Genomic DNA, 51,067 nt, shown 5'->3' with positions numbered 1-51,067 from the left:
AAAACAGAAAATCAACAAGAATCTAATTGATCAGTTCAGCTTGTCTCATTTGATGCCAACTAATCTTTCCTTCACACGCGCATGCACACATGGAGAGAGATTAAAGTCGTTAATCACTCGCAGAGACACTTAAAACCTGTTGATGCAAGATTGGATCAATAAGTGAATTAATATTGATGAAGCTGAGACAAATCAATGACATGTGTTAGGATGAACTGTGTCAAATGATGGAGAACTGGACTGAATGATATGATGGAGAAAAATCATCCACTGAATCATCTGGAGCATTTTTCTGACCCTGATACTGTTCAACAGAGTTTGTGGGTGCACAGAGCGGACAGAAAATATAACTGGAGTGACAAATTAATCATCCCAAGAAAAATTCACCCTGCAAAACACACCTGCACTCTGTATGTGCGTTTGTGTAATCAGTGTGTAATACTGTGCATCAGACACATATAACATCTATAGGGTAAAAGTCTTTTTAACGACACTCCTCCGCAAATCACAAGCACAACAGACTCACAGTCACAGTCGGAAAATCAATTATTCAATGGCATTTCAAAATAACAGTGGATACCCGTGGTTGCCATAGACACATAGCTGATTTACAGGGTTGTCACTTCTCTGTGATATTCCCACTCTAAGTAGGACAAATAGAGGGGAAAAAAACCTACAAATCGCACAATGCCAAAAGAGAAATGAGGACGTCAGTTATGAAACATGTAATGTGGCTGCTGTTTCATTGAACAAGTGGAGAGTGGGTTTTAATATCACTTAAGTAGACTGCAGATTTGTCAAGCACATAAAGCACAAAAGACAGACCTGTCCACGTACTTTACACATCGTGGAGAAGTTCTGCAAAAAAGTTGAAACAAGTGAAAAACCAGTAAGAAAGAAAAAGTCTCACATCATTGGCAGATCGATTTAGAAAAAACTCACTGCAGTCACTGTGGGTTTGGTAATGCAATAAATCAAAATGGTGTGTATATTTTTTATAATATATCCAGGGAAATGTAAATTTAAATTTTAAAGAGTTTCAGGGAGGTTGCTCTCAAGTCTGCAGGCAGGCTGTTCCAGATACTGTGTGCGTACATTCTGAAAAGCAGCCTCAGTGTCGATGTAAACTGTCAGCATAGGTTGACAAGCTGTCACAGTGTCTTTGACTACCAGGACGCTGTGATAACAGGGATGGCACAGAGATTGGGGAGGCTGCAGCTCTGCGTTAGCTTTGCCCTGCAGAAATAAAATAAAACTTTGTAAAATCGCAGGGAAAATATATCACATTTTAAAAAGGAAGACAAGTAAAGGAGGGGATTTCTTTCTCCACAACTTAAGGTTTCGTTTATAGAAACTGTTTCTGGATAAAGATTAGAAGCTTGAGCTCATAGTTTATGAAAATAATAGCTTTTGAGTATCTCTTCTGCACAAGCACGCACACACAGATGAGATGCGGCAGGTGCAGTTAGGTCTGCTTTCAAGACTGAGCTGAAATTCTTCTTGTGATTTTCTTTTCTTCTTTTTACAGATTTTCAAGTGCACATTAGATGTCTTTAAAAGAAAAAAAAAAGACAGTTTCCTCTTTGATCTGTGGAGGTCAGTTTTGTACAGGTTGGCTTTTAAAAGCCTGCGGGAGTTTTGTGAGATGTCAAACGTAAAACAACCGTAAGAATCCCCTCCAGCTGGACAAATCAGCCGTCATCTACCTCCTCTGTTATCTCATTACGCATGATGAGGAGGACTCTGACTGCGTGCAGTAATCGTGCTGTGACAGGCAACTTCCCTGGTGGTCTATCTTCAAATGGCTCATGCTGCCCTCTTGTGTCTGGATGAAACAGGAAAAAAAAGTTTTATGGGAATGTCTCAATCCGAAACCATTACTCGACGTCACGTGGTTTCCGAGTTATTCAGGAGATACTGAAGCCTACTGTTGTAATTTCAGGTTAAATTCTTGGTAAGTTCAAATAAAAGTACTTTTTCAAACACTCTGTGTGTGCTCCTGTCTCTCTCAGAGGAGCCCTGCGGGCAGGTTCATCCTGTGATGGTCATTCCTGTGCGCTCCACTGCGCTCCTGCGGCGAGATAAGCTATATCCCGTGCCTGGCTACGGTAGCATGTGACCGGCTTGTGATCCTAAAGCTTGCGCAGATGACTTTCTGCCCTGAGTACTGTACCAGTCTGAACGGAACCTGTGGAGAAAAAAATCTCTCTCTTTCTCCTCCTGGAAGTTTCCACGTACAGCTGATCGTCACGATGTACCATGTGGTGTATACCATGAGGCTATACTGACAAAGACCCATTATTACATTTCACTTCTTATGCAATTAACCTTTAGGTGTATTTTATCAGCTATAAACTTCTTCTACATACTATTAATACACTGTAAATATATTAACAATTAATACACTGTATTTATTACACAAAGCATCTTAATCATTTGGTGGAAAGTATGACTACATCTTCATATATATTCACTCTTCCATCTCATTTGCATTTAAAGACTTGAAAAGCAAAGCAACTGTAACAATTTTACTGTACTTTTTCTCTTTTTGACTAAACGGTTGAGTTTTCAACATGATTGCTGTTAAACAGCAGCAGCATTAAAGGTTTCATTCATGATTCCATGTGCATGAACTAGTGTTTTCAGTGTCAGTAATAACCTGTTGTATATTTGAGCAACATTAAAACAATCCATCCCTTTCACTCTTATTGATGGGGCATGAAATTAGGTCAAAATGAAATATCACACATGACTCTTATGCAGCCTGCATGCATCTGAACTAAAATTCCAGTCACAGAGGTAATCTTTATATATTAGAAAAAAATATTATTTGTATGTTTATTACAAAAATGGCCTTGTTTCCTAAAAATAAAGGGTAGAATTAGTCTATTACCAGATCCTAAACAATAGCAAGGATTTCCTCAGCATTAGTGTTGGTTTTAATGTAGGTTGAAATGTCAACATAGCCGTTAATGTTACTGCTCTACCTGCCACGTCAGTGTGTGGAAGTATTTAACCACCACAAAGTACGCCTATGATTATGTTTAATCCTATCACCTTTAACTCATAATGGTCTGTAAAGGAAATAATCCCCCCCCCCTCCCCCCATTCTTCATTATGAGTTAAAAGAGTTTAAAACACCTTCTGTGACAGAGACCGTTATGTTATTTTGTCAAATTATAGTGAAAATAACATCAAACCTTTTCTAAAAGAGGTTTTATATCTCATGGTATAACATGGCAGATTGAATAAAATGTAATGTTTAATATATTAAACTTTAATAGTACCCATTTTATTAGAGCACATATTCTGAGATATTCTGAGACAGTGCTAAACATAATCGCTGAAGGTAGCAGATTACACTTTTGCCTTGTTTAACATCATAAAAAGACCAAGTAGAAGCACAAACTCATCCCACCTTAACACACTGTCTTAATATTTAAATTCAAGCCAGGCTTTCATTAATACACTGTCCGGTATCACTCTCCCACCTCCTCAACTTCTGCTCCTTTCTGTCACACGTTTACGTTTCTGTAGCACATCTGATCATGCATAAATTCCTGGAGAGGCTTTGCCCAAGAAGGGGGGGGGGGGGGGGGGTAGTACTGTACACACACACACACACACACACACACACACACACATGTCTGGTTTGCTATCCTCGTGGGGACATCCCATTGACATAATGCTTTCCCTAGCCCCTTACCCTAACCCTAACCATTAAAAATGAATGCCTAACCCTAACCCTTACCCTAAACCTAACCATAACCTAATTGTAACCCTGACAGTAAAACCGCATTTTGAGTGTGAAAATTGCTTTCAACCCCGAGGGGACCTGGATTTTGGTCCCCACGGTGCAGAAAGTCCCCACCAGGATAGTAAAAGTCAGATTTTGGTCCCCACCAGGATAGTACGAACCCGTACACACACACACACACACACACACACACACACACACACACACACAGCAGACATTTCTGCCCGAGGTGAAGTGGAGTAGAGGTCAGCTGGTCTCTAGACAAAGTGAAATAAGAATATTATCCTGAGCATGTGATGCTGCGTGAGATCACACACTTTTCAGAGGACAGCCCCCTAAAACAGCTCAATGAGTAGGCAGAGAACAAGGGACTGTTGGCTGGGTGTATGAGTGTAAGGGTTGAGGGAGGTTTGGTAGCTAGTTAGATGGTAGGTTAGAGGAGTAAATATTACAAAACAGAAAAAAGGGGGGAAAACAGCAAAAGTTGGAAATGTGTAATCCTGTATTTCTCTGCTTAACTGGAAGTAACTTTTTGTAAGTGAATTTATTTGCTGGTGCTGCTTTTTGCTCTCCCTAAACTTCTGTGAGGACAAGAGGTTCTCACACTTTTAACAAGAATTTATATTCCCCCTGAGTGGAGTGCCTTTGACTTTTCACCATGAGAAGACTGTGTGTGTCTTTAGTTCTCTTACAGCTGATTGGGGCTTGTTTAAGCCAGTTTCCTCGCCCTTGTGCCACTTCAGAAGGACTGCGGACCAAAGAGTGCTGTCCATTGTGGGATGGCGATGGCTCAGCCTGTGGTGCCCTGTCAGGCCACGGTTTCTGCACAGACGTGGTGATTTCAGATGAGCCACATGGACCCCAGTACCCTCACAGTGGGATTGATGACAGAGAGCGTTGGCCTTTAGTTTTCTTCAACCGGACGTGCCGCTGTGCTGGAAACTATGGAGGTTTTAACTGTGGCGAGTGCAGGTTTGGTTACTGGGGTTCAAACTGTGCTGAGTACAGAGAATCAGTGCGCAGGAACATCCTGACTATGTCGACTGCTGAACAGCAGAAGTTCATCTCCTATCTGAACCTGGGTAAAAACACCATCAATCGTGACTATGTCATCGCCACTGGCACAAGGGCACAGATGGGAGAAAATGGCGAGAACCCCATGTTCTCTGACATCAACACCTATGACCTTTTTGTGTGGATGCACTACTATGTGTCCCGAGACGCCCTCCTGGGAGGACCAGGGAATGTATGGCAAGATATCGATTTTGCTCATGAATCTGCAGCATTTCTGCCCTGGCACAGAGTCTTCCTGCTTCACTGGGAGAATGAGATCAGGAAGCTAACAGGAGATTTTAATTTCACCATCCCATACTGGGACTGGAGGAACTCCCAGACCTGTGACGTGTGTACCGATGCCTTGATGGGTGGACGCAACTCCCTTAATCCCGACCTCATCAGCCCTGCCTCTGTCTTCTCATCATGGAAGGTAAGAAAAATTGATCCTCATGCCCTGGGTTTCAGTGTGTCTTAGAGTGGAAATACCCATATTTGATTATATGTGGTCCTTTAAACAGTTTTTATACATTAACTCACTGAAAGTTCATTTTCTTGTAAAAACAAGCCCACAGGATTAAGTTGGTTCATCCTGTTAATCCAAGTATTTGAGAGATTTTTATTAAAAAATTATGATTTTTGAAAGCAGCATTGTTCTGAATACTCAGAGAGTTCCATTAGTTTTCACTAATGCCTATTAATGCTCAAAGCTGCTCAGAGGATCCATACTATTTGTAAGAAAGCCATATTAAAGCCTTATGGAGGCCCGCAGGTTTGTGAACTATAACAGCCCAAGAAACATGTATGTTTACACGTTTGCATTTATACATTTGTATAGGTTATCTGCACCCAGTCAGAGGAGTATAACAGCCGAGAAGCATTATGTAATGCCACGGGGGAGGGTCCATTGTTACGTAATCCCGGCAACCATGATACCAATCGTGTGCAACGACTTCCCAATTCAGCTGATGTGGAGTTCGCTGTGGGCCTCCCAGAGTACGAGACAGGACCCATGGACCGATTGGCCAACATGAGCTTTAGAAATGTCCTAGAGGGTAGGAGTGAGAGGCAGACACGCACATACATTTGTGTTAGTCCTCTCTTCTTTCATGTTTAATCACCAAAGTCCAGCTTAATCTTATTAAGCTTGTGAATGAGCACTGGCACATTGGAAACACAAAAGGTAGATACAAACCAGTGTGTGTACAAGGAATTGCAAACTCTAATGCAGACATCGACACTAAAACCTGCTAGTTATTTTATGTATTTATTGTTGGAGTTTAACACATCCTGCACACGTTATATAATTAGACATGCTTCCAGTCTTGTTGTAAATCACAGGCTGTCCCTTAAGCTGAAGGAGTCCTGAATTAAATTATATCAAGTGCATTTGAGCGAGGTGTGAAAGAGGACATTCCTTCATTAGGACATCAACTCTGGTAAAACTTCAAATGTATTTAATATGAAAATGATTCCCCTTTTGTCTCAGAGAACTTTTGAAATTAATTATAATAAATTACGTTTTTTGGTCGCACAGGTGAGCTGTAAGACTTTTAAGTCGTAATATATCAGTTCCTTCTCATTTTTGTTCCACCAAGCTCACGTTTTTCTCTGCACAAACACTTTTCTCATATAAACCTACAAACTGTTTACTACTACATTCATCCCTGAGCGTTATCTTCCTGTGTAAACATTGTTGTCATTCTTGTATCATGCACCTTCTGCAGGTTTTGCAAGTCCACAGACGGGTATGGCCGTGTCAGGCCAGAGCACCTTGCACAACGCCTTGCATATGTTCATGAACGGTTCCATGTCATCAGTACAGGGTTCAGCTAATGACCCAATATTCCTGCTACATCATGCTTTCATTGACAGGTATAGTAACACTTATCCGCCCATATTATTGGCACACAGGTAAACTGCACACACTGGGTGTAATGCAGTGAGAAAGATAAAAGTAGCAAGACCTAGAGAAGATGTAAGGATGAAAAGTTGCATATCATGTAGAATCATGATATATATTTAATTTTTTCATGTAAGTTTTTCTTTCTGTCCCTTTTCTCTTCTTATTCACTTCTTCTCTTCATTAGTATCTATGAGCGCTGGCTCAGGAACCACCAGCCTCCACGAAACAGCTACCCACGCACCAATGCCCCTATTGGTCACAATGATGGCTATTATATGGTTCCCTTCCTGCCTCTTTATAGAAACGGAGATTATTTCCTGTCCAATAAGGCTCTTGGATATGAATATGCCTATCTGTTGGACCCAGGTCAGTGCATAACTGTAAACATATCTCCTAAATGACAGTTTCTTTAAGCTTTACTGTCCTATCCTATCTGTCTCACCATAGGTCAGAGGTTTGTTCAAGAGTTCCTGAACCCCTACCTCCAGCAGGCACAAGAGATCTGGCAGTGGCTCGTGGGTGCCGGGATTCTGGGAGCTCTGATTGCTGCAATCATCGCAGTAATCATTGTTTTTGCAAGACGGAAATGGAAGCGCAATCAGAGGAAGAAGAGAGCATCAAGCTACGGGGAGAGACAGCCATTACTGCATAGCAGCTCAGAGGAAGGATCATCTTCATATCAGACCACTCTGTAACACAGATACTGCACAACCCTGTGATGGTTATGAAGCCAATTAAAAACAAGAATCTGATTATGTTTTTTAAAATATATTCATGTACAGATGAGCCAGTGAAGCAACTTAAAAAAAAAAAAGGAAAATGCAGTTCATATAAACAAGAAAAACATACTTACACCTCAGTGTCTTGCAGGTATCTACTATGGAATCAACAGAAAGGAAGTGGGTAGTGGTGATAGCACTGATAAATCACCATGTTAGCAACATAGCTGTCCGCGCAGACAGTTACAGGTTTTAAAAATAACTTTACATGGGTTTGCAGGATTTATCTAATCTAATTAGGGTAGACAACAAGAAGCAACTTCCTTTGTATTAGCGTGATGGAGACAGGTGAACCAAACCTTTAAGATTTGAGACCATTTAAAAAGAGACTATAAGCGAACAGCAGGGAGCTGCCACTGGGAGGATCACCTTAAAATGTTTTGCATTCAGTCAGCACACATTCGGAATAGAAAAATTATTTTGGGATTCCTTGAGGAAGTAAGGCTCAAAGTAGTTTTTCTGATGTAGTTTTAACTTCCGGGTTTTTGTGAAAAATGCGATAAATGTAAAAAATGTACAATAACCACTGTTGTGAGTTTAGTTTGGGTGGTTAAAAATATGATTTCAGAGAAAACACTGACTAAATTTCTAATGTACTCTCTACTGTATTTGAACTGATGCTAAAAGACAGCGTACAGTTTTGCTTGCAATCCTCTCACAAGCAAATTAACTGTAGTTGTTACAGTGCTTACAAAGATGAATCCTGAGTTTGTACATGCTTCATTAAAAATCTAACTTGATGCAAATTTGCTGCCTATTTTTTATGCAATAATGTTGATAATCACTTAAAAATAACTAGGAGATTGTGTGTTTTGCAGCATGGCGGCAGAAATCTGCATGTAATGCTGATTGACTGGGCTGTTCAGTTACTGCACTGCAGTGCGATGTTCGAGTGGTCATTAAGACTAGAAATGTATAGTTTCAATTATAAATAAATGTAAAACTAAATCACACAATGATTGAAAACAGTACATTTAATAAAGATGTAATAAATATAAATCATTTATTTCATACTTGTGCCAAAAAAAGAAAGTTGATCCCAAAGATTTAGATAAATGTCAGAAATTTCAAATTATAATTACAATGTTTACTCAGTTGATCAGACAAAAAAATCAAGATGTTTATTCTTTGGAGAAACCTCCAGTCTCCAGTTTGTGGCATTCAAAAAAGAAAAAAAAAATCAGAGCTTATAAACATGACAAATACTAAAGTAAACCAGTAAATCATCATAACCTCAAATTGTGCCAGCTTTATATACCTGTAAGTCTACTCAGTAAAAATTGCCAAAATCCTGCAGAACCTTGACATGTCAAATTGTACATTTATTTTAAACAATATAAATAAAGTAAGCAAAAAAAAAAAGCAAAAAAAAAGCTTGAGGTGTAGTGTGTGTAAAGACTGCATCATCATGTGCCCATTTTTAAACCACACTGCCTCAGACTCTGAGATAAGTGTTGTAATACTTTTTTCTGCCTCTTAGTTTTGTCAAATGTCACACTTCCCTTCAGGCTGTCTACAAATCCTTCCACAGTGAGAGAAACATACAGACCCGTAACAATCTGCAGAGACCTAAAATCCTTGCCCCCTTTTCTGAGCGTTTAAACGTGCTAAACATATAGTGCTTGACAATTTTCTTCGACCATCGCCCCAGTGTAAATTTAGCCCACAGTTGCCCTAAATGAACAGTACTGGTAATTACTAAAATCATTTTTATGTTGCTGTAATAGTTGATTCACCAGTATGCACAGGTTCTTTAATAGAAATACCTTTAATGCTAAAATATAATTATTGTTATTATCCATTCATTTTCAAGTTTACTGCTTTACAAAAGTATGAAAAAATAGTAAAGCACATTATTATTATTTTTTGAGTACGATACCAAATTACACTTAATTACCCGAACAGAGAAATCAGTTTTAGTGGTTTAATGTCTAATAAATTTGTTAAGCACTGTATTTGAAGAATGTGATCATCATTTAGTCAGCGTTCATCGACAAATCCAGGGTGATTACAACTTGGTAATAAGCAAGACTTAAGAATGTGTGAGCAGTATATTTTAGATGCTGACAAAACAAATGTTGGGCCAGTTGATTCTGGATGTAGAAGATATCCATATATTTTGGATATTTAGAACTAGGTGGGGGCTTGGCTCTTAAGTCTCTTAATACTGTGATAAGATCAAGCTTGACTTGTGTGAGTCTGGAGTCGAGTAAAGGTCAAATAAAGTCTGGCTGGAAGTTGACACCAAACAAAATCCCTTGATTATCAGCTGATTTGCTTGCATTGTTTCAATGTGCTGCGTTTATCAGCCCACCACCTCCTAAATAAAAACTGTCTCATCCCTGAGTGATGTTTCAGGCGCTGGTCTGCAGAGCAATTCCCTCATGGTTAATGCCTTGTTGTGTTTGTGGTTGAGGGCATTTTAGGGCTGAGTCACACCTTTTTCCTCACACTCGACTCCAACATGAGAATGCAATTTTACTCCACAGAGGGGTGCAACAGGGCAGGGATGATACAGCAGCTTCAGGAGACTCCAAGCTTTTCTCACATGTTGATTGGATCACAAACCAAAGTTGAAGCTTATTTAAAGCACCCAACAGGCTGTTTCGATGTGCCGGACCTTTAAAAAACATGTACAGAGATTGAATATAAATATAGTCTATCATTATTTAACTTTACAGTCAGTATTTATATCAAATGAAAATCCAAGATTTTTTTTTAAGCAACCATGATTGTCCAAAGGTACTAAGAACTTTAATTTAACTAAAAACTTTTCCCATGATTGAATGAGAAGCCATCCACCCCAAAGTAGATGACTTCTACTGATATGCCCTGACAGTGTAGCACCAGCTCTAAAGTTTAATCAGCTGAACGACTCTTTGTTGAATTCAAATGTTGTTCCATTGTATTGAGGTGAGTTACACAGTCGGTGGAGAGTCCTGGAGATGCCTTTCGGTCCGCAGCAGAAAACACCAACACGTTTACTGAAACCACATAGAGATCAATTTTAACAACAATGTTATACACACGTTTCTACAGCTACGAGACTCACTGGATAGTCCCACTGTACTCACTGTTTGTTGGATTTTCCAATTTCATCAAAAAGTAACTTCCACCTGGGCCGACCAATCTGCATCCTTGATGTGAGTGGGCGGTACTTCTCCTCAGACATGCGCTGCAAAAAAAGCATAAAAAACTAGGATGCTTTGAATTCACATTTGCATTAGATGGTACATAAAGTTAATGCTATTACTACTATAGAAAAAAAAACATAACAAAGAAACATTTATGCTGTTTATGAGAAACATTTTTTGTTTTAGACTTCTATCAGATAAAGTGCACATCTCTCTAAATCAAAGAAGTGAAAAAGTCTGTTGTTTTCTCCTGTTTTCTCCTAGAGGCTAAAAGAATGTGGTATCTAATTTAAGGGCCACCAGTGCTGGACATAGCTGCGTAGTCTACTGTTAGTAGAGCAAAGGAAATTTAGTCACAAAAAGGTGAATGTAAATGAAATGGGAATCAACCAATAAACTGGCTGGTTTGGTGAACCTTAACACAGTTGAAAGTTTGGAGCTTTTGGACATTTATTTTATTTTTATTGCAACAAAGGGCAATTCAAATGCAATCTGCGTCCAGGACAGCAACAACCGCAGTCCACAGTAATGTAAAGAGTAATTTAAAAATGGCCTGCATTTGTATAGCGCTTTACTCAGTCCCTAAGGACCCCAAAGCGCATTCAGTCATTCACACACAGGCAATGGCAAGCTACATTGTAGCCACAGCTGCCCTGGGGCGCACTGACAGAGGCGAGGCTGCTGGACACTGGCGCCACCGGGCCCTCTGACCACCACCAGTAGGCAAACATGGGGTTAGTATCTTGCCCAAGGATATTTGGCATGCAGTCTGGAGCAGCCTGGGATCGAACCACCGACCTTCTGATTAGTGGCTGACCTGCTCTGCCACCTGGGCTACACTTAACAAATTACTTTCTTAGCTAAGTAGTTAAGTAATGTATCCTGTTACTCTTGAGAAAAGCAATGAATAATGTGCCAAACATTTTTTGAGTAACCCAACCCTGATGGGAACACCCAGATATGTTGTGTGATGCTAAACGGATAAAAAGACGATGTCTCCCCGTCGGGGAATCGAACCCCGGTCTCCCGCGTGACAGGCGGGGATACTAACCACTATACTAACGAGGAGATAGCAAGGGTTTGACGTATGCCATACAAAAACAGAACTCCGTTTATCCTTGCTTATAATGTATATTTATGTCAATACGTCGATTGTATGTCCCGTAGCGGACACGGATAGCTTCAGAATCGACGGCTAACAACCTCCTGTTATACGTCTTTGAAGTTCGCCGCTCGGGCCGCACGCTTAGTTTCTATACTGTAATGTAAATTCTCGGTGCACAAGTCACCGAGGTCACAAAATTTTAAAAAATGAATGAAGTAGGTACTCGGACCAGAGCGGACCCCAGAGGACTCGAGGCTCCGGACAGTTTAAAGTAAGCAAGGGTCCGGTTGGGTCCGACTGACGTAAATTTCGTAATCAGACGGCCACCGCGAGAGTCGCACGAATACGTTCAAAACTCCTCAAAATGTTTTTGATAAACTAATATAACAGAATTATTTTCTCTATATTGGCTGGCTGTTACATCGCCTAAAAGAACAAAAGCGTTTGCTTTAATGGAACAGTCTGGAAAACTACACTACACTTTAAACTGCGCAGTGCGCTGTAGCTTCTCTCTGTCTGTAAAGCACCGCCCTCTAGTGGGTGGAGTTCTTAAAATCTAACAAAAGATAAACCGAGAAGAGCAAGTGACAATGAAATACAATAAAATTACAAGATTAGCAAAAACAAACACTGGTGTGTGTGTGTGTGTGTGCCACAATTACCTGCAAGCTGTCTGGTTGACTGATATACAGTTTCAGATTAAAGTAGTCCGGTCTGTTTTCGTTCCAGAGCTAAATTAAAAACATGGTTTGTAGTGTTGCTGATGTGTATTTGATTTCATTCATAAAGTACGATACAGGATATACATGCAGCATTTATTTTCTAGGTTTTTCTGACATACAGAAGCAGAGGTGAGATTACAAACAGCCTCAAGACATTGTGAAACCCACCAAACCAAAAACAGAGGCTTTTTGCTCAAGTATACTACTTTTAATGTTTGTAACTATAAATCTGCTGTCTCACAGACACATAAACCTCTGACCTTCGTCTGCCAAGTGCCACAAACAATTAGAAAACTTGAATTATAGCTTGCCATTTAATTCCAGCATGATTCATGTAACATGAAGGTTCTAACAGCCAGAGTTTGTCCTGACCTTGTGATGCAGAGCACACAGCAGCTCTGCGAACCAGTAAAAGGACTGGAGTTCCTTGCAGACCCACACAAAATACAGCCTCTGCAACCTGAAACCCATCCAGCCATCACTAGGTGTACAGCAGGAAGGAAGGAAAGAAGGAAGAAGTCCATTAATAAAGGCCCAATCTGTGCATCGTTTATAAGCATATAATATATTTTTGTAAGAACTCACAGCAGCGCACGCAGCACACAGGCGAACGGGGTGACTCCTATTCCACCGGCAACACAAAGACTGACATCATAGTTGAATACCTCTTCTGATGGACCTCCAAATGGCCCATCAACATAAACACTGAACATACAATGTGGACAAAAAAAAACAACAACACAAAAAACACAAAAGATAGTTGGCTGAGAAGCTACCTAGATAAATATACACATATGCAATTATATTTCTCCCTTGGGTCAAACACACATAAACATCCTGCATTTGAAATCCCAGTCTGGGTGCAGTTGTGTGTGTGTGTCTGTGTGTGTGTGCGTGTGTCTGTCTGTCTGTGCTCTGGTGTGGGTGAACTGACAAATAGACAGCAATCCCCCAAACACATATCTCCACAACAGCTGCTCGCTCTCTTGTGTGATCAAGAATACACACACACAAAATTAGACAAAAACGTAACTCAATGTAACGCAGAATACTAAGAAGATATCACACATGAAACTACATACAAGATAAATAACGTGAGGGCCATTCATACGAGGTGTGGTTTGCCATTACTGTCACATAACCATGAGTACAGGAATCTGTAACACTTCTGAAATATTTATATTCATGGTCAAAATATATTCCATTATTTTAAAAAAATGAAATTTGTTCCAACACAGGAGACCAGGGGGTTTGGACCTTTGATGGTTTGTTTAACTCATCTGACTGTCTATCAAACACAGAGCAGGAAGAGCACTGAGTCAGAGGTCAAAAGGTTGAAACCTTAAGCCATTCTGGGATTCTGAGCCTTCATGAGAAATCAAGTCAGCCACATTATTTACGCAGACACACACAGAAACATACTTGGGGTATCTCCTCTGTTGGGCCATGGGAAGGATCTCCATGTCTATCCTTGGCTCAGGAAGCAGCAGCTGTGTGAATCGTTCTGAGGACAGAGGAGAGGAGATAGTTTCAGGCATGGTGTGATTTGTGAAAAAAACAGAGGGATCTCCTAATGGTCATATATGCTCTCAAGCCTATTAGAATATTTAGATACAAAATGCTTCTGTTAATGTAACTTCCATCTATTCATTTTCTACTGCTTATCTGGATCCAAGTTGCAGGGGCATGAGTCTGAGCAGAGAAGCCCAGACTTCCATCACCCCAGCCTCTTCCAGCTCATCCAGGGTGACACAGAGTTGTTTTCAGCTGAGAGATGTAATCTCTCCAGCGAGTCCTGGTTCTGCCCCGGGGGTCTCCTCTCACTAGGACATGCTACAATTACCTCACCTGGGAGGTGTCCAGGAAGCACCCTAGTCAGATCCCTCAACTAACTCAGCAGGCTCTTTTCGATGTGCAGGAGCAGCAGCTCTATTCTGAGGCCCTCTAAATTGTCCGACCTCCTCATCCTGTCTCTAAGGGAGAGCACAGCTCCCTTCGAGTCCCTTGAAACCCTTATATTGATGCTATAATCATTATTCCTTGTAATGGGACAATGATCCTTATTCTTTCACCGATTTATTCAAAAACTGAGAAAAAGAAGGCAGAAATGGACAGGAGGAATCAATGGTTGCAATAGTTGTTAGTTAAAGTTGCAGGCTGCGTCGAGGTGACGTGTTCTTACATTTCCAAGGAGTTGCACGTCAGATTAGGTTGCAGGTAGGATTATAGGGTTTTAGAAGTGTTTGCAGTTACGAGGTAGCTACAGCATGAATTTCCCACTGAAGCATAAATTCCCAGTAAGAGTTCATAAATTTTTGAAAGGTAATTGGCCTGTAACACATTTCCAGCATCATGGGCCACAGGTCCTAACTCATCAATGTTAGTAATAATCTTTCCACTCAGAGAAACCCTTTGTAGCTGCAGGATGTGGCAGGACAGCAGTCCTGGTGCATAGCTGCAATTTAACAAGTTAAAAAAAATATGCACACCTCACCTTTGTAGGGAATTCTCAAGTGAACAATCAGACAAGCAGGGATATTTCTAGAAACTATTTATGAGTCTGCTGATGCTCTGAATATGGTTCATTTGTCTTTTATGTAGTTAATTGTAATTTTTACTCTGAATGAATGGTGCTGATTGGCCTACTGGAATGCTGAAAAGCGACATCTGTCACTGATCATAAGTGCTGAAAATGAAAATCAGTTTCTGATTTTGTTCTTGTTCCCTTTGTAGACAATTTTCAGATGATGACACACACATACCCGGGGAGGTTAAAAATCTAATTACTCATGTACTTCATGTCAGGACTAATGAGTTGCAGTACTAATTGCATCACGTTAGTGTTTATCCTCAGCGTGCCTAAATTTCAGAAACAACTAATGACTGCAACGTAACCTCACATATGCCACATATCAGTACAAACCCCCATCAGTCATCCTTTTATGATCTTAAATATAACCAGAAAAAAATGCAAAGTTGGAGGATACAAGATAAACAAACAAAAATACGCTGATGCGGGACAAAAAGGCTGAGGGAGAAGCCTGTGCTCAAAAGATCAAAATGCTTAGAAAAAACGTATATGGAGCTGCTTCAAAATAAATCTAGCAACAGTATCTATATGTGATATATGTCCCAACACTGGTCATGAGCAATGCAACTAAAAGTACAGATATCGTTACCATGCAGAGATGTAGGCCCTTTCAGTACATCATTTCTGTCCTTCTCATTTCATCCTGTCATCCAGGATGATTAACTTCCCTTCATGTGTTTAGGGTGTGTACCAAAGCAAGTGGAAAGGAGAGTAAGTGTTTTAGCCAGAACTTCCACTAAAAGATATTTCCTTTAAGTTGGCTGCAAACCAGTCCTTTTTCCCGAACAGACTGCACATACTGTGTCCAAGTGACATCAAGTCCTCGTTCTGGTTTTATTAGTTAATGGAGTTCAAGAATGTTAAAAACTGCATTCTTGCTGTTTTTAACATTCTTGAACTTCGTTAAATAAGGTCTTCTAGGAAGATAATGAACCTGTGGGAAAAATCTTGCCCTTGAGGCAAAGAAGGAGTCTTGCACACTCACTCACACACACAAAGAGAAAAAAACAGGGGATGATTACACACATCAAAATGCAGCTCTTCGGAAATGTGTCCTCAGCAGAGAGAACAAAACAAAACAGCTTCCATCCTGTCAGCTTTGATAGGGAATAGAAACTGTGCGTCACTCTTTTCTGTGTGAGTGTGTGTGTGTGTGTGTGAGCCCACCAGTCCAGTCTCCCACAGCTCGCAGATGGATGCCCAAAGTTTCCTTATTCTCTGTGGGACACTGTGAGGAGTTAAAGGGCTGACAGTTACTCAGAATACAAACACACACATTAACACACAGAGACACGTGCAGCTAACACAAGAAAAACTGGCATGCACACAAACACACGGGTCAGCACATATACAATACATAGCTGCAGCTCTTTTCACTAAATTTAACAATCTACACACACACACACACATTGATGGACACACACACGCACGGCCTTCCTGTTGGCAGACAGTGTTACTAGCCTCAGGGGTCTGTCTGCTCTCTGTCAGAGTGATTCTCTACCCTCCTCCTCAAAGCTCTACAACACACCAGGCATAGGCATGCACAGTTATTGCGCTCCTTTGTGGGAATCAGTGGGTTTTGTATGTGGCTGTGTGTGTGTGTGTGTAAATGATTCCATCCCTTCCTGCTGTGTGAGCATACAGGGATTTCTTTATCCTCTCCTACTGTATCATGGAATCTGAACTAATCCTGCAAGCATCAATACACAGCGTGAAACACAATATTACTGCACAGCTCAGGTGTCAGTCAAGTGCCAGTCATCAGCGGTGTGTTGAGTATCTACTAATAAACATCTGCATTCACGTGTTTATACAGAATATATGTGTGCTTGCACTGTGTCATGACAGAGGAATGCGTTAAAGCGAGCTGCAGAAGGTCTTACCATTGTGAGCGTGAAGGGATGGTTCTCAAATGAGGAGACACCTGGGCAGTTAAGAAGAATATACTGAGAAAAAAGAGGAGGATGGGAAGTCACGGAGAGACAGCAGGATTTAAAAGAAGGAGGACGGGGGGATTAGAGAGGGGGTATGTCGAGAGAAAGAAATCATCAGATGAATCAAACGAGTGGAATTTCCCTTCTCTCCAAAAAGCAGCGGATATTTGACCAACTCACCTGTCCAGGTCGAGCTTTGAAGTTCTTTTTCAGCATGCGCAACTCCACGACATCGCAAGGGTGCCTGATGACTGTCACTATGGTAACAGGGTCACGGCTCTGGATGTAGCGGTAGAAACGCTCCACACAGTAGAGACAGAGAGGACCAGACACCCACAGCCACGTCTACACACACAGAAACAACACAGTACAAACCAGACACATGGGATAGATAATGAAAGCAATTTCACAAAGACAGCTTTACGTCATGTGTGTTGCTCTCCTGAGTTTATTTTTTTGCGATGTCACTATGTTCAAAGATCTCAGCAGTTACTCTGGTGTGACCCCAACACTGTCACATAAAAGGAAAGATCTGAAAAATCAATGACTTAATAGCTCATGTGGCTCATGATCCATCGCAGTTCCTGGTTACTGAAACGAGTGGAATACAAAAAGAAACGGATAAGTTTTGTTGGTTCCAAGCAATGTTCCCTCTAATTTTTCACGTGTCTGAGCAAACACACAAACCTGAGCAGTCCCTTGGACCACTGTGAGCAACAGCAGACGTGTGCACTGTGGTCACGCCAGCATCGAATTCATCCAAGTTACATGGTTTACTAAAATAATCAAATTACAGCATTTACATTTATGTTAGACTATTTTAATTAACTGCTTTAGCCCACTTACAATGAAAAGTAAAAAAAAAATCTTGTCCATACTTGTGTAGTATGTTAACACTATTGGAAGTAAAAACTAACTTGAACTCCAATTTTGAAAACACAACTTTCTTTTCTTTGTTTTATAAAGCTCTGACTTGTATTATGAGTATGAGTCTGTGGTCTGGGAGAGAGTCCTGTAACTCTGTCTGCAAAATACAGTATATAAAGACCAATGTTGGGCAATTAATTATATAGTTACTTCTTCAAAAAAGTAACTGAGTTATGCAAACAACAACGTTTTTTGCAGCTGTTTACCTAAAAATGCAGCCAAGGCCGTTTTTTAAATAAACATTTCAAACTATTTACAGAACAATCAGCTGTTCTGCATCAAATTTGATGCCACACAAATTATTTGTGCCATTCCAAAAAATAATTTCTGTCCACTATGAGATAAAGGAGAACAACAGCCTGATACCTGCAGACCTGTCAGTCAGGCCTGACTTTTTCCGTCAATTGTTCCGTCTGTCCTGCTCACATCTCCAGTGGTTGTACACGTTGTCATTAACGTGGCTTCACTCCACATCAGCCACGCCGCTTTGCTAGCTAACACACCGGTTTAAGGACGCTGTCATAGCCTGTCAACGACGTTGATTAGCAGCGTATATACGAATGTGAATCGCATTATTGGCTGGACTATGGGATAAGGTGGCATCGTTCTAATCCCGTACGGGAGCAGCCAGTCACTTACTGACTAACACTGCAAAACAGAATTGTTAAAGTATTAATTTTAATTTCAATTCAGGTTAGATTTTTTTTCTGTGCGCAACGCAGATTTTCTGTGCGCAGAGACCGTGCCAGCAGTGCGCAATTGCGCACGCGCGCAGCTTAGAGGGAACATTGGTCCAAGTTTGTTTGGTGTTTTTTGTGAATAATGGCTCCCACTGTGGTTCTCTGGACTCTCAAAATCTTAGAAATTGCTTTGTATTTCTTTCCAGACTGAAAGATATCAGTGACTTTGATGTTTATCTGTTCTTGAGATTCTTAAGATCATGACATGATGTGTCATGTTTTGAAATCTTTCACTTTACTTCACTTTGTCAGACAGGCTGTATTTAAGTGATTTCTTGATTCAACAGGTCTGGGTGTAATCAGCTAGGCTTAAGTGAGGCTAGCTTTCCAGAAACTCTGCTTTATCGCAGTTAATTCACGATTTAACAAGCAGAGAGAGTTTTCATTTATTTTGCTCAGTCAATTAAGTCTTTATTTAAAAAGTGCATTTTGAATTTACTCCCACAAAGGGGGCAAATACTTTCTCACAGCACTGTAAGCAAACCAATGACTGCTGCCGCTGTTCTGGTGGCATCAGTATTTGAAAAATGGTTTGAATCATGAGGCTTGGCGATTTGAAACTTTGCATAATCAAGGCCATTCAAACTACAGCAGCAGAATTTTCCCTCGGGAATGTATCTAAGTCGGCGAATGTTAGTACAGAAATGTGTACCAGGTATTTTCTAACAAGGCTTTGTAATTCCATCAGCCTGTTCCCCATCACAATAACCCGAGGAGACTCTGAATCAAATCCAGCTGAAAAGAGAGAGTACATTCACCAGAGTAAATACTAAATCGACTGATATCACAGTGTGAGGTTTTTCTCTTCCTTTCTGTTGGCAGTTACCTGTAACAGACTAATTGCTCGCAGCTTCAGTAAAGCCCTGGGAGCACAACTGTACTTAAAGGGGGATTTATGGAACCAGCTCGTTGCTTAACGACCAAGTGCAAACACATCATCACACATGCAGGAGGAAACACACACAAAAACAGGCCTTGATGTAGAGAAAGGATGCAGCCCCTCCCTAGCAGTATTACACCCCTGCTCAATGGGACCAGCTCCTACCAACACTTCCCAAATACTCAGCATTCATCCAAAAGGCCCAACCACAAACCCCAAAACGCTGACAAAGACTTAAACAAACATTTCCTTCAACTCAAACTGAAACACAAACACATGTAAATATGCTCATAACACACATGCCTGGACAACTCACACACACACACACTCTGACCTGGGGATAATGTGGCTGGAAGTGAGCGTCCTCGCTGCATCGCCTCTCCTCTTCTTCACTCGTATCCAGTTCATCTCCCTGCTGCTCGGTGCTGCTCTGGTTGGCTCTGAAGCAACCAGGGGGGTGTGCCTCTATGTTGGTCTGATACTTTAGAGCTCCACTGATGAAAACAACATAATGTTTTCATCAGTCACACTCTCGCACATTTACTTATCACTCTTTTACCACTACTCAGCCTGAATAGGTTTAAAAGGAAAACTAGGGGCTGCGAGTTAACCACACAGAAGAAAAAACAGGCGCGAAAAAGCACTTGGCTGAATGGCATGACTGGTACCTGCATTTGAATTTTACCTGAAAGACTTTCAGTTCCTTGGAAAAAGAAATGTCTCTGTGTGTTGCACAAGTGTAGAGGGGAAACCCAAACACCCACATGCACTGTTAGTGCTACCTACCCAACCATGTGCATCATCAGGATGACGTAGAAAACAATGAAGAGGTTGTGTGTGTACCAGAAGATCTCATAGTTGGACATGCTGTAATAAATTACAAGACGATCAGAGTTTACTAAGGACATGATGCACAGACTCCCAACTCAGAGCCTGAGTGAGCAGAACATCAAAGATCAGTAAAGAGGTCGTTACACAGAACAACCCCCCCATAAACACTGCAGACAACAACCAAGCTCTGTATTCTCCCTTTTTGAATGCAGCTCTTTTTAATTGTAGCTAAGATATACACATGGTGGCTAAGATATCCTGTTACACCCAACAATGTCATATCATTCTTATAGACTAGTTCTGTACTAATCAAAAAATAGCTTAATCTGATAATCATTCTCCAGAAATAACAACTAAACACAGCATAAATCTGATTTTAAGAACTTAAAAGAGAAACTATTAGAGCAACGTATCGCTCTCTGGCATGTAGTATAAAGGTCTTTTGTTTCTCTGAGTTATCTGTATTTGATCATGAAGTGAAATGATGCTAGATGAGATTACTCAAGCTATCCCAATCTATCATTCCTGGGAAAGTGGAAGGAATTTTTGGAGAGGAAAGTTCCATTTCAAAAAATAAATGCATAAAAATATTGCATCTTAGAATTCATTTCATGCATATACTCACTTGAAAAAAATTAAACACTGTGGCCTGTGATTTTTTCTTTTTTATACGTTAAGCTATAAAAGTGGGCTTCTCTTCAAAGTCTTTAGATGAGCTCGTAGAGTACACATTTTCTCCTCCATGGGCATCGTAACGCAAAGTTTCTCACAACTCAACACTTTCTAATGTTGTTAAAGGCAACAGGGAACAGACATGAAGGTACTGCAATCCGTAAAACATAAATAACCTTGGAGACTTTAAAGTAAGTTCATATCCGTGGATCACTGTGACTCATTAAGCAGGTATTCTTCTGCTGTGCAGCCGCCATCATCCCACCACTCCAGCCACTTAGCCAAATTCTTATCTAAAGCCTTAAGTGGTCTGGAAAAGCCTCTTATCCCCTGTTCAATTACCGAGGAAATCAGGGAGACCATTCGGAAGACTAATACACGTATAGTGAGTGACCCACTATGACCTGAATAAGGACAGAGCAGTGATTTTCTCTCCCACAACCTTCTGTTATTGTGCCTCCTCACGGTCTCCAGCTTACATTTCACTTTGACTAACACAAAATGAGTCATGAGCTCAGACAGAAAGACAAAAGCGAAGAAACACAACACAGAGATACTGATGTCTCGCCTTCTGTCTGACAGACAGACATAAATACAAATCATGTTTGTATTGAGGAGCGGAGACGTGGAGCCGGGCTCCAATTCATCCCAATTACAGTTGCTCATCAAGTCTATGAGGGTTCTTTCCTCGCTTCTATTAATACAAAGACTATGATGACTGTTATAATGGTGGTCTGATTTAGCCTACCGTACACAGTAGGAGGAGGATATGAACATCAGGAAGAGGATGAGGACCAGCAGCACACCAGTGGCTCCTGGGACTAAAGACAATAACTCAGTTACAGAATGGAGACAAAGCCAACAAAGTACTTAGGGGTCACAAACATACATACAAATACATAAGGGAATTGTCTGCTCACATGTTTAAAGCAATATTTGCCATTTAATTTAATATAAAAACTGAAGCTATTTCAAAAACATAACATGACTTCCTATTCTTTCTAAAGCCACTAATCTGTACCATAGTGCATGACAAAGAGTAGTCCTTACTTGTGGTCAGAATAATCAGCATGGGGTCCTAGGAAAGAAAGCAGAAAATAAGAATTGTGTTCACTCTTCTGCATCCGTTTCTGTGAGGACCAATGAAGAGTTTTTGATCTCACAGAGGAAGCCAAGTCTGTGCTTTGGAGAGAAAACTGTCTGCAGGCTTCTTTCCAACACATCACTTTAGCTGGTGACTTTCTAGAATGTTCTTGAAGGTGAGCTAATCAGCAGACAAAATCTCCAGACGACTAGCTTTCACTTGCACATGGCTGGCTACCCCTGGCTGAAAGTGTGGACATATTTGGATATTTTCCTCACTTCCTCAAAGAAGGTTGATGCTTTCAGATTTAGAGATTAGTGTGCTTCACAATGAATGCTTCTCTGATTATGTAACAGTAGCTTAAGCTTTGATATAAAAGACAGTTGAACATCTGGCAATCCAGCAATCATGTTTTCTTTTAGTGGGTGTTTTACATTGTGAATGGCCAGGTGTGCAGGACTGTTTTGCTCATGTGCTCCAGGTGTGGTCAGACAACAAGTTTCAAGCATGTCTTTGTTTGAAGCACAGGATTTGCGGTGGGACGTGTCACTGTGATGGTGAGTTCACGGGGGTGTGCTTGAGTCTCACCTCTTCTCTGTAGCGAGCCAAATTGAGAGCCGGAAAGTCATCTGAGTATCTCACACTGAATCTGACAACATTAACCAGGTGGGCAGAAACGTGCATAACTAGAGGAGAAACAAAGCGTTACACTGTGCTGATTTAAAACACATTTAGTGCGCACATACAAGACTTCAAACAGACACGCTCTCACTTAATTATACATGTTCAAATGAACTGCCTTCAGAAACTCATACAAACATTTCTTTGTCTATTCAGCAAAAACTCAGCAAAACAACCTCCCCACTTAGTAGCTGGCACACACACACACACAGGACACACACTCCTAGCTGACATCATGGCCAAACCACGCAGTTGTTCAACAGCTGATGGAATTAGAGGGTGTGATCATGAGACACAAGGGTCCTATTTTCCCTACTCACATCCTTCATCACTCCCACTGCCTCCTCTAATGCTCTTTTCTTTCTTCCTCCTCTCCGTCTCTGTCTCTCCTGCTGCCTCCTTTTGTTGTCATTTGTTGTCTCTGAGTTTTGTTTTTCAGCACATGAGAACTTTGCCCCGGGGTTGGGGGCGGGGGGATGCATATGTAGGCGTAGGGAACTGCTGAGTAATGTTTAATGAGTTGAGAGGTGAGTGGTGATGAAGATAAAAGAAGAACTTAAGTTTACAGGTGATGCAATGGCAAAGAACAGATGCCAGCATTTGAAGTTTTTTTGTTTTTTTTATTTCTGTCATTCTGCTGCCAAAATCTCAGCCGATCAACCCAGGCTGCAATATCTGTGAAACCACAGAATGGAAGATTTTAACCGACATTCCCAGTCCCCAGATAATGGATTGCTTCTTGTTGACCATTTTGGTTTTAAGTAAAATGTCACTCCAACTGTTATATGGGCCGCGATAAAATGTGCTCTGAAAAAAATACAGGCATTCTGTTTCTATTTAATGCAAGTTAGCATGCTGATGTATGAATGTAAGCTGGTGAACATCAGTCTTTCTCTTCCATGGAGATGAACCTGCTTAATAAGCAATCAAGTAATGCAGTTTGATTGGTTAAACACTCTCAGTTGATGAATGAATGGCCTTATTTATCACTTTATCAGTAATCAGTAATGCATAATTTTGACAATCATCATCTGGCCAGCTCTTCTCCGCAACCACCATTAATCACATTAATTAGTCAGATATTTAGAGCGAGGCAGGACCTTTTTACAATGCCCGAATCTCTGCTGCGGGAAAGCTCACAGCATGTGGCTTACCACTAACTTCACTTGCGGTTCAGCTTTTTGTGACACATGCAAGTAACTATAAGAAACAGCAATGCCGGTCAGGCTTCCCAGAAACATATGAATGAATAAGAGGAAGACCCCTGCAAAGCAGAGAGCCAGTGGACCCACAGCTGCTTGAGGCTCCCATGATGTCATAGGAGGAGACTCATAAGACTAACATACACACAGACACATAGACAGTAAAAAGAAACACAAACAGCAAGAAGAGCATCACAGCTGGTTCAGCAGAAATGCTGAGAAATGCTGGATTCATGTGTATACATTCAGCACACAGACTAACACAGACAGGCACACAGTGATACATGAATGAATATGAGGCAGGGTGATGAGTGACAGCTTTTACCAGAAAAGATGCAGATGGCAACGCCACACGCCACATGAAAGGTCTTGCACTTGTCCAGCAGTCTGCGTGTCTTTCTGCTTGATATCTGCATCAGTGTGTGTGTGTCACACAGACAATAGTATTATCCACGTGGCTGGGATTCAATGAAAACACCAACTAATCCTCTTCCTTCTACCCTAATCAAGACTGCAATCCTATTATGTTTCTACATTCATATTTGCCTCTGTATTTTTCAGCAGTTCTTTTACAATATATGAGTCACTTTTACAGAATAAGCCCCACACCCTGTTTTCACTGATACAACCAAACCCACTTGGAAGTTCTTCTTCCCGTCCCTAAAAACTCCAATGATCCATCCGAGCTTTAGTCTTTCTTACCATCCGTGTTCCTCGTACAAAGGTCACCAAAGAGCGACACATGGGCAAAAGCACCAGGCTGCAGTTCAGGTTTAGCACAGATGCAGACGCCCTGCTGATGCACAACCCTAGCTGGGAAAGACACACACACAGACACACACACATACATTGTTAGGCAAGTTGCCAACACTGGGCCTCATTTGGTGGGTGTAAAGTGGCCTGGTGGATTAAGGTGCACATTTTTGATTATTCCCATTCAGATATGAGCTATTCAGTCATGGCCAATTGAATAGCTCGTAGTGCTAGATAAAACTATCTTTTTCTTTCTCAGAATAGAGAGCTAAGGACCCCTTTAGGAGTCTGTTAGTCTTTAAATCGAAGACATTCATTTATTTTGGAAGTCATCCAGTTTTTGGCTTTAAAAAGGGATTTAAAAAGACTGGAAAACACTGTTTATTCTCTAAGTATACACTCAAAGACTCTTCTGACTACACCACTGTTTTGCCACCACTTGCAAGTTTTACAGTCTGTCATCCTTTCAGTACAGAGCAGGTTAAGTAGAGGCCCCTAACAACTGGATGACAAGTGAACAGTTTACCTGAAGCGACACAGGGGGGACGTCTGCTGTGTAACGTGGTTTTACAAATCTTAATCTTAGAGCTCGACAATCGAAGCTGTTTTCACGCTTAAAAGTTGGACGTCCTTTGGCATCTTGTAAACACAGCACATTTAAACACTTTCTTGGCAGCCTGAGCGTGCGCTGCAGGTGCCGTCTCTTCTGATTATCCCCAAGAAACTGAAATGACTGGTGTGAGAGATGAAGGTAAGCACAGATCAAAGACAGAGAGCACGTCTGAAACTGGAGTCCAGCCTTTGAAGGGATGGGGGATTTAAATAGCGGTAAAGGTTTGTGGTGGCTGTAAGAGATGCAACATAATATAGGAAGTGCGCTTAAAACAATGCGATTCCTTAAGGCAGCAGCAGCTTCTGGTCAGTCACCAGTTTCAAGTGATTAGCTGTCGCAGTGTGCTGTACAACAGATGCTGAAATCTAAGAATGCGGTGAAACAACTGGTCAAGAGTTAAAATCTACATATAGCAGGTGATGGGGGAAGACCAGCATGCTTATAAATCAGACGCCTACACCTTTTAAAGACTTCCCACACACACACGTTCACTCAGCATACCTTACTAAGAACAGCTGACGCCAAAACCAAACAGGAGGTCTGATATCCTCCCTGCTTTCTGTACATCCCCAAAACCTGAGTTACACAGGTTAAGGAGAAAAGTTGGATATTTGAAGTTAGAGCTGGATACAGTTTGCCTTCGAAATACATCTCCGTCTTGCATGTACACACGTACACGTGCAGACACACACATAAGCTTAAGCCCTCTGGTAAGGCATTCAGTCAAGCCAGCAGCGTGCCCACACTTGCCCCTCTCTCCCCTTTGCTATCCACTGTACACGCAGTGCAATAGCTCGCACATGCTGCTCGCTGCCACATCTAATTTTATCACTTCCAGCTTTACCTTTGTTTTTTTCATCTGCTGGCTTTTCATACTAGCTTTTTTGTGCTTTAACAACTCCATTTACAAATACTCATACTGTATTATATGTGCTAAACTTTGTTCTTGGCACATTTCAGTTATCAGTTTGGAGTTTGTTCAGCACAGTTTGATATATTTTTTTAAACACAGAATGCAGGTGAGCGCTTTTTTTTTTTTTTTTGCTATATTTGCATAGAAAAATGGTTTTGGGGAGAAAATCACAGATCTGGTGCAGAAGTAGTGACTGCAATTATTATTTCCAAAGACAAGGAACTTTTTCACTCACACAAGCATGCATCGAGATTCACACACCCACGCCCACAGAGACACCATTGAGACCTTGTGACAAAAATTACACCGCATGAGCGAGCAGGCATTAAATCTAAACCTGATTCTATGTGTGTGTGCGACTGGTTGACCCAGCTCGTGTCCCTGCTCCCTGGTTCTGGAGGTCACAATCACAAGCCACTATACGTGGTGCTTTTATCTCTTCCTTAACAACAATAAGAATCGAATTTTTAGCAGAAAATAGTATAAAAGTCACACATATGACCTGAGCACTGTAGGTCTACTGCATAAAGCTACTGTCGGCGGTTCCCTTATTCACAAGGGGTCCCCACATCGAGTTGGATTTGTCAGACCTTTATACCCTTCCTGACGCAGATCTGTGTCTCCTCCCAGGTCCAGAACCAGGGATCTTTCACTTATCAGCCAAATATGTGAATCACTACATCATGGAGCTACACTTTGTAGAAAACCAATGAAGGTACATAATTTATAATTAATCTAAAATGATATGGTGGAAATGACAGAGTAGAGGAAAAAGTGTGATTTCAGAAGACGAAAGTCACTTATACGATTCTCACAGCTGGTAAAAACACAGTTGCCACTTATATCATTAAGAGTGACCTTGTTATTTTCAGGGGTTTTTTTGTGAAAGTTAGCTGGCATCAACAATATCATGACCCTCAGGGTCACTGATGAGTTTTTCCTGCCTCACGCGTCAAGATGTAAAAAAATAAAAAATCTTGAAAAATCTGTTTATGTCTAATCAAACATATGCAGCCAAGAAGGGGTTTGATGTAAGGGCTCAGTAAAGGGTTGTTTCCTTCTTTAAGCTCAGTTCAACACAACACATCTAGAAAGTGCATGTAAATGTATCAGGTCTCACCCCGAGCATCTTGTAGAGGTAGTGGTATTGCTGTCCAGTGAAGTAGAGCAGGAAGGTGCTGATGAACAGCCAGGTGTTAACTCCCAGCCACAGAATCTACCCCCACACACACGCAGACACACACACACACACGCAGAGAGAGAGAGACACACACACACACACACACACACACACACAAAAAAAACACATCATCACAAACAGCACAAGAAACTGCCTGTAAAAGTCTCGTGCACATCTGTATCTGAGTTCAGGCCACAGCTGCCCTACAATAGCCAAGCAGACTGCATGGATACAACATGTACTCAACACAGTAACTACTGAGCAGCAACAAATTCATTTGAGCGTTCTTGGAGAACTGTGTAAGTTAAAGATAAATAACAGATATATTAACGAGTCAGTTAACAGATTTAAGTGGAGATGGGAGGTTTTCAAATGTCAGACAAAAACTTTCCCCACCAGGACGAAGTGCTTCCCTCCTTCGTTGGCGACCCAGCTCCGCACCGACACAACCATGATGCCTTCAGGGGCTCAGCAGCTGCCCAAACTATTCACCAAAGCTCCGGTGCGGTCAAGATCTCAGAGACTCGTCCTCCCTGCAGCTCTGCCTCAGTCTGTGTGCCAGACTGTAGTGTTCACAGAGCAGCCGGTGCCTGCTCAGTCCAACCTCCCAGGAACTCCTCCGTTCACAGTGCATTTTCACTTTTTAGCCACCACAGCTCTTTCTCTCTCTGCCCCTCTCACCAGTCCCCCACATGAACGACACGCAAGGACATTAAGACAGCAGCTTCCCTAAAACATCGTGAATTTATAAAAAATACACAGGACGAACTCATTGAAACCACAAACACACTTGGGGAGAACAATAAACTACGATTCGTCGCTCCTTGCTGCGTCTTTCTGGCACTAGAGGGCGCTATAGACCAGCGTATCCCCGTGAAGTCTCCCATCTTTGACTCTTATAAGGTACTTTTTTAAAATTATACTTACACTTTTAATCACGCATTTTAACTTTTGTTTTTTAATTACAAAGCGTTGCAAAGTTGAAGTTTATTTGAAGCCGGAGTGTCAAACTCTTTCTTTTGTCTGATCTGAAGTGGGGTTGGTAGGTCGATAATAACCTGCCTGACTTTTAAAGGACAATTATTTTATTTAAAAAAAAAAATCCCATTTAACTAAACCAAACATTTTAAAGAACAGACCAACAGTCTGAAAAATATACACTGACAATTTTTTGAAGTAAACAACTAATGTGTTGTAGTCTTTATGACAACTTTAACAGGCATGACGTTACCAGCGCAATTAATTGAAATATAGTTATAGATTTTACGCTTTAGCACACACACAGAGCCATGTAGTGGAACTATAATAATAACTTTTATATTACCAAGAAATTATTAACACTGACTTATTAACGTATTAACTTATTAATGTGCTGTTTATGCAATAAGAAACCACTGAGATGAAGCTACTTTCGACTGCTCCCTCTTCACGAGGGGTCTTCACAGCGGGTAACTCTGCATGTTTGATTTGGCACCGGATGGCCTTCCTGACCTAACACCAAAGGACAGTTGACCACAAAGAATTTATTGCTAAAATTATAACTGTATAATCACTGTGAGAGATATTAGCTGTTTGACTGTTAATGCTTATTTTAAATGATGGCATGACAAGTTGTCCTTGTTTATGAGATTCCAAACAAGCTGACTGTGAACTGCTAAAAAAAAAGAAGAAGCAAAAACAGTGCTCTGTTTTCCTGATATTTCCTTCAGGCAACCCAGGAATACAGTGGGACTGCGGGCCAGATGTTTTCAGTAGTAACCGCTGTTCACTTTTTAGCTATTTATTTCTTTATTTTAGACTACTTGATATTTGCTGAAAACCCCAAAACATCCACAAACTAAGAATTGCTGTTTGGGGAGATGCATGTGAGAGTCCATGTTAAGATTGTGATTATGACCTTTAGATCTCTGCATGGACAAACACCAGCATACATCAGACAACATTTACACCCATAGGTCCCCATAGGTCTCTGAGGTCATGTGATCAGGTCCTTGTGTATCATACCAGGCTGAAAACTAAAGCAAACAGCGCTTTTGTTGCTCCAAGACTCTGAAACTCTGGGATCTTTGGGTTTGATGAACGCTTTCAAAAACAGATAAAAACTCATTTTTTAGACTTTTTGTTTTTCAGCATTTTGTTGTGAATCCCTTTGTGATGTTTTTCTTGAAATGTGTTATACAAATAAAACTTTCTTACTTACACTTTATTAATTATACCTGAAAAACAAGTTAAATTTAAAAAAAAAATCAACATCTAAATGCCGATAGCTTAATTAAATTTGATTCCCAGATAAACAGCTTGTTGAGGAGTCACTGTTGTGGTTTGTGAACTCCTCACATTCCTGAGGGCAGAGAGTCTCCTCCCCACTTCACGCTTCAGCCGACTGCATGAAAGAGCTATCCTATACACCACACAGCTGTTCACAGAGCCAGTAGGGGTCAAGCAGAGCAGAGGCATGCAAGTCTTTGCTGTGGGAAAACATGCATGACTATCAATAGCAACAGATAGTGGTCTAATAGGAAATCATGAAATTTTAGCTGATATGGATCTTAAAGTAAATAAACTTGTGCTTAATAACCTGCTTCCCTCTGTAGGAGCTCGGCTCACATTTCAGCATTGTGTAGAAAAGGGATTAAAGCTATCATACCTTTGATTGTGTGACAGAAATGGGTTTCACTAACCTGATTTGTTAGATCCCTCCTTTCTAAATAAAAGCATCTGCAGCTGGTGAAATGTGCTTTTATTTCTCTTACAGATGCCTGTTATTTGAGATTAATTAAATTTTTTTATTAAAAAGGCCAATATCAGACATTTCCAGGTTTGGTACTTTGATGGAGGTTATGAGAGAGTTCGAAAAAAGCATGCCAGGCTAAAGTTTGTTCAGCTGGATCAGTGTCTGCTGACTAGAAGTTTCCAGTGTCCTACAAATTTCCCCCATGACCGAAGGTGATTTAATATCTGCTATTCCATTTTCACTCCCCCAACCTCTGCTTTTTTTCTCCACTAGAGTGTCATTAACCCCCCCCCCCCCCCCCCCCCCCCCACACACACACACACACACACACACACTAGGAAAACAGTATCCAGAGTGGCTATCTTGTTTTATACTGAGTAATAACTGAGTCAGCACTGGAACAGCCAAGGTGCACGGCACAGCAATCAGCTCACAGGCAAAGCCAAGCATTAATGACTAGTTTCTTCTTTGCATTCCTGTCCAAGTTTTCACTCACCGCCTCTTTCAGCCACCACACTCCCTCCCTCTCTGTGTATCACACTCCACCTCACTCTGCCATTCCCCCGCTGTGCACTTCTCAAACAAATTACTCTCTATCGCTATCTCTGCAAGCGTGCCCTGCGGAGTCAGTTGTGTCCGCGTGTGGAAAAGTTGGAGCCGTGCCGTTTTAAAATGAGGAAAGAGAGCAGGTGGATTCGGTGGATCAAGTGGATTGTGATTGTGACAGTTTTGTTCGTGCTGGGCTTCTGCATAGGTAAGCGTGAAAACCCAACCCTAGCTTTATCTGTGTACTGATTGATATTGCCTGCGTGCTTTTCTGTTTCTTTTTAATGAAGTCTCTAATGATATTGGGGAACAACAGCATAGCTGTCCTGGATATGCGTATTAATGAAGAAACCAGAGAGAGTTAATTAAATGACTTAAATAAATACACTGCTTAAGGAGATAAAAGATTTTTTTGCTTTGTTTTTGTGAATTTCTCTAAAATGATTAATGTGAACTGTTAAAGTACTTAGTGCCCTTCGTGATGGCACAGTTTGAAGAGCTTGAGTGTCACCATACTGACAGATTTGACGTCTTTGTGCTCACAGCAGGTTAACACTCACTCCATAAACCCATTGAACCTTACAATATAACATTGGCAACCCTTTGTCAAGCACCAGTACAACCAGTATAGTCCATCTATAGCCTGCTATTTCCTCTTTAAAATAACAATTTTAAACACATAACAGTGTGTGTGGTAACAATTCGCTTCTTAAGAGAAGTGATGCCGTTACAACTCACTCAATGCTTGTTTGTGCTCTATTTGTCTATGTTTAGGCTGGTTTGCAAAGCCTTCAAACACACAAAACCACAAGGATTCCAGCCATTACCTGAAGGATTTTTTGGAGGAAATGAAGGCAGATAAGATCAGAGAACATCTCAGGTAAAAAGTGATCACCAGTATACTAAATCTGTTGTGTAAATTTGTATTGCAGTGGTCTCTGTTGACTTTTTGACCACCTCTGCTCCAATGTTTTTAGTCGCACAGCAGTGCTAGTCATGGCGCTGACATCCCACTGACTCACCAAAATCTAACATGGTGTGCCAGGTGGTTTGTTGAGGCCTCTGAGGACTCCAGCAAAGTGTACTGAAATCATGCTGGTTACTAAATACTTAGTTTTGATTTTATTGTGAAGTCTAGTTTTGATCCAAAGAACCTGAAGGTGAACTATAGCAACATGAACTGTTTCAGTTGAGTGAAAACATCTGGGCATGTGCATCATGTTGCGTTCAAGTGAAATCATGTATCAGCCTTGAATGCATGTAATAATTTTCTTTACATTTATTTTTTATGTATTCAGTTCAAGGTGCTATTCTTCACATAACAGTGCCACTGTAACCATCAGGATCCTTTCCACAGGAAATTTACACAACTTCCTCACCTGGCAGGCACAGAGCAGAACCTGAAGTATGCGGAGCAGATCATGAAAGAGTGGAAGATGTTTGGATTAGACTCAGTGGAGATGGTGCCATATGATGTCCTCTTGTCTTATCCCAATGAGTCACAACCAAATTACATCTCAATTGTTGATCACCTTGGCAATGAGGTACAGTATGCTGGAAAAATGTGTACTGAAAGTGCATGTTGATGCAACATTGATTCCAAAAGACAGCATGCAAATTGTTGTACAACCTTTCTATATGATGCATACCTCCCCAAAACCTCTACTTGTGTCTGGTGCAATATTTTCTGCTCTGAGTTTTTATAGCATTAGGATGGAAGTCATAGTCATGTCATTGCATAGTCTGTAAAACAACCATTTTCATGTCTTGTGTTCAGATAGTGGAACTACTTTGGATTTATTTGTAGTTCACACAGTGGGAAACATTTAGTGACACTAATCCATTTCACCACCTCAAGAATAAAAAGCCTCTTGTGATTTTCCCATGCATTTGGGACCTCTTACTACTTCTCACTGTATCTGGAGAGTTAACAAAGTTGCTGACTGCATGTAGAGATGACACACAGTAACATATTACTTCAACCCCCCTCTCCTCTCCTCCCCCACTCTTCTGATAGTCTTCACCACAGAAATGCAAGACTTACTTGTTCGAGTCCAAGGTCCTTTTAAGGTCTCGGTGTGAGATAAACCTCTGTGAGTGTCTGATAATGATACAACACAGAAAAACAGGTTTGGTGCACTATTGTATATCAGCTGGTTGGGATGCATTAGGTAGTTTAAAAGCAATCAGAGCAGCTAAATGTCTGAAGCCTGGAAATTAGTTCAGGAAGTCAGCTTGAGCTGTATTTCATCACAGATGTAGCATGCCGCCCAAGTGTTTTTTTAAAACTCAGATGAGAAAAGAAGAAGTCTAGTTTTGGCATTTTACTTGAAAAGAAACTTCAAATCTTGAAAATAGTTTCTCAGTATTGTAACTGATCAGTTAACCTTAATTTATAAAGTAGCTTTGGCTATCAGATGTAGTTAAATTAAAACAGTGTTTCCCTCCAGTGCAGTGCCAGTACCTTTAATCTGTAATTAAATACAGTGCTGCACATGTTAGAACACTTATGACAGGGAGATCGGGAATAATTGAGATTTATACACCAGAGTCAATGAATGTCAGTTAACCTGGTCACATATATAAATCTCACCTTGTATAATCTGAAGTTTAATTTTATATACCAGAGTTAATCTTCTTCAGTGTGATCTGAAGTTCATGCAATATGCTGCATGTAACTGGAGTGGACAAAAACTACTGCTATTTTGTGCCTTAGTGAGTGTAAACCCGTACCTTAGGAACTGAACTCTGTGTGACTTCAGGGAAAGCTGTATCTCTATGTTTATATGGTGGCTTCACACAGCAGACTGGCCTTGAAGGGGGCTGTTAGACATTTAATAGGCAGGATATAATGGAAAGCTTGCTGAATGTGTTGAAAACGCTCAACTCTGTGGGGATCTGTGTGTAGTAGGTAGGCTGGTCGCATATGACAGAGGTGCTTCACACCATAACAGGCAGGAGTTGTGTGGTCCTGTGCTCTATATAAGTAAGGACCCAAAAGCGTCCAGTTTATACTGTCACCCCTTATTTTCTGCTGTTGGTGTATTTGCTTATGGTATACATCAAAGGGAGGCTTCTGCTTCTGTGTTGGTTAACTCTGCTCTTTTTCTAGATGCTTTGCAATCTAGTCCTGACAACCATTGTCGTGTGTTTTTACTTTTTGACAAGATCAAAGCTGAGTTCACAGCTGGCCAGCTTCTGATGGAAGCGAGGAAAGAGCTTCATCAGTTGTTTTAATCCAGTTTGGTTTTGTCTCGTCTGTCTTTACTTTCTCAGGTTTTTAACACTTCCTTGGCTGAGCCGGTTCCACAGGGTTATGAAGATATTTCCAACATTGTACCTCCATACAGTGCTTTTTCTGCCAAAGGACAGCCTGAGGTAAACGAACATGTGTACATACGAACAATTATAATATTAAAACAGGCACCCGAGGCCTTTGCTTCTCGTTTGTTTCTCTTCAGGGGGACCTGGTGTATGTCAACTATGGTCGCACAGAAGACTTTTCTCAGTTACAAAGGGAGATGGGCATCAATGTGACAGGGAGGATTGTCATTGTCAGATATGGAAAAATATTCAGAGGCAATAAGGTAAGAAAAGTGTTTTACCTGGTAAATTATAAAATATGCCAAAAATGTTTAAATTCTCATTCATCTTTAAGCAATTAATGCACTCTGTCAGCGTCACATCAGTCATGTGATTATGTGATGACTGGTTGAGAACAAACATGACACTTTTTCTTCAAAATAACCCACAGCTCCCTCTTTCCCTCTCACCCTGTCTGTCTGCCAGGTGAAGAATGCCATGTTAGCCGGAGCAAAAGGGATCATTATGTTCTCAGACCCAGCAGATTACTGGGCTGATGGAATCCAGGTGGGAATTTTAAAAAGCCACGATGCAGTGACAGTATCTACAAACAACCGCAATTAATTTGTGATTAACCTTTTCTTGAAATCACAGTCTGACCACTGGCACGTCAGGACAAAAATGTAAGAATTAGCATTTTAAAATTTGTTTACTTGCAGCCCTACCCCGACGGCTGGAACCTACCTGGCAGAGGAGCTCAGAGAGGAAATGTTCTCAACCTGAATGGAGCAGGAGACCCGCTCACACCAGGGTACCCTGCTAAAGGTGGGCGCTGCCATGTACTAGAGTCTGTACACTCATCATGAGCATGGATGTCATAGTAATTTGGGGCTTTTAATGATTTCTTTGAAGCACCTTTAATGACTTTAAATAAGAAGAATTAGGTATACAAGTTTTAAGTGATCTTGAATTTTCTCTAATTCGCACAGTTACTGAAATTTTTACGTACAGGGTCAGAAGTATTTAATATATTAACTGTTGCGTAAGTTGGACCCTGACTAGAAATTTTGGTAGCCATCAACAAGTTTCTGCCATATTTATGACTGGATAATTGACCATTCTCTTATCAGAACTGATCAAGTTCAGTTAAATTAGTTAGTTTTCTGGTATGGGCTATGCTTAAAGGCAGAGTCTGTGCCAAGAAATCAACCAATATTGAGCCAGAATTACACCAGAAAGTTGTTGATGGCCACCAAAAGCATCTGGTCGAGTGACAACTTGCTAAGAAATATTTAGCCAAATATTAATGGGGATGTATATATACTTTTGACCCTATGTGTATAATTTTGAGTCTATGATTAGATTAGATTCGATTAGACTAGATTAGATTAGATTAGATTAGATTAGTGAAAATCCAAGATATTTTAAAACTTGTGCACACAGTTCTTTTTTGTTAAAGTCAATAAAGATTCTGTGCAATCATTCCACCCTGAAAAAAGAACAGTTCAAAGCAATTATTCAAAGCCCCAAATTACCATAATATTTATGCCCATGAAGACTGTAAGTAAACTTCTGACCACTATTCTACATAGAGTTTACCTAACAACATAGTTTCCTCTCCTGCAGAGTACACCTACAGATTCAGCCCAGAGGATGGAGTAGGACTTCCCAACATCCCTGTGCATCCAATTGGCTTCCACGATGCTATTCTTCTTCTGAAGTACGATTTTTTTTTCTTTTCAAACACTTGGTAATAATGACCAATTTATTAGAGCATTGTTTTCACTTTCACTTCCATCTGGAATTTAAGGTAACAAATGATACATTTCACTGGAGACCCCTGGATGAAATTGCTAGTGAATTTGTAAATAATTTTTCATGTTACAGTAACATGGGAGGAGAGATTCCACCCAACAATTGGAAGGGAGCTCTGAACGTCTCCTATAGGATTGGCCCAGGCTTTACAGATGACTTTAAGAGCCAGTAAGTTCTTGTTTAAAACTTAAATCCTTCACATTTTCATAATAAACCCCTTTCCTCTCCTGCTGGCTGTTATTCCTCTGCCACTTCAGTCCAGTCTCCAGTCTGTTTTTAGTTTTTGTCTCTTCTTTTGTTGCTCTCGTTCACATTCTGTGACCCAGTGGCATCAAGCCAACTGAAATACAATGGAGGCCTTTGTACCGCCTGTGTGTGAGAGACATAATTAAACGCACACAACAAATCAAATCAGCTGTTCCTAGCAGGCCTAAATTTTGAGCTGCAGTTTAAAGTTGTTCTGAGGCCATTCATTATAAAACAAACTTAGATAATAGCATTTTGTGTGTGTCGAAACTTATACCCCTGGCATGATCCCCAGGTTTTTGCACCAGTCATTTCCTGTTAAATTATTTTGGTCTGTTTGTGTCTTTATACCTTTGCGTGTATCACTCATTCCTCAATCTGCCTCTCTCAGGAAGGTGCGTATGAACATCCACACTAACAACCAGGTAACCAGAATCTACAACGTCATTGGAAAGATTAGAGGAGCTCAGGAGCCAGGTACCAGAAACCCTTCATTCTGCATCACACAATTAGCATTAACGTGCAGACCGCAGCGTGCATATACAAACAAATTCAATGTCTGCATACAGTACGATATATAGGAATGAAAATACAGCTTGATTTTTGTTTGTCTGTTCAGAGACATTAAAACCTCTTAGTGTCTTAGGAAACAGTGTCTTAGTGTCTTTTTATTTAACATCTCTTGCTACATGTGCTGTTGGTGGGTTTGTGTAGACAGGTATGTGATTCTCGGAGGGCACCGCGATGCCTGGGTGTTTGGAGGAATCGATCCCATGTCTGGCGCAGCAGTGGTCCATGAAACTGTTAGGAGTGCTGGCAGACTGCTAAATACAGGTATGATTTTCCCAGTGAGTGAATGAAATAATTACTGTATTAATACTCAGGATTCATTGACATCTGTTTGTGTGTGTAGGCTGGAGGCCAAGGAGGACTATAATATTTGCCAGCTGGGATGCAGAGGAGTTTGGACTGCTGGGATCTACAGAATGGGCAGAGGTATCGTATATGCAAACGTACACACACTATATTTAAAACACACACAGAATTATCTCACTTCACCCTTCTCGTCAGGATAATGCCAGGCTTCTGCAGGAGAGAGCTGTGGCCTACATCAATGCAGACTCTGCAATAGAGGGTGAGAATGTTTTTCTGTGCACATACTGAAAAAATGACTTAGTGCCAGGTTGTTTCTGGTTTTATTTGTATGTGTGCATGTCTTTTTAAACTCCAGGTATGTACACTCTGAGGGTTGACTGCACTCCATCACTGCATACTTTGGTGTATGACATCACGAAGCAGGTGGGAAGATTTAAACTACCACAGATCTGAGTATATGATGCTTGTCCAAGCATCCTCTTCTGTCGACCCTGATGTCATCTGTTTTTATGTTTTGGAGCAGATACCCAGTCCAGAAGAAGGAGAAGAGGGAGTATCTCTGTACGAGAGCTGGCATAAGAGGGACAACTGGACAAATGACCGTGATGCACCCAGGTAGAAAGCTACAAAGTTAGACAAAATAGGATAATAAGCATTATTATTAATAAGCAACAGTAAAAAATGTTGCCATTTGGGCACATTGTGTAAGACGCACTAACCGGCCAGAACAGGTACAGCAAATGAATGCATTTAGGCATGTAGACAACCTTCCAAAGTTTAAGTGACTTTGAATGTGGTGCATTTGTTGGTGTCAGATGGGCTGGTCTGATTTTTCAGAAACTACTGATATACTGGGATTTTCCCACACAACCATCTCTAGGGTTTACAGAGGATGGTCCCAAAAAGAGAAAATATGTACTGAGCAGCAGTTCTCTGGGAGAAAGTGCCTTGTTGATTGCAGGGGTCAGAGGAGAATGACTGCTTCCAGCTGACAGGAAGGCTACAGTTACTCAGAGAACCATTTTTTACAACCAAGGTATGCAGAAGATTCACAATAAATGAATTCTTAAAGAAGATGGTCTACGGCAGCAGAAGACCACACCAGATGTGAGTCATGTTAGCTAACAACATGGGGTCACCAAAATTGGACAATAGAAGATTGGAAGTACGTTTGCTGATCTGATGAGTCTAAATTTGGCTGTTTGGATGGATAGTAGGGTCAGAAGTTGGTATTAAAAACATGAAATCATGGATTGATCTGGCTTTGTATGAACATTTCAGGCTGGTGATGATGTAATTATTTGGGGGACATTATTTTTCACTTTGGGGTCTTCAGTACCAACAGAGCATCGTTTAAACACCACAGTCTACCTGAGTATTGTTTCTGATCATGCTAATAAAAAAGGGATTCTGACAGTTGATTCCAGAAAGATAACACTCCATGTTAGAAAGCAACTTTTTCTGAAGACAGAAGGTCAAACTGAGTACTTTGCAAAGTGTACCTTATAAAATGTCCAACAAGTGCATATACATTCTACTTAAAAGCCATATCCATTCAGTCTAGTCTTTTAGTGTTTGTAAGTTAGCTTTAACCTCCTAGGACCACATATGTGGACATCACATTTTTGGTTGTCTAGACCAAAATACTAAATTTTGCAGTACAAGGGCCTGATATCCATTTACGAGGACATTATACTGCGTCTGTTTTATCAAAATTTAAAAAAAATATCCTCATATGTGGCTCTCATTTTTCTTAGAAACAAAAATCAGGTTAAAAAAAATCTGCTGATTCTTTGTTTTTACATACATTGGGTCCCAATATGCCCAAATTAAAAAAAAATGCATGCCATGGAAGAGTTCGGGTCTTAGGAGGTTAAGTTAAATTTTGAATATGAAGAGTCTCACTTATTTTTCACTTATATGGCTCAATCCTGGTGTTTCTTAGGATCAGTAAACTTGGGTCAGGCAGTGATTTCGAGGCCTATTTTATCCGTCTGGGAATTGCTTCAGGCAGAGCTCGATACACCAAGAACGCGGTGAGACATGCTGCACTCCCACATTTATCCATATAGTTATTTGTTTTTATCATAATTAAGGTATATTGCTATGTGCTTTTGCTGTATTCATAGTGTAAGCCTTTGTATATCCAGAGTTCTTTATATTTGCATTTTTATTTTCTACTACAATGTAAATCTACTGTGTTTTATTCAAGATCAATGTTATTGAAAGTTTGGCTTCTGTCTTTACCAAAGGGTGGAGTATCTTAGTGAGAATAAGAGGTGACTGAAGGGTCTTTATTGTAGAGGTTAAGTAACTGTGAGCAAGCATGGACTCATGGTGAAGTATTTTATGTGTCTATTCAGAAAACAGAGCGCTACAGTAGCTATCCAGTCTATCACAGTGTGTATGAAACCTTCGAGATCGTGGAGAAGTTCTACGACCCCTCGTTTAAGAGGCTTCAGGCGGTGGCCCAGGTGAGAGGTGCACTCATCTTCCTGTTGGCTGACTCCCAGCTGCTCCCTCTGGATGTTAATGAGTATGCAGATTCACTGAGGAAATATGCACAGAGCATAGCACAGCTGGCCCAGAAGAACTTGGGGGAGTTGGAGGCGTATAAGGTGTCATTTGGTGAGTTATGGTCACTATTAATATAATAATGTCATGACCCAAAGATTGCAGAAGTGCTGTCACAGTATATGTGGTGCACACTTTTTAATTTTATCTATTTTCTCTAGATTCCCTCTTTTCTGCAGTCGAGAACTTCACTGTTGCAGCCAGGGATTTCCACGAGCGCCTTCAGACTCTCAACAAAGCGGAGTACGAATTGTGTTTAACGCGTTAAAAGTTTCAGGCATCTTAAACAAATGCTTCACTATACTTATCTGCATGTTTCTACTTTATACATTTCTTGAAATGTGTCTCGAGACACCTCAGATGGAGGTGTAATAGTATGTTTTTGTGTATGTGCAGTCCTCTTCAGCTACGGATCATGAACGATCAGCTTATGTACTTGGAGAGAGCCTTTATAGACCCTCTGGGCTTACCTGGCAGACCTTTCTACAGGTTAGTTTCTCACAAACATACACAAAAAAAAATTTCTATTTTTTTGTATTGTTTTACAGCTACACCTCAGTATACTGCCCATTAGCAACATGGACTGAGTTAGCATTATTGTGAGCAGTAAGATTAATCTAGATTAATTCTTTTTTTTTTTTAATTAAAAATTTTTTGCAAAACATGTCTGTAGCTTTGTATTATTCTTTGAGAATACCTGGACAGGTGGAGGCAATGCTCTGGAGAGAAGAGGAATGGTGGAGAAGATTTAAGCATGTAGTGAAAGAGGACATGCAGTGAGGTGGTGTGACAGAGGAGGATACTAGAGATAGAGTCAGATGGAGGCAGATGATCTGCTGTTGTCACCCCTAAAGGGAGCAGCCAAAGAAGATTTCTTAAAACTAATACATCACAGAGCAGTAGTCTATGCAGTAGCAACGTTTTTAACTTGCAGCTTCTCAAGATTGAGCAGCCTTGTTAGTGTTGTCTTTGGTTTACATTTACAAGGCATAACATGTGAAACTATGAAGCATTAAATTGAGAAAACGGCTATTATGAGAAAAGTGTAACACTCATTGCATCTCATTGGGCTTTCTGTCCACTTCACCCTCTATTTCTATCAGTTAATGTGAATTTAAACATAGTGCAGCTCAGCTCTATGGTTTACCGATCCAGTCTCAAAGTACACTTTGGGATGGGCTCCTATGTCATATGACTCTCCAATAAAACACTTGTGCTATTGGGTACCTCAGAAGACAGATAATCTTTAAAACCGCTTGGTCTGCGGTCCTTGTCACTGAATATATTTTGTATATTCTATATGCATATTTTCTATGCTGTACAGTAGAAAATTTTACTCTTTTCTAAATTTGATATTTTAAACCCAAGACTAGCAAGTTTACCTTGGTTTAGTCATCCTATGTGTGCATTTAACAGTAAAAAGAAAATTCTAAATGGCACAAATACTGTGTAGTAGTTTCTAGATTATTTTAGAAGTATTTATTAATTCTGTCATGTGATGTTTTTGTGCAGACAGCTGTCACTCTTTTTATAAACGTTCATAATTATATTTTAATAATTATGAATTTAATAATTTAAGAGTCCTTTCAGACTCTTAAACTGGCTCCTGAAACAGATTTTAAATATTATTTTGATCCTTTTAAACTGTATGCATGACTGCTTCTCAGATTTATACATTTGAAAACACAGCTGACTGTGAGAGCCACTAGATGTCAAGACTCTTGTCCTCTTTACTTGTTCCCACTCTTGAGCTTCTTTTTTTCAGAAATAGCACACACGTATTTCTCTTGAAATACCAGTGAGTGCATTCCCCTAACAATATACTTTCATTTAATTCATCTCTTCTATTTTCAGGCATGTGATTTTTGCTCCCAGCAGCCACAATAAATATGCAGGGGAGTCTTTCCCTGGGATCTATGATGCTTTATTTGACATTGAGAACTCAGCTGACCCAGCAAAGGCCTGGGAGGAAGTCAAGCGTCAGATCAGCATAGCAGCTTTCACTGTCCACGCTGCTGCCATGACCCTCACACTACCTGCATGAAGACAATATAATTAATTTGACAATTATAAGATCTCCAGTTCAACACACATGGGAATCCATGTTTATCTGGATGTTTTCCAGAACACCTAGACCTGCAGAACAATGTGAAATGCTTCATCAAAGCTTGAGAAATCTTTGTACTCTTTCAGGTTTCTGTTTTATGATGTGGCTCCACAAATAAATCTGTTTTTTTAATGTTTTGTAATAATATTTGTGGTTACAAGTCCACTCAACTCTTCACATGTGGGCACAAAGATCACTGATTTTAGTTATGCACGCAGATTTTTTTGACAAATTTACTCAAATGAAAGGTACATAGCAAAGTTTATTGCATGATAAAATGATCTCATGTAATGGAAACACTGTCAAACATTTATCCTATGTTTAAAATGCTGAGCTGTCAAAGTTATGACATACAAGGAATGACATTACGAGGCAATGAAGCCTAAAAATTCGAACAACAGTTATAAAAAAAAAAAAGCTTAAGTGACTATCAGGTGTTCCGGCTCCCAGGAAAAGTTACAGTGTAAAGGCAAAAATATGACAATAATTTCACAAATGATAATAAAAAATATAATCCATACAGTTAGGGTGAATAAATCTGATACTGTGTTAACTGGAAACAACATTGGTGTTCTTACACTCATAAATATCTTTTGTGACTTCTTTGTGTGATTTTTGTATAAGGACACTTAAAGAGAATGCATAGAAATAACACATGAATTCCATATTGTGGAGGCTGACAACAACACATACTAATTAGAGAAAAATGTCTTGATGCATGCTCAATCATCCAGGTAAGGAAATCCAGTGGGAGAAACATTTCGAGTCACTTATCCAAGTAACTTGGAATGTTTCTGCCACTGAAAACGCTACATCCAGATGAACAGAATCAACCTTTTTGGGATTAGAGAAAAATATCAAAGAGATAACTTAAGACTAAAATTGATTCATCCATGTGGCTAGATAAATAAGCTGCCTAACCACAGTTATATCCCTTAACCCTTCATTAAAGCTACAGTACATTGCCAGTGTTAGTGCCTGTATCAGACTTGTGCAAGGTTTGAGGTTTCATCTGTTTACTTTTAATAAAAGGTCTGACATTAAACATTTAATTTAAAAGGAGGTCAAGTGCAAGTGCAAGAAATCAGATTTGCCACAGTGACACTACTGAAGGGGAGGACAGACACACAGGCGACAAAAGACTAAAGAGGGGAACAAGCTGGAAGTGAGCTCCGAGTGTGCTATGTGTGCTTGGTGTCCTCCTGTTCCTCATTCTGTGGGAGGGAGGGCAGGTCCAGACGGGCCCATGTGATTGGTTCAGCCTTCTTAAGAGACACCTCCATCTTAGAAGCCATCAGGTTCACCGCACTGTTTTTTACCTCCACAACCTGATAGGATCAAGAAAAGGTATTGCGTCTTTTAGGTTTTGAATTCTATTTTATATCGTTACTACCACTGGAGGGCGCCAAAGGCCTAACTTTCCAAAAACATATGCTGCTATAATAATATTAATCATTTAACAATAGTCAAAGTAAAATCAACAGTGATCATGCAATACAGCTTAATATTAAAGCGCAAACAAAGTTTATAATGAAACACAAGGTGGTCACTTACCCCCCATAAAATGATCTTCTGTTCAAACTCTTTATCTCCTTCAAACATTACACGAATGTTCACCTGGGACAATCGAAGAATTACTTATTACCAGCATTAGTCATAATTAGAGATACGATGGGGTGTATATGTGAGAGGTAGAACATGTCTTTGTGGTTTTTACCGTGGTGCTGTTGGCCTCGACAAAACTGAGCTCTGGCAAGGAGTTCTTTGCATAGATGGAGATGATAACTTGACTGCTGGTCTGGTGCCAGTCAAATCTACACGGCATCACCTTCGTCCCCTGGAGATAGAGAGAGTCAGAGAAAGACAAGATCATCATCATCAGGAAACTATAACATTTGTTAATTACACTATGACAAGAATGGGACATTTCAGTGGCTACAAGATGAGGAAAAAAAGGCTTCTTCTGCCTTACACTACTCACAACATTTTCAATGACATTAAATATAATCCCCTTTAAGAAGATGTGGGTACGTTAATGTTTTTACTGAAGGAAAATTAAAGAGGGGATTGAACAGGATACAAATGCCCTTTCTGTGCATGCAATACACAAGTCGTGAACTGGAGTGAAGATCTGTGTGTTGATTATAATCATGTGCTCTTATATTTGTATATTTTTGCACTTTGATCTAATTCCCTAACAGACATGATTGTTTTTCTTCCAGAGGTGGTTTCCTGTAGTGCAGCCCTGCTGGGACAGAAAGTTGTTGAAGTCTGATGTTTTCCTCCTGCAGCAGCTCCAGTACTTCATACTGCAGAAATATAGACAAATATAGCATTATAATCAGTCAATCAAAAGCATCTCCACAATAAAATAACCCTAATGAACACCTTACTAAATGTAATTGGACAGCGTGTTGTGTGTCTTCTTACCCCTCATGGAAAATTGGAACTCCAGGGTGGTGAGTGCAGACTTCCTCATCACTTGCTGGTCCAAAGTAAGACTGTTAATGAACAGTCAGTCAGACATCATGTAACTGTCATAACAACCTTTTTTTTCTAAAATCATCAATTACCATTACGAACAATATTTCAGGGATAGCTCAGTAGGTAAAGTGTTGGCCCCGTGATCAGAAGGTCAGGGGTTCAATTCCCCTGAATAGCTACTCTGAGGTACCCCTGAGCAAGGTACCGTCCCTACTAGGGATTTGTACCAGTATGACATAAACGGTAGTAACCAGACCGAAAAGCAGCGCACATTTCGGTGCTTTTTTTTTCCTGAGATGTCATACACTTTGGATTCGAGCCAATCATTTTACGTTTCCGAGGATAGTAGGCGGGCGTGAGTAGCTTAATGTTGTTCGTGTGTAATTTACGTTGCGTAGGCTAACCAGTTATTAAATTAATGCATGTAAGGTGAACTAGCAAACACCGTCGTAGTTACATGCGGCTGTCTTCTTGTTTGATGGTAGATACTCCCTTCACCCTGGCCAAAAACGCTAAAATGACCAAAGAAAAAGTGGAAAACAGTTAAACATGAGAGGTTTTTGGGCAAAGTTTGTGTTTTTTCCATTGTTTAAGCACTGCTTCCAGCCAAGAGTGATACCATATATGCCCTATAGCTGCAGAAAAGGCTAACATTGTTATCTTTTTACAAAAAAAAAAAACAGCTAAAAATTAGAGGTTTTCGGACAAATTTGTGTTTTCCATTCTTTAAGCACCGGTTCGAGCACCGTTTAAGCACCGGCACCATTTCAAAAGTACCGGTTTGGTACTGGTATCGGATAAAACCTAAACGATACCGATCCCTAGTCCCTACACACTGCTCCCTGGGCGCCCAATGGCTGCCCACTGCTTCACTGAGTGAATGGGTTAAATGCAGAGAGGAATTTCCCCATGGGGATCTATAAAGTATACATTATATTATTTCAAAACACATTATAGAGAAGAATAGAAGAAAGAAAACTGTGTTTACAGTAAGATATAACTGCCTAACATATACACTGCACATACATGATGATGACTTGTCAATCACAAGGTAGCTACATTATAAACATGGCCTTCTTTATTGTCTGTTTTCCTAAAAAGGGGATGACCATTTACAAAAACATTGTGTTACATGAACTTTAAGACAATAGACTCATTGGTAAGTATACACAACCATACAAGTCACCACCTGGTGGCCATTAAAAAGAATGCAGGCTTAAGGTATTCCCACATTGGCTTCACTTCTCGGATCCAGAAACTTCTTTCCCATCCAACCATCTTTTCTAAGTTGAAAAACTGAAACTTTTTGATTAAACTGACACCTAAAAATCACTTTAGACTCTGCCTGGCAGAAAAATCAGCAGCATACCTTAGAGTAGCGGTCCCCAACCTTTTTTGCGCCACGGACCGGTTTATGCCCGACAATATTTTCACGGACCTGCAATAAGGTGTCGCGGATAAATACAGCAAAATAAAACTAGTGCCGGTACCGAAAAAAAGAAGATTTATTCATAACACACGTGAAAAGACCCAGGAAAACCGAGTTAATGATAAAAACGATAACAAAATCATGCTGAAAACCGATAAAAACCCTGAAAACCATACATTTCACACCTGAGCCTCAACTCTCCGAGGCCCGGGGGTTGGGGACCGCTGCCTTAGAGCATCCTCCATTTTTACAAGAAGTACCAATCTTCACCTCCTCTCCCTCTTCCTCTGTATAGAAAAAAGAAATACAGCTTAGTTTTCAAAAACCATTTACACTTTTTTTACTCTCTGCAATAACACCTAAATCTGTGCGTGTACCTTTGTTTTCAGGATATTTAGTGCCATTAAGGTTGAGTTTTTCAAGAGCCTGATTCAGTGAAGGGGACACCTTTTGCTGTAATCTGACCAGCGGTGTCTCATCTCTAAAATAAACAAACACATGCAAACAAAATGTAACTGGTTCATTATCAACACAGCAGATAGGCATTTAAGTAGAGAAATACAGAGTTTTAGTATGCCTGAATTCACATATTTGCACCAATTAGTTTACATGACAGCAACGTCATTCAAAACTTTACAGGCTCTTGATATGCCTGAAAATATGTATACAAATGACAAGAATGTAATTTTTTTGTTTATGGACTGTGAGATTCTCTTCAAAAGAACTGTGACCAATCAGCTTTGATTAAAGATGAAACCTGTCAGATAGCCACCAATTAAAAGTACTAGTCAACCAGCAGTTTATATTTCTGTATTATTCATCTGTGTGAATTCCTTTACAGGAAGTTAGTTTGGGAATAAGGAAACCAAAAACAGCTGCAGGAGGGACTTTGCTCTGCAAATTAGAGATGACAGAGAAACAAATTTGCCGACCTCAGTCTCTGGACCTGCTCCTGTGGTTTAGGAGCTTGAATGATGTAAGGGTCTCCTCCAGGTTTCAGCTCCTCTCCGATCTCCTTCTTCTTTCCTGATGTCTTCACCTCTGGCTGCACTGCCTCTGCTGGTTTCTCACTGTTGTGGGGGCCCCGGCTGCAGCCCTTTTATACACAGGATAGATTTTATACACAGGCGAATACAGGATTTTTAAGACAGATCTGAATAAAAATCTGATTTCTTTTTCCTTTTCCTTTCAGGCAGACAAACATAAAAAGATTTCTATAAAATTTGTCATACATCGTAATATATGAGACCTTAGTAAGATAATATGACAATGCAGTTTGTTTTTAAACTTGTTTCATTATCACAGCAAATTGTGGATTACTTGTTTACGATTTGCCCGACTGCTCGGATCAGCTAAGGAGTGTACTATGAAGTGAGATTAATCGGTTAGCGAGCTCTGCTGACCTTAAAAATCAAAGTTGTATGTGCCACTAAAGTAGTTTTCTTTTTTTTTTACCTGGTAATTTATCCTGAACACATAGCCAGGTTGGGAGCAGGTTAAGTTTAAAGTTGTGGTTTAAAATTGTCTGGAAGGACCACAATTTGACTGATTCTTTCAATTATAACATATTTTAAGTGCAACACAGACTCTCTGTTGGTCAAATGTTTCATATCTGCAAGTTGTTAAACTGTACCTTCCTGAATGAAGTTCAAATTGTGAGCTGCATTGTCACTGGAATATGCATCTTAATTTGGTGATGCAGAATCTATATAAATGCTGTTTTACTAGAGTCTAATCCTATGTTGAGTCTCTTTTATATTGCTGGAATTGCAGCTACTAGAACACAGAACAAACACCAGGAATACCTGCTCAGTCAATAAAATTTATCTCACTTTGATCTGCTGATAAACTAAAGTGATTTCCACATCTCTTTTATTAGACTGTGGAACAGTAACTTCTACTGTTTAAATGTATCAGGTTCAAAGTTTTAGAACACTAATAAGCACCCACTTCGTGAGGACTATAAAGCAGCACTAAATACTAAAATATTAAGTTGAACTTGAATCCCCAGATTGATTTTCTGCAGCATTACTCTCATTTTATTTGCAATAGTGTTGCAATTTAATGTTGTATGGTTTATGTTCTTTACAGAATTTTATGACCATTTTATCATCATCATCATCATCTGATAACATTTCCACTTGGAGTAGGTGGCACTCAGAGGGATTATTTGGTGGGGAAAACCAGCCATAAGACATTCAGACAATGTGAAAGATCCTTTTTTTTTGGCATGCGCGTGCTCAGAGCCTGACGCAGAAAGCCCTGCTTAACAGAAAAAAAATCGATAACCACCATTGTGATACTTGTTATGTTTTGTCGAGCCAGCTAAGGCAAAGAAGAAGAAAAAAAGCTCCTGAGTCTGTTTAACTTTATTCATAGTATGCACCTCTGGTTTTTTGTGTTTTTGGTATTCTAAACACCTGCATTAGAGGAAGATTGGAGAGTGCCCTCTGCTGAACAAACTATGCAACATCAACATTCAAACCAATATATCAGCGAATTACGATTACTGACCGAATATTGATGCTTCAGTTTAGAAGTTGGTTGGGTTCGACACCAAAGCATGACAGAAAAAAATTGAACAAATTGATCAGTGTTGCAATTTTCTGTTAACTGTACTCACTTTAATACTCAGGAAGTCTGAGAAGTCTGTGGTGCGCCTCTTGCAGCAGGACCAACCCTGTAACAGAAACAAAGTACTTAAAACAGCAAACCTTTTCTCTCTGTGTTTGCACCATGCATCACAGCCATTCTTTTTTAAACAAAAACTGTTGCTAAAATTGTCCTTTTCTAAAAGCTGTAAGCAAAAAATTACCATGAATCGTGTGTAGTGGGCCAATGCAGAATCGACGCTCCATGCATGAATTTAGCATACACTATCATAGGGGCTGACCCCAGCTTACCTTGAGAGCATCATGAAACACGGGTACCCCCGGATGGAAGAGGCAAGCATCTGCGTGTGCAGAAACAGATATGAGAACACTCCACCCCTCATATTATTCATTTTATAACAAAGTCACCAATGTCATAATGAAAGCAAAGCACCAAGCATTGATATTTCTAAACGGCCTTACGTTATTATGTTTATTGATCAAATCATTTCATTTCATTTCATTTCTTTATTTATTTCACACATGGTTCAACAGTGTTTCTTTTCCTACATACAGAACCTCCTTCCCATTAATATGACACTGCACCCATGGGTGAAAAGGAGCAGGAAGAAGAATAAATTCTTGTTAGCACCTGCCCCCTATCTGCAATCCAAATAATCTTACAAGAGGGCGCCAATAACCCCCCAAAAACCCTCTAACATGTATCTTTATGTAACAATGCAAAACTAAACAACAAATCAATATAATCAGCAATAAACAGCATTAAATGGCAATGAAAATGTTTTCTTCCACATTTAGCCCAAATTACTTTCATATTCTTCATATTGATTCATCCTTTCAAGTATGTAACACATTTTAAAACAGTGCATGTTTGTACAACTCTTGAGATTATCTTCAAGAGAATTCCATATTCTTATACCCTTAACTGTTGGACACATTTGCCTTTGTGTGGTCCTCGCAAACTTATGCTTAAAGTCAAACTTCCTTCTACTGTCCCCACTTCCTGAACACAATACAAACAAACTTTGTAACTTAAGAGGTAATGTATTATTTTTTGCCTTGCACATGAATAATAATGTCTGTAATTTCATTAAGTCTTCAAATTTCAACAATTTCGATTTTATAAACAAATTATTTGTATGTTCTCTATATTTAACATTATGAACCATTCGTACCACTTTCTTCTGTAACAAGTATAGAGGATGTATATAAGTCGCATATGTATTCCCCCACACCTCAGCACAATAACTGAGATAGGGGAAAATTAGTGAGAAATATAAAATACGCATTGCCTTATAATCTAGTATATCTCTGACATTACCCAGAATATAAATATTTTTAACCATCTTTTTTCTAACATGTTCAATATGAGATTTCCATTTTAATTTATCATCCAATACTACCCCCCAAAAACGGAGTTCAGTAACTCTCTCAATTGGAACTCCATCAATGGACAGAATTACTTCATCCTCTTTTACCCGATTTCCAAAAATCATAAATTTCGTTTTTGTCAAGTTCAAAGATAATTTGTTTACATCAAACCATTTATCCAACCATCAAACCATCATCAGTGATTTACATTAATAAAAATGCACTACTGTTTTGTTAGAGCTCAATATTCAAAAAGGTATTTCCTGATAGCTAAAATGAAACAGCAAACCAAGTTTTTACTGTGACAGATGACAGAAGCGAAGCAGGGTTCAGAAGTCTTCTAACTGAGCCTTTAATATGACCAAACAATGAATGGAAACTGCTTTAATCGCAGATACCTAAAGATTCAAAACTTTAACTAACGAGCCTTATGTCTGTAAATCACCATGGAAACAGCGCGAACAAAAGTCGCTAATGACCACCTAACCACCAGCAATGAGTAAAGTTACTTTCAGTTTTAATATAACTAATTATATAATTATATAACATAAAAAACGACCCGCTGCCAGTTATTACCATGCAGGTTAAAATAAAGGTAAAACTGCCATGTAAAAGAAAAACAAAACCCTCAGGTATAATTTTTTTTAACGTTTTTTACCATCGGAGTTGTTGTCCGGGTCAAATCGCTTTCCGCAGCTCCTGTTGTAGCACAGCACAGACATGTTCCCGTTCACAAGCTAAACCATGGGCTCGTAACACACAGCTCTGCTTTCTAAATAATTTGTTTTGCTGAGACAAACTGTGTTTAAAGTGAGTGTAGACGGGTCACAGCTGCTGCCGCGTGTCGTCCACTGCTGCGGTTGCAACTTCGGCAAACTCCGTCAGCAGCCGGAAATGTGCGAAGGTGCTTTCGAGAAGTATCGCGCACTGTCGAGCCACACAGCTGTGCACGTCTGTGACGGGGGGCGGGGACTACTACATAGAGATTGAAAATGTGACGTCATTCAGGGGTAAAACCGCAAAGGATTCTGGGAAGTAGTGGCAAGAGGTACTAGCGGGCACAGGCTTTCAATTGAAATCAGTTACACAGCGATAAAAAGAAACAAAAAATGGCAAGAAGCTGTTGTATTATTAACTTCGTTTTGTACATTCCTTTTTTGGTGAGGAAAGAAAAAGCAAGATGGTATTGGAACCGGAGAATAAACGTTTTGCGGTGCTGCAAATGCTTGCATTTAATGCGGTACTTTGAATGTTTTGCCACCACCTCCCGGCATGCAATGCGCGAAAGTCACGTGGTCTGTCAATCTCTATATATTAAGGGGCATAAAGGCCCTTTTATTGTTCATTTAATATTATCGAAAGATAATATTAATATTTCGAATGTTGAAAGTGCGTCTTTTATCCATGAGGTTCAGTTGTACAGCTGAGTCTTGTTCTGTTGAGGTGGTTCTTGTATGCTGTGCCATGCATTTATGAAGTGGCTGTTTGATTTCTCCAATGTAGAGGTTACAGCA

The 51,067-nt window shown here is 40.1% G+C and overlaps 4 protein-coding genes and 1 non-coding gene across 8 annotated transcripts; 2 read left to right on the top strand and 3 right to left on the bottom strand.

Moving 5' to 3' along the window:
- Positions 1 to 4,120: 4,120 nt before the first annotated feature.
- tyr (tyrosinase) lies at positions 4,121 to 8,270 on the top strand. Its single transcript, XM_063492853.1, has 5 exons — positions 4,121 to 5,243; positions 5,649 to 5,865; positions 6,538 to 6,685; positions 6,901 to 7,082; positions 7,164 to 8,270. The coding sequence occupies exons 1-5, from the start codon at positions 4,416 to 4,418 to the stop codon at positions 7,409 to 7,411; spliced, it is 1,623 nt and encodes a 540-aa protein (XP_063348923.1). The 5' UTR covers positions 4,121 to 4,415; the 3' UTR covers positions 7,412 to 8,270.
- LOC134640844 (NADPH oxidase 4) lies at positions 7,760 to 28,119 on the bottom strand. Of its 3 annotated transcripts, XM_063492850.1 has the most exons (19): positions 27,853 to 28,119; positions 27,397 to 27,492; positions 24,700 to 24,810; positions 24,323 to 24,407; positions 22,703 to 22,800; positions 22,081 to 22,108; positions 21,779 to 21,851; positions 20,314 to 20,394; positions 19,862 to 20,021; positions 17,161 to 17,325; positions 16,930 to 16,992; positions 16,214 to 16,274; positions 13,879 to 13,960; positions 13,042 to 13,161; positions 12,829 to 12,937; positions 12,397 to 12,465; positions 10,570 to 10,670; positions 10,418 to 10,479; positions 7,760 to 10,115 (listed from the first exon to the last, which is right to left on the bottom strand). In XM_063492850.1, exons 1-19 carry the CDS (start codon positions 27,907 to 27,909, stop codon positions 9,943 to 9,945), a joined length of 1,794 nt encoding a protein of 597 aa, XP_063348920.1. In that variant the 5' UTR covers positions 27,910 to 28,119; the 3' UTR covers positions 7,760 to 9,942. The 3 variants fall into 3 exon arrangements, with proteins under 3 accessions (XP_063348920.1, XP_063348921.1, XP_063348922.1); XM_063492851.1 differs by lacking the exon at positions 20,314 to 20,394; XM_063492852.1 differs by having other exon boundaries at positions 10,004 to 10,479.
- trnad-guc (transfer RNA aspartic acid (anticodon GUC)) lies at positions 11,626 to 11,697 on the bottom strand. The gene has a single exon. It is a non-coding gene; the product is annotated as a tRNA-Asp (tRNA).
- Positions 28,120 to 30,736: 2,617 nt separating the features above from the next.
- On the top strand, positions 30,737 to 41,789 carry naalad2 (N-acetylated alpha-linked acidic dipeptidase 2). Of its 2 annotated transcripts, XM_063494220.1 has the most exons (20): positions 30,737 to 30,944; positions 31,511 to 31,616; positions 32,094 to 32,280; positions 34,013 to 34,114; positions 34,198 to 34,323; positions 34,526 to 34,606; positions 34,759 to 34,864; positions 35,666 to 35,759; positions 35,927 to 36,022; positions 36,492 to 36,577; positions 36,815 to 36,934; positions 37,014 to 37,096; positions 37,172 to 37,235; positions 37,332 to 37,399; positions 37,500 to 37,591; positions 38,922 to 39,012; positions 39,340 to 39,604; positions 39,712 to 39,793; positions 39,947 to 40,039; positions 41,405 to 41,789. In XM_063494220.1, exons 1-20 carry the CDS (start codon positions 30,863 to 30,865, stop codon positions 41,592 to 41,594), a joined length of 2,214 nt encoding a protein of 737 aa, XP_063350290.1. In that variant the 5' UTR covers positions 30,737 to 30,862; the 3' UTR covers positions 41,595 to 41,789. The 2 variants fall into 2 exon arrangements, with proteins under 2 accessions (XP_063350290.1, XP_063350291.1); XM_063494221.1 differs by lacking the exon at positions 30,737 to 30,944 and having other exon boundaries at positions 31,512 to 31,616; positions 32,123 to 32,280.
- A 110-nt stretch (positions 41,790 to 41,899) lies between these two features.
- chordc1a (cysteine and histidine-rich domain (CHORD) containing 1a) lies at positions 41,900 to 50,281 on the bottom strand. The gene is made up of 11 exons (XM_063494222.1): positions 50,212 to 50,281; positions 48,474 to 48,523; positions 48,194 to 48,250; positions 46,503 to 46,666; positions 45,948 to 46,051; positions 45,799 to 45,857; positions 44,088 to 44,158; positions 43,861 to 43,966; positions 43,375 to 43,494; positions 43,212 to 43,274; positions 41,900 to 42,985 (listed from the first exon to the last, which is right to left on the bottom strand). The coding sequence occupies exons 1-11, from the start codon at positions 50,273 to 50,275 to the stop codon at positions 42,839 to 42,841; spliced, it is 1,005 nt and encodes a 334-aa protein (XP_063350292.1). The 5' UTR covers positions 50,276 to 50,281; the 3' UTR covers positions 41,900 to 42,838.
- Positions 50,282 to 51,067: the final 786 nt, after the last annotated feature.

The sequence above is a fragment of the Pelmatolapia mariae genome, linkage group LG14, assembly GCF_036321145.2.
Source record: "Pelmatolapia mariae isolate MD_Pm_ZW linkage group LG14, Pm_UMD_F_2, whole genome shotgun sequence".
NCBI classification, from domain to species: Eukaryota; Metazoa; Chordata; class Actinopteri; order Cichliformes; family Cichlidae; genus Pelmatolapia; species Pelmatolapia mariae.
This window is presented reverse-complemented; position numbering and strand designations above follow the sequence as displayed.

Bases quoted from the DNA above. Each gene is read 5' to 3' on its own strand.
- chordc1a (XM_063494222.1), bottom strand. From the start codon at position 50,275: ATGTCTGTGCTGTGCTACAACAGGAGCTGCGGAAAGCGATTTGACCCG. The intron at 48,524-50,211 runs GTAAAAAACGTT...CTGCACACGCAG, and splicing joins CCCGGACAACAACTCCGATG to ATGCTTGCCTCTTCCATCCG. The intron at 46,052-46,502 runs GTCGGCAAATTT...TGTTTATTTTAG, and splicing joins GAGCAGGTCCAGAGACTGAG to AGATGAGACACCGCTGGTCA.
- LOC134640844 (XM_063492850.1), bottom strand. From the start codon at position 27,909: ATGGTTGTGTCGGTGCGGAGCTGGGTCGCCAACGAAGGAGGGAAGCAC. The intron at 20,395-21,778 runs GTAGGCTAAATC...AATTTATTACAG, and splicing joins TCCTCCTCCTACTGTGTACG to CATGTCCAACTATGAGATCT. The intron at 16,993-17,160 runs GTGAGTTGGTCA...CTTTTTTCTCAG, and splicing joins TCAAAGCTCGACCTGGACAG to TATATTCTTCTTAACTGCCC.
- naalad2 (XM_063494220.1), top strand. From the start codon at position 30,863: ATGAGGAAAGAGAGCAGGTGGATTCGGTGGATCAAGTGGATTGTGATT. The intron at 34,607-34,758 runs GTGGGAATTTTA...GTTTACTTGCAG, and splicing joins ACTGGGCTGATGGAATCCAG to CCCTACCCCGACGGCTGGAA. The intron at 39,013-39,339 runs GTGAGACATGCT...GTGTCTATTCAG, and splicing joins CTCGATACACCAAGAACGCG to AAAACAGAGCGCTACAGTAG.
- tyr (XM_063492853.1), top strand. From the start codon at position 4,416: ATGAGAAGACTGTGTGTGTCTTTAGTTCTCTTACAGCTGATTGGGGCT. The intron at 5,244-5,648 runs GTAAGAAAAATT...ACATTTGTATAG, and splicing joins CTGTCTTCTCATCATGGAAG to GTTATCTGCACCCAGTCAGA. The intron at 6,686-6,900 runs GTATAGTAACAC...TCTCTTCATTAG, and splicing joins CATCATGCTTTCATTGACAG to TATCTATGAGCGCTGGCTCA.